The 69187-nt window shown below is 48.7% G+C and overlaps 5 protein-coding genes across 6 annotated transcripts in view; 3 read left to right on the forward strand and 2 right to left on the reverse strand.

Moving 5' to 3' along the window:
- The first annotated feature begins 14422 nt into the window (after positions 1–14422).
- Positions 14423–23941, forward strand: PRELID3B (PRELI domain containing 3B). Its single transcript, XM_079783885.1, has 6 exons — positions 14423–14601; positions 18425–18593; positions 19790–19879; positions 20319–20389; positions 20504–20606; positions 21922–23941. The coding sequence occupies exons 1-6, from the start codon at positions 14570–14572 to the stop codon at positions 22039–22041; spliced, it is 585 nt and encodes a 194-aa protein (XP_079640011.1). The 5' UTR covers positions 14423–14569; the 3' UTR covers positions 22042–23941.
- A 1428-nt stretch (positions 23942–25369) lies between these two features.
- Positions 25370–29180, forward strand: ATP5F1E (ATP synthase F1 subunit epsilon). Its single transcript, XM_079785288.1, has 3 exons — positions 25370–25510; positions 27467–27593; positions 29029–29180. The coding sequence occupies exons 1-2, from the start codon at positions 25479–25481 to the stop codon at positions 27588–27590; spliced, it is 156 nt and encodes a 51-aa protein (XP_079641414.1). The 5' UTR covers positions 25370–25478; the 3' UTR covers positions 27591–27593; positions 29029–29180.
- Positions 29181–31456: 2276 nt separating this feature from the next.
- Positions 31457–37642, reverse strand: TUBB1 (tubulin beta 1 class VI). Its single transcript, XM_079783321.1, has 4 exons — positions 37483–37642; positions 34688–34796; positions 33878–33988; positions 31457–33754 (listed from the first exon to the last, which is right to left on the reverse strand). Exons 1-4 carry the CDS (start codon positions 37537–37539, stop codon positions 32676–32678), a joined length of 1356 nt encoding a protein of 451 aa, XP_079639447.1. The 5' UTR covers positions 37540–37642; the 3' UTR covers positions 31457–32675.
- Positions 37643–46321: 8679 nt separating this feature from the next.
- On the forward strand, positions 46322–53942 carry CTSZ (cathepsin Z). The gene is made up of 6 exons (XM_079783347.1): positions 46322–46579; positions 46840–47003; positions 49393–49572; positions 51850–52000; positions 52252–52414; positions 53411–53942. Exons 1-6 carry the CDS (start codon positions 46440–46442, stop codon positions 53519–53521), a joined length of 909 nt encoding a protein of 302 aa, XP_079639473.1. The 5' UTR covers positions 46322–46439; the 3' UTR covers positions 53522–53942.
- Positions 53943–54025: 83 nt separating this feature from the next.
- The window catches only part of NELFCD (negative elongation factor complex member C/D), a 16808-nt gene continuing 1646 nt past the window's right edge, over positions 54026–69187 (reverse strand). The window contains exons 2-15 of one of the 2 annotated variants that reach the window (XM_079783345.1): positions 67948–68063; positions 67589–67698; positions 66725–66834; positions 65563–65670; positions 64897–65049; positions 64558–64688; positions 63776–63941; positions 63359–63493; positions 62796–62935; positions 62115–62229; positions 55165–55260; positions 54951–55091; positions 54500–54629; positions 54026–54413 (exon numbers count right to left, since the gene is read on the reverse strand). In XM_079783345.1, the coding sequence (XP_079639471.1) occupies positions 54379–54413; positions 54500–54629; positions 54951–55091; positions 55165–55260; positions 62115–62229; positions 62796–62935; positions 63359–63493; positions 63776–63941; positions 64558–64688; positions 64897–65049; positions 65563–65670; positions 66725–66834; positions 67589–67698; positions 67948–68063 (1686 nt within the window). In that variant the 3' untranslated portion in view covers positions 54026–54378. The remainder of the gene's footprint in view (positions 54414–54499; positions 54630–54950; positions 55092–55164; positions 55261–62114; positions 62230–62795; positions 62936–63358; positions 63494–63775; positions 63942–64557; positions 64689–64896; positions 65050–65562; positions 65671–66724; positions 66835–67588; positions 67699–67947; positions 68064–69187) is intronic. The other variant, XM_079783346.1, reaches the window with a different exon arrangement.

Here is a 69187-nt window from a genome sequence, read left to right on the forward strand (position 1 = left end):
GGATGAAACATTTGTTGCACTGTGTGCCGGAGGTCTGTAGGCCAAAATAACAGAAGTCCGGCACAGAGCGTCTAGTTCTGGGACTTCCGGTTAAGCCGGGATCTTTGCCCTCACTTCCGCCGGCAGAGCAGGCAGCAGCGGAACGCAGTGGGGGACGCATCTCTGGGGGCCCTGCCATTACCAGTAACCAAATAACAGTTAACCACAGCAACCATTATCTACTGTTCTGGGGTGTCATGGATTTCTAATCCATCATTACTGAGATAAGTGAGGGGGAGGCTGAGAGAGGCGAGGGTTTGTGGCGTGTTATGGGTGCCATTTCCCGCCATTAGAAATAGCGGCAGCCATTTTAATTCACATAAGGAACACCATCTTGCTCCATAGTGCAGACTCCATTTCACAACTATTACTGTTGTGCATCCTTATTAACACCTATTTCTGCTTATTAACCCTGCCCTTTCCTAAAAGACAGTTATATGCACCATTTTGTGGTTAGTTAGGCTAGTTAACCCCTAATTGCCTGAAGGCCTAACAAGCTATCTATAATTCTATCTTCTGTCACTGCCCCCCTGATGGAGAACCCAAAAAATAAAAAACTAAGGTTAAGTAAAGGAAGTGGTAGTAGCAGTGGCCGACCCTTTCAAGAGACATGGACCGAGATGTATGGCTTTATAGAAAAAAATGGCAGATCATTTTGCATTCTATGTACTGAAACGGTAGTAAGCAGAACGTGGAATATAAATAGACATTTTGAAACTAATCATTCCCAGCTCTTGGAAAAAAGTGAGGATGAAAGGAAGGAATACATTTCCAGGCAGCTACACCTTTATAAGAGCCAATCTAATTCCATCCTTAAATTTATGAAAGGCTCTACAAATTTAACATCTGCAAGTTTGAGCATTGCTCACTCTATAGCTCAGCATGGAAAAGCGCTCAGTGAGGGAGAATTTATTAAAGAAACTCTCCTAAGAGAACTTGGGAGTCAACAGAGGTGGGGCACAGACCTTCACCCCCCCCCAAGTTTGCAGGGGCCTGAACCCTCACCCCTGCTGAAGGAGATCTCCTGCCCCCATGGCTGCTCAGCTTCACATGCCCAGCTCAAATCGGGACCCAGGTAACAGAGACTTGGCCGACAGCAGATGCCCTCTCACTGCAACAAGACTTGATGGAGATGTCTTGCACCCATGATCCGGGGAACTGGGGTCTATGTTATCTAAATCATAGCACCAGGAATGCTCAGGGTCTACTCAAGAAGGCAAATAATCCTCTCCACTAATATTTACAGGGTAAAACAAGATGGTTGTTAGAGTATTAAATTTGACAGTAAAATAGTAGTCAAGTTTTCAGACTAATTTAAATTGGCCAATCAAAATAAGCAAATACTCTAGAAAAATCAATTGTACTGGACAAAAAAGCTGTTCCTAAAGTGTTAACTAAAATTTTTATTGGTAGTTCATCTCATGGTAAAATTGCATAACATATAATGAACCTAAAGCAGTCACATTTTAGTGCAAAAAAGTAAAATTTAAAAGCTATCAAGATTACAGCCTAAAATTTCCAAAAGCCTCCCAATATTTAAACCAAAAAAGGGGGACTTGTATGCATGCATATAAGCATAACCAATGGATGCAAAACTCTGGGGGGTGAGGGCATATATGGGAGTGGGGTGGGGGTGGGGCAATGGTAAGATATGTACACATATAATACCTTAATAAAAAAATTGGAAAAAAAATAAAAATAAACCAAAAAAGGGGGGATAGTAGAAGAATATCATGTAAGGAAAAATATCCTGTAAATAAATTACATCTAGAAAATTTTTACTTTAGAAAATTAACTTTCATTTGTAATGCTAACAGCAAGACACCCAGGTAAAACATACATGGTGTCAAAACAAGCCAAAGGAAAATCGTTTGGGCAAAAAAATGAAAAAGGATCGCAAGTCAAATTTATAGAAAATATTCCTTTATTAACTTTTGGTCGAGAATATGTTTGTATATTTTCAGAAAACAACTCAGAGACCATATGGATTCCTACAACAGAGAGGAATTGACAGGAGTGCTCCAGCCATGAAGTCAGAAGAGAAACAGTCCAGAGATGGAAGACGCTGACCATGCCTTGCCATACTAGCAGTCAGCAGATGTGCGTCACTGCAGATTGCCCAGGACCAAACCATTTGGACTGCATTACCACCATTTGTCCACCATCCAGAACTGAAATATCATTGCTGTTATGTACACATAAACAACTGTTGGACACAGAAATCAGGACTCAAAAGAACTGTTGGCCCAGAAAGAAACTCATTATAGATTGATTCATTTGCCTCTCAGCATAACCATTATTGCTTGTCTCATTTTCGGTTCCTATAAGTGTATTCCTAGTATCACATGAGCTCACTCATGTAGGGGAAATGATGAACAACATAGACTGAAGAACAAGAACAGCATTGATCAGACTGTCAGACCTCAGAGGGAAGGTAGGGGAGGGTGGGGACAAGGGAGATAGATCAACCAAAGGACTTGTGTGCTTGCATATGAGCCTAACCAGTGATCACGGACAACAGGGGGATGGGGGCATGCGTGTGGGGGGGTTTGGGATGGGAATGGGGGGGGGGGGGTTTGATGACAAATATGTGATAACTTAATCAATAAAGTAATTTAAGAAAAAAAAAAGAAACTCTCCTAAGATGTGCACCAGTTCTATTTCACGATATGCAGAATAAAGATGCAATTATTAAGAGAATATCTGAGTTACCACTCAGTAGAAATATCATAAAAGACCGAATAATGAGATTGAACACAAACGTACAACATCAATTAAAGAGAGACATAAGGAAGTGTAAATATTTTTCGATCTCTCTTGATGAAACTACTGATGTCACATCCCATGCTCAGTTGGCCATTATTGGTCGATATTCTGATGGTCTCACAATGAGAGAAGAGTTGATAAAGTTAGTATCAGTGTCAACAAGTAAATCAGGAAGCGAAATATGTAAGGTTGTTATACAAACATTTCGTGACCTAAGCATTAATATCTCTAAAGTTGTGTCAGTGATGACAGATGGGGCACCAAATATGGTGGGGGGAAAAGTTGGATTTGTCAAATTGTTTACAGAAGCTATTGGACATCCAAAAAACATGCCTTTTCATTGTATTATCCATCAGGAGACTTTATGTGCCAAGGCAGGATTCACTGACTTAAATGACTTAATGTCAGTTGTTACAAAAATAGTTAATTTAATAGCTGCTCGCCCCCTTCACAAGCGAGAATTTTCGGCACTTTTACTGGAGGTTGATTCCACCTACAGGGGACCGCTGATGTACAATAATGTAAGATGGCTGAGCCGAGGCAAAGTTCTTGAGCGCTTTGTGGAGTGCTTTGAAGAAATTAAGGTATTTCTTGACGATAAGGATCTGGGAAACTTTCCTCAGCTTAATGATGATAAGGGGGTCAACACCCTGATGTTTTTTACAGATCTCTCTGTTCATATTAATGAACTGAACTTAAAGTTACAAGGTTTTGGCAAAAGTATTGACGTTATGTTTGGATACATAAAAGCTTTTGAAAGTAAAGTTAAAATTTTCAAGCGAGATGTAGAAACGAAAACTTATAAGTATTTTCCTCGAGTAACAAAGTATTTTGAGAAGGCCAGTGCAGCTGTACAAAATGAAATGGAACTCTTGCATATGAAGTACCAGCATGTTTTAGACTCGTTATTTGACCAGTTTAGTGATAGATTTAGTCAATTTAGAAGTCTAGAACAGACCATGAAAATAATTAAGTATCCTGATGTAGTAGTCTACAGTAGTTTGGAATTAAATGGTTTCCAATGGATGCAAATTGATGATTTGGAGATGCAACTTGCAGAATTTCAAGACAGTATCTGGGCTCAGGTGTTTGTCGACTTGAGGTCAAAGCTTGAGAATCTGGAAAGGTGCCGCTTGGAGAATCAAGAGGAGTGCCACTACGAACAGGAAATTTGGAGTGCCTGGAACTGACTACCAGACACTTTTAGCACCCTGAAAAATATAACAATGGCTTTACTCACAATTTTTCCCTCTACATACTTTTGTGAGGCCTTATTCTCAGCATTAAATAATATCAAAACCAACAAAAGAAACAGATTGACAGATGAAGTTAGCAGCGCTTGCTTGGGCCTGAAGTGTACAAAATACCAACCTTCAATTGAAGATTTAGCCAATGAAATTCAGCACCAAAAAAAGTCACTAATAGGCAGGTTAGTTAAAGAATTCCCGCTCCCCCTCACTTATCTTAGTTCACGGCACCCCACATAAGCTAAATAATATCAAGACCAACAAAAGAAACCGACTGACGGATGAACAAAGAAGTCACTAAGCAGGTAAGTTAAATATTTAGTTTTTGGTTTATTAAATACAATTATATATAACAATTATAATTTATGTTATTTAAACTATAAATATCGCAAAATAATGTTTTTTCCTCAAAATGACACACTAGCTGAGTTATGCTCAGTTTTTTGGCGAAGTTTGACACACCAAGCTCAAAAGGTTGCTCATCACCACCCTATGGTGTGGAGTTGCTCAGGCCCATTAAGAGACTGAGAATAGCAATTAGCCTCCAGGCAGAAGCAGTTGCCCCACATTGTTGAAAAGAACTCTTATCACACCCATGGATCAAGACAAAATCCTAAAAAAAAGACAAAATCCTATCAGTCTGTAGGCAGAGGTGGTCTCTGGAGGCTTTGCATCTTTGCCTGAACTAATTAGTCAGAAACAGCATTTGACACTTTCCTGCACCAGAGATGAGAGGCGTAGCAGATCTACCTAATGCATAGTCACAAACTGAAACAGGCAGCCAAAATTAGGAGATAAAGAAACAACCTCCAAGTGAAAAAACAATAAAATTCTCCAGAAAAAGAGAAAAACAAAAGAGAGATAATAAATGTATCTGATAAAGCGCTCAAAATGATAGTAAAAATGCTCAACAACATGAGAAAAGATATAGTAACTATCAAAACAGAAATATAGAATGACATAGCACAAATAAAGAACACATTGGAAGGAATACACAGCACATTATGGGAAGCTGAGGATCAAACCAGTGAATTAGAAGACAGGTTTGAAAAAAATCACTCAATCAGAGAACCAAAAAGAAAAAAACAATTAAAAAACAGGAGGACAGAATAAGGGAGCTGTGGGACAACGTGAAATGTAACAATATTCGAATAGCAGGTGTGTCAGAAGAGACAGAAATGGAGAAAGGAATAGAGAACTTTTTTTTTAAGAAATAATAGTAGAAAACTTCCCTAACCTGGTAAAGGAAAAAGTCACACAAGTCCAGGAGGCACGAGAACCCCAAAACAGGTCCATGCCCAGACACATCATAATTAAAATGCCAAAAATTAAAGACAAAGAGAGAATCTTAAAGGCAGCAAGAGAAAAGCAAATGGTTACTTACAAAGTAGCTCCCATAAGGCTGACACCTGATTGCTCATCAGAAACTCTGATGGCCAGAAGGGAATGGCATGAAGTACTCAAGTTAATGGAAAGCAAGGATCCGAAACCAAGATTACTATATTCAGCAAGGCTATCATTCAAAATAGACAGACAAATAAAGAACTTCCTGGGGAAGAAAAAGGCTAAAGGAGTACATCACCACCAAGACAGCTTTACAAGAAATGCTAAAGGGACTGTTGTAATGAGAAGAAATAGAGAGAGAAACCTAGGCATACAGAATTAAAATGGCAATAAATAAGTACCTATTAATAATAACCATAAATGTAAGTGGATTAAATGCTCCAATCAAAACACCAGGGTAGCTGAATGGATACAAAAACATGACCCAACTATATGCTGTCTACAAGAGACCTCAGAACAAAAGACACACAGAGGATGAGAGTGAAGGAATGGAATTATTTTTTCCATGAAAATGGGAAAGAAAAACTGCAGTAGCAATACTCATATCTGACAAAAGACTTCAAAATGAAGGCCACCACAAGCAACAACAAAGGCGACTACATAATATGATAAACATATATGCACCAAATATAGGACCACCTAAGTAAATCCTCTCTAATAAAATGGTAATATGCAAATTAACCATCACTCCGCTACATAAGCCACACCCACCAGCCAAGCCATGCCCACCAGCCAATCAGGGCGAGTATGCAAATTAACCCCAATCCAAGATGGCTACAGCCACAGAGAGCAAGGTTTCCCAGGTAACAGAGGAAGCCAAGCTTTCCATAGCCGTTGCAGGCCTAAGCCTCCACTCAAGCTACAAAGTTTCAATAATAGAAGGTAAACAAATTCAAACAAATGGCGGCAGAATGGAGCTTGAGAGAGCAGGCCAGGGTTGCCGGAGGCAACAGGGGAAGCAAAGCTTTCCGTACACCCTGGCCGGGCTCACCCGCTTAAGGCTACAAAGTTTCAATTATAGAAGGTGAATTAACTGCCACACAAATGGCTGCCGCTGCCCTGGAGGGAGCAGCAGGCTTGGCTCCACTCCAGGCTACAAAGTTTCAATTGTAGAAGGAAAATAAATTCCAGATACCAGGGCCTCCCCTTGGGTTGCCAGGGGGCGTGGCTGGCCTGCAAACCACCACAGGCCCCTCGCTCAGGCTGCCCCACACCCCAAGGGAACCCCCACCCTTATCAGTGACACCCTTCAGGGCAAACCAGCTGGCCCCCACCTGTGCACCAGGCCTCTATCCTATCTAATAAAAGAGTAATATACAGATTGATCATCACTGCAATACACAATATAGCTGCCCCCATGTGGTCAAAGACCCTGCCCCCATGTGGACACAAGATGGCCACCACAAGATGGCCAGCAGGAGAGGGCAGTTGGGAGGCACCCGGCCTGCAAGGGAGGGCAGTTGAGAGGGACCAGGCTTGCAAGGGAGGGCAGTTGGAGGTGATCAACCCTGCAGGAGAGGGCAGTTAGGGGTGACCAGGCTGGCAGAAGAGGGAAGTTGGGGGCAAACAGGCTGGCAGGGGAGCAGTTAAGCATCAACCAGGCTGGCAGCAGAGTGGATAGGGGGTGATCAAGCTGGCAGGCAGAAGCGGTTAGGGGCAATCAGGAAGGCAGGCAGGCAAGCAGTTGGGAGCCAGCAGTCCTGGATTGTGAGAGGGATGTCCGACTGCCTGTCTAACGGGCAGTCGGACATCCCTCGAGGGGTCCCAGATTGGAGAGGGTACAGGCTGGGCTGAGGGACAACCCCCCGCCGTGCACGAATTTCGTGCACCGGGCTTCTAGTAAATAAATAATTCTACAGGACTTTAAGGGATAGATAGACAACAATATAGTCATAGTAGGGGATTTTAACACACCACTGACTTCACTGGATAGATCTTCCAGGCAAATAAATAAATAAATAAATAAATAAATAAGCAAGCAAGGTAACTGATTCTAAAGGACACAATGGATCAGATGGATTTAATTGACATTTATAGAACATTTCACCCAAAGCTGTAGAATATTCATTCTTCTCAAGTGCACATGGATCATTCACAAAAATAGACCACATGTTAGTACATAAAAAAGGTCTCTACAAGTTCAAGAAGATTGAAATCATATCAAGCATCTTCTCAGATCACAGAAGAATGAAATTAGAAATCAACTGCAGCAAAAACACCCAAAAACATTTAAACACATGGAGACTAAATAGCATGTTATTAAACAATGAATGGGTTACAAATTAGATCAAGAAAGAAATAAAAAAAACTTCCTGGAAACAAATGCAAATGAACACACAACAACCCAAAATCTTTGGGACACAGCAAACACAGTCCTGAGAGGGAAGTTCATAGCACTACCTCAAAAAAACAAGGAAAATCAACAATAAACTATTTAACCCTACAACTTAAAGAACTAGAAAAAGACCAAGAAAAATCCTAAGTAGAAGGAAGGAAATAAAGTAGACATACAGATGACCAAGAGACATATGAAAAATGCTCAAAGTCACTAATCATCAGAGAGATGCAAATTAAAATGACAATGAGGTATCAACTCAACCTGTTAGAATAGCTACCATCAACAAATCAACAAATGACAAGTGCTGGTGAGGATGTGGAGAAAAGGGAACCCTAGTACACTGCTGGTGGGAATGCAGACTGGTGCAACCATTATGGAAAACAGTGTGGAGTTTCCAAAAAAATTAAATATGGAACTGCTATTTGACCCAGTGATCCCACTTCTAGGAATATAGCCTAAGAATCCTAAAACACTAATCAGAAAGAATGTATGTACCTCTATGCTCACAGCAGCACAATTTCCAATAGCTAAGATCTGGAAACAGCTGTGGTACATTTATACCACGGAATACTATGCAGCAGTAAAAAAGAAGAATCTCTTACCCTTTGAGACAGCATGGAGGGACCTGGAGAGTATCATGCTGAGTGAAATAAGTCAGTCAGAGAAAGACAAGTATCACAGGGTCTCACTCATATGTGAAATCTAAGTAACAAAACTAACTGATGAACAGAGTGGATCCAGAGACATAGAAGCATGGAAAAGAGTGCAGAAACTCAGAGGGAAGGCAGGGGAAGGTGGGTGGCTGGGAGGTAATCAACCAAGGACCTTGTATGAATACTAGAGGCCCAGTGCACGGATTCGTACACCCATGGGGCCCCTCGCCCTGGCCTGTGGGGATCAGGCCAAAACCGGCTCTCCGACATCTCCCAAGGGGTCCCAGGCTGTGAGAGGGCACAGGCCAGGCCAAGGGACCCCACCAGTGCATGATCGGGGCTGGGTAGGGACCACAGGAGGGCTCCAGGGCGTGTCCGGCCCATCTGGCTGGACCCCAGCAGCAGACTAACCTACCAGTCAGAGTGTCTGCCCCCTGGTGGTCAGTGCGCGTCATAGCGACTGGTCGAACAGTAACAATTGGACACTTGGCATATTAGGTTTTTATTATATAGGATATGTAATACCCATGGACGCCAACAATGGGGCAGTGAAGGCCTAGGGCGGGGGAAGGGGAGTGAGGTGGGCTGAAGGGGGTTTGTTGCGGGGGAAAGGTGACGTGTAATACTTCCAACAATGAAGAATAATATTTTTAAAAAGACATTTCAAAATATAAAAATAGATAAAAAGAAAATAAAAGAAGTTATGTGAGATTCCTAAAATGGGGTCCCCTATGCAGAGACAAGCAGGTGAGCTCAGAGAGAGGTCTGGCCTCTCCTTCCCAGGCTAGTGGGATGCCCCAGAGAGGAGGCCCTGTGGGGTGTTGAAGTCTCGGGCTTGAGTCGTGCAGGTCGCTTCTCTCTGGATCACTCTGTGGCCAGACTCGGACTCTCCACTTTGTAAGGCTGCTTGGGCCACCAATGAAATGTGAGAATGTGTGCACCAGGAGGCTTCCGAAATGCTTCCATTCCCCTCCCCGCCACCTTCCACCTTGGCCCTGGCTGTTTCTCACCTGGAAAACGTATGAATATTTCTCCTAACTGACCCTGCTATGTAGTTCCAGCTCTTGGGGTCTAAGAAAGCCTTCATATTTAATATATAATTGGTGCCCAATAAGCTAACTGAATCCACTTAAAAGCAACACCAAAACTTCACAGTAAACAATTTTTAAAAATTGTGGCTGACACTTCATCCAGAAAAATGAAATATAAAATGATGATAAGTTTATTTACACACACATATACATATGTATACACTGAGTGGCCAGATTATTATGATCTCTGAACGCATAATAATCTGGCCACTCAGGGTATATCCTATATAATAAAAGGCTAATATGCAAATTGCCCCCTTGACCAGGAGTTCGACCAGCAGGCAGGCCGACCAACCGCCTATGTCCCCTCCCCCTGGCCAGGCTGGCCGGACCCCACCCATGCACAAATTCATGCACCGGGCCTCTAATACACACACACACACACACACACACACACACACACTGAGTGGCCAGTGAGGATTTTGTTTTGATGACTCTTGCTTCCCTATGTGGCCCACATTACAGCAAAGACTCAAAAACTGACGAGTTAGGTAAGTAGCCCCCCATCCCTCTAACACAGAAGTTGGTATGGCCTGAATGTGTTCCCCCAAAATTCATATGTCAAAACCCTAATGCCCAAGGTGATGGTAGGAGGAGGCGGGCCCTTTGAAAAGCTCTTAAGTCATGAGGGTGGAGTCCTCATGCGTGGGATTAGTGTCCTATAAAAGAGGCCCCAGCCCTAGTCGGTTGGGCTCAGTAGATAGAGCATCCTCCCTCAGACTGAAGGGTCCCAGGTTCGATTCTGGTCAAGGGCATCTATTTTGGTTGCATGCTGATCCCCACCCCCAGTTGGGGCACATAGAGGAGGCAATCAATTGATGTGTCTCCCTCATGTCGATGTTTCCCTCTCTCTGTCTCTTCTCCTTCCTTCTACTCTCTCTAAACATCAATGGAAAATATCCTCAGCTGAAGATTTTAATTAATTGATTAATTAAATCAAAGAGGCCCCAGAGAGCTCCTGGCCCCTTCTACCAGGGGAGGACACGGGCCAGAAATGGACAACCTGACCATGCCGGCTTTCGACTTCCAGCCTCCACAACTGGGAGAAATAAACGTCTGTGGTTTATGAGCCACCCACCCAGTGATGTTTTGTTATCGTCCCCCAATGGACTAAGACAGATCACTTTGTACTTTAAATTGCAGTTGTGGACACACGCACACACAAACTACAATAATAAGGTCTCATAAAAATGCCAACAGAAGCACAGGAGCAGAAAGAAAGCATTGCGCTGGGCTAGGTCAAAGGCATATCTGTGAGGCTCTCAGCGGGAGTGGAGTATTTGCAGTCTCAAGACTCAAGTACTGTAAGACTCTTCAGGGTGAATAAAGGGGCAGTGTGCTCTAAGCAGAGTACATCACGTCCAAAGTTCAAGGGTGTGGGAGTACATGGCCTGTGGAGGGACAGTGAGTAATGGATGCAGCTGTAGGGTCCATTGAGTTGGGGAATGGAAGGACAAAAGATCAAAGCCAGACAGGCGGACTGAACCAGGTGATGACAGCCTGCTAGCTGTAGCCCAAGGTCTCTGCACTGTGACACTATTGACATTGGAGGCCGGGTACTTCTTCGGTGGGGGACTGTCTCTGTCCTGTGCACCATAGGACATCCGGCAGCATCCTGGACCTCTATCCACTGGAGGCCAGTAGCATCCCCTCCCTAGGTGTAACAGCCAAAAGGTCCCCTGGGGGAGATCACTCTGGTGAGAACCGCCGGGGTAGCATAACCTCCTTGAGGTTAGGGCTGGCCTAGAATAGGTTATCATGGCTGTTTGTTGAATGAATGAATGAATGAATGAATGAATGAATGAAGCAAAAACGAAATGATTGGAAAAGAGAAAGAATATGTTATTTTAGTCCAGAAGAAAGACAGAGAGCATTAATGAGAGTACAAGGCATTTTAAGGAGCAGAGGAAGAAAGCTGAAGTTCACAGTGAATTCAGAGATAAAGGTCACTGCTTAGCGGGTCAGAGGAAAAAGTGGGCTTGGAGTTTGAAGGGAATGGATAAGAATACAAAGCATTGCCAAAACCGGTTTGGCTCAGTGGATAGAGCGTCAGCCTGCGGACTCAAGGGTCCCAGGTTCAATTCTGGTCAAGAGCATGTACCTTGGTTGCGGGCACATCCCCAGTAGGGGGTGTGCAAGAGGCAGCTGATCGATGTTTCTAACTCTCTATCCCTCTCTCTTCCTCTCTGTAAAACATCAATAAAATATATTTTATAAGAATCCAAAGCAGCTGGAAAATAGACCCCCAAGTCAGACACACCCTCTACTAGAGTCTAAGAGGTGGTAGGGAGCTTACTGTTTTACTTTCATAGTGTTTACCATATGTCAGGGGGAATACCGATCTTCTGTTGACAGCAGTTATAAGAAGTTTATTTAACGTGTACTGGTAAAGAAAATGACCTGAAAAATAGAGTAATGATGGACCTGATGGTATGAAGATGGAGCAAGTGGTGAAGACAGCGTGTGGATGACTGGAATGGGAAAATAAAAGAAGCCCAGCTGACGTCGGAGCACAAGGCTTCGTTCACTTCTCCTGCAAGGCCTGTGTCTGGGTCACAGGAGCGTGGACCCACCGCCCTGGGTGCTGCCGCTGCCATGTGTCTCCTCACAAGCCCGCTCCTGGCCCCAGCCCTTCAGCCAAAGCGTTCTCTGTGGTCCAGGAGGATGCTCTGCCCACCAACATGCACAAAGGGACTGCAGTCCAGTCACGGGTCTCTCTGTTCTAAACACCGAACCAACCCTCACTGTAAATACCTTGTAGCCATTCCGATTGTGTCTTAGCGCCTCAGCCAGATGCAAAGTCCTTGCAAGTAGGAACCACACCTGCATTCTTCCCTCCCTCCACCCAGGGAAGGGTATGGGAATCTGGCGATCCTGTGTCATCCTAGAGCAAGGGTCATAAGAGCCAGTCACCTACTAAATTCCAAGTTATTGACCTGATAATGACCTGTTGCAGCCAGAATGCTTGAGCACCTAAAAACCATTCATTTTATTCCATTGGGTGATTCTAAATGAGTCATGAGTCTCCAGGAGATAATGTATGTAAAGGTCTTGCTCTCCAATTGCAAGTACCATACAAGGCGATATTATTCCCACCTTGGGGACACACAGAAAAAAATGCATGTGTCCTAGATTCTCATCCTTCCATGCCCCATCCTCATCGCTCCAGATGGGGTAAGTAAAACTGACTTATATAGTATGGGTAGAAGAAGGCAGGTGTCATTTAACTTTCACGAAATCTTGAACTGGGGGGAGGAGTGCAGAATAACATTCTGTAAAGTAAACCGAGGAGGAATCCTGGATGGTGAAAGCTTCATGGAGGGCCAGGAATAACAGGTACAGGCTGTTCTGTGCTGATGTTTTAACAACCAGCAATATTAACTTTACGTCTTAATCAAGGCGGAGGCACTCTCAGCAAGCCTCAAAGCATTACCTCCCCAAGAATTCACTCTAAGTACAGTAGGGGTCTTTTTAAGTCCTGAGTACCACAAATTATACTTAGCAACTAGCCAACCATTTTATTTCCTTCCTGCCTAATGTAATTTTTGTTTTTTCTACATAAAGGACTTCAGCTATTTTTTAAAGATTATTCTCCCTCCTAAATTAACCTGGCTTTTGTTTCTAACAATCAAATGAGCTAAGAAAATGAGTCAATGCTTCTAACTAGCTTCTAAGTAACCAGATGTAAAGATTTTCCTCCACAGCCATCATTTAAAGTGTCAGATTTCTGATGGGGGTACAAGGTTGTGGGCTGCAGGAAGGGGGGGGGGGCGGGGGGGGGGGAGCTTCAGGAGAGGAAGGGCTTATCCTGAAAGTAGGGCCAGGCAGTTTGTCCACTAAACCAGGCTCCTCTGTGGATGAAGCCACGTGCCATTGCCTCCTGCCCCCTCACTTCTTAGTCACTCATTCAATCATGCAACAAAAATTATTATGTAGGTACATTATTATGTAAGGGATCATTGAACAAGTCTGACAGGAGCCTCACCCTTCAGGCCCTACAGTCTAATGGAAGTTGAACAGGTAAACCAGATTGTTTCAGTAATTAATTTATTCCACAAATAATTATTGATTATTTTGTTTTTCAATAAGTCATCATTGAGCCTTTACTATAGGCAAGGTACTGAGAATCAGTGTTAAGCAAGACAGGCAGGATCCTTGCCCTCAAGGGCTTCGGTTGAGTGGCAGTTAAACAAAGAGATGACCTCTGAGAGGGACGAGTGCCCCCTAAGAGCAATACAGCAGGCGTTGTGATGGGGGCCCAGGGGTGGGGTCTGCTGGGGGAGGGTGAGAAGGAAGGCCTCTCCGCAGGGTGACTTCCGAGCTAAGGCCATCCTCCAACCCGGGGCCGTGAAGCTTCCCCATCGGTTCCACCGAGCACCCATGCTTCCTATCTGAAGCCTTCATTCACACATTAATCATATTGTCCGTTAGCTTCTCCTGTCCCTTTGTCTTCCTTCCATCCAAGGTCATAATCTCTGGGAGGGCGGTGGGAAAGCAGAGTTGACTGGTAGGTTGACTGGGTGAGTCTGGAGCCCCAATGGCTTGGGCTGAGACGGGAGGTGGGAGGAATTGTCTAACGGGCGCCAAGAACATTTACTCAAGTGAACACGACAGGCCTGTCCGCGACCTCCGGCTGACGGCAGCTGTCAACAGGCCTCGCGACGCCAGGTGATCGCGGATGGGGCGGGAATAAGCCGGCCCCGCGGGCGGGGCGGGTGAGCCCGGGAGCCCGCTGGGCCTGACCCAACTCTGCCCAGAGGTCAGCGCTCCCCGCGACGCCCTCGAGGGGGCGGGCCGCCGGCCGCGCCTGCGCAGCACAGCAGCCTCGCGGCGGCTCCAGGCGCTGCCCCCGAACTGCGCCGACGCGAGCGCCCGGCGCTAAGGGGCGGGGTTTGGTTGCGCCGCGCGCGAGGCTGGGGCGAAACCCGGGCCGGGATAGGGCGTGGGGCTCCGCGTCGGGACGTCCTGGCGTCGGGCCCGACGGCGCGTGCGCGCTGCGCGGCCGGCGAGGAGGCGAGGGGGCAGGGCGGGGGCCTGTGTGGCCTCTTTGCCTCTTTGCGCCGGCGGGACACCGCGCAGGCCACCGCCACCATGAAGATTTGGACTTCGGAGCACGTCTTCGAGTAAGTTTGGGGCGTGGGACGGGCCGGTGGGGGACGCGGGGCAACTGTGGAGTGGGGGGGGGGGGCGGGGGGGGGAGGAAAGGTTGGGCCCGAAGTGGTGGCGAGGTCGAGGCGCCCTCAGGAAGCTTCCCGGCGTCGGGCCGAGTTGGGGAGCTGGACCTGAGCCCCACGGGGTTCTGGGGGCGCCCGCGCAACCCCGCTCCCGGGAATGGGCCCCCAGGACCTCCAGGCCCAGCCGCCGCCCCGCCGGGAGGGGGCCAGAGGCGCCGCACCTGCGGCCGGCCCCCGGGTGGCGGGAGCGTCGCCGAACACGAGTTCCTGGACGACACTCGGGCGAGCAGCCCCCAGTTTGTCCCCCTGGCTTCCAAAGCCCGGGCCGCGGCCCGGGGACCCCGAGGGCGTGTGGGCTGGGTCGAGAGTCCCGGGCGGCCCCGCCACCGTTTGGGTGGAGTCTCACGTCGGAATGTGACTGGACGAGCGCCGGCGACCTGGAGGCGAAACTTCCGGCAGCTCGTGGCCTGGAGGAGCTGCCTGGGTCGGAGTCCGAGGTGCCGCGCTGCGTCCTGCGAGCCTGTGACCTCGGTCCCCTTCCGTCGGGGACGCCAAGGGCGAGGGGTCGACGGGGCCGCCCGTGCCCGCAGGTGCGGGATGCCTCGGAGGCCGCGCTCAGTGACGGCTGTGGGTTCGCCGACATGTTCCGTCGCGGAAGGGAATGGGCCGTAAGCCCATGGGTGCTGGGGATTAAATTTCCTTCTGGGTCTCTGACTCCACGGACGAGAGAACCACACGTGCAATGAGTCGGCCTGTCGTTGCCTGTGTGCCCCTCGGTCCGCCCAGCACGCCGGTGAACCCCCTTCCGAGCTGCCCGCTGGATTCCACGATCTTGCGCGAGGAGCCACATTGTTTTAGCTTTCATAGCTCTACAGTATGTTTTAGTTTGATTAACAGTATTTCAAAGGGCCGTTTTAAAAAAAGTTGTAAACTACTTACCTACTCAAGAGTCCGCTGGGTCCTGGAAAGCGTGGAGTGTTAGAATCACAGGGAAGATTTCTTTTCTTACTAGTTTGTTATCGTTCTGGGGGCAAAGACCCTGAGTTTGTAGTCTTTCTGACAGTCTTCCACCAGGACACATTCTTCACTGCTCCGTTTCAGCCCTGGGGACCAGGGGTGGTTTCTTCCTTGTGATCCTCTTCCAGGTTTAAATGCTTCCATTGTTGGGACTGTGCCTCCTTAGAATATTCTTCTCTGTCTTCCCTAACACTCTGTTCCCTGGCTTGTCCCCAGCCCCTCTCTGCCCCTTTTTCTTTAATGTTTCCAACGTTCCCGTTCGGTATAAGTATTCAATGAGATTCGGTTGTTGGCCTTGTCTAGCATTTTATCAGTGATTCTTAATCTTTTTTTTCTTTTCTTTTTGCCACAGACTTCTCTGAGATTTGAGGAAAGCTCTGGGGCTCTCCTCCCAGAAGATAGACATGTTCAAGTAAAAGCTGTACATGTCCTGGGAGAAGAAGTCCTGATCCTGACTCTATCCAGATACTCAGGGCTTTTCCATCAAGGTCCCAGCTGATTTGTACACACTTAGGGCACCAAAATCTGTACCTTGGGCTTCAGCTGGTCTTGAACTTCCATCCTTATTTTCAGGACCTACCAGACATCTCTACTCACCTGTCCCACAGGCTCTTCAAACTCAGCGTACCTGAAATTAAAGTCATTATCTCCCAAAAATCTTAGACCACTTCCCTACGTATCCAACTTAAGGATGATCCAATCTAACAACAATGTCTAAGCCATCACTCTGTGTCCTACCCATCTTTGGTTTCCCACACTTCCTTCTGAGGCCTAGCATGTAGTTGGCATCCAGTTGTGAAGTCATTCATTGACTCCTTCAACAGCTATGAATGCCCACAATGTACCTACCAGGCACTGTTCTTGGTATTGGCAGAATTTGTTGTTTCAGTGGAGTTGCAGTGTCTCCCACCTCATTTTATAGGTGAAGAAATTGACAGGTCAGTACGTCACCACCAAGTTCTCCATACTGCCCTTTGGTGCTACGAATATCTTCCAGTGTGAGATCTTATCACATAATTACACCAAGACAGTTAAAATTAATTGCAGGAAGACTGTGCATCATAATAGGCCTCCTTTGTAATGTTTGAGATAGTTCTATTTCATAAAGCAGTCTTAGTTCAAGCAAGTCAACATGGGTGTTTTCAAGTTGGCTCAGAGAGGAGAGAAGGACTAAATTACAAATACTGTATAACCACCCCAAAGCCATGCAATTATTCTTTTTTTTTTTTTTTTTTTTTGTGGGGATGAGGGAAAGAGTTAAGTGCAAGGAAACTAGCTGATCATGGTATGGGACTAGATGGAGCCAGGGAAAGGGTTTGTCCAATTTGCATTTTAGATAGTTGCCTTGGTAACAATCAGTGCTTGTCCTGTATCACTCCTATTTGTGAGGGCTATTTAGATTAATAAAATAGCTCCACTTATATAACTGCATTGATTGCTGAGTAAGCCTGATATTAAAAATAGAATGAGGTTCATTTATTTAATATGGTAGCAAAAATTAAAACATCCTATATAATGAATGACTGGTTGCGGCGGGGGGGTGGGGGGGAGGCACAAGCGGGGCGGCGCCAGGGCAGATGCCAGTGGCCAGAGGGAGGGGATGGTGATTGCAGGACAGTGGCAACCAGGCAATGGGGGGCAGGGCCAGGCGGCGCCATCCCCTGATCAGCCCACCTGTTGCCTCCCTCAGAGGGAGGCCCGACTTCGGTTTAGGCCTGCTCCCCATCAGTCGGACATCCCCCAAGGGCTCCCGGACTGTGAAAGGGCACAGGCCGGGCAAGAGGACCCCCCCCCCCCCCCCGAGTGCACGAATTGTTGTGCACCAGGCCTCTGGTTACAAAGAATATCACTGGTTGTCCAGGATTTTGAGATTTTCCTTCTGTCGATGTCAAGTAGTTGTCAGACTTGGTTCTCTGAAAGTTACGTCGCCTATCATATTCAGTGTAGTTAATGAGGGCTCCTTTGAAAAGGATGTCTTTTTACAGCCTCCTGTTCACATAAGTTGTAGAGTGAACGAATGTACATCACGTTTGAATCACCAGGCACATGTGCTTTCTCAAGAGATAAAGATGCTGCAAGTTCCATTTCCATCCTAGAAGATAAGCAAATCTTATTATTTTAAGAAATAGCATATTAGGAGCATCTTAAAAACATTTTATTATCTTTTCAAAATGAATCAGAATCACTCCTTGGAGCAAAGCAATGGATCAAGATTAACTGGAGGGGGTCAGTGTTATTTATTACCTTAATGTAGAGGAAAATACATTTTTAATATGGTATTTAATCAGTAATGTTTTGAATCTTTGTAATCACTGTAAGAATTTACAGGACAAATAAGGTCTTTACTCTCGTTACTTTATAGCTTCATGTAATTGAGGTCAGACGAAAAGATAAATAGTATAATTTTTGCTGCTTGATTCTGTAGAATATAATTGTTATGAATTTGGTTCTTAGAAACACAATTTACATGTGAAAGTAGACATGGGTAAATAGGAAAGATTATTTAAGAACCTGTACTGTGAGGCTCCGTAGGCTATTTTAATCTTTATAGAAATTAATTGTACCATATAACCTGTGCTGAAAAAAAAGACTAAAATGTATATTTTTACAATTTAGTTTGAGCCCCTAAAACCATCTTTTGAGAAAATTTTCCCTAGGTAAATTAAACTTCAATTGCAAAGAATAATTTGATGGGTTATAAAATGCTTAATTTAAAGGTATATTTTTAAATGTTTGATTGTGCTTTATGTTGCAGCCACCCATGGGAAACTGTTACAACAGCCGCAATGCAAAAATATCCAAACCCTATGAACCCAAGCGTGGTTGGAGTTGATGTATTGGACAGACATGTAGATCCTTCTGGAAAGTTGCATAGCCATAGACTGCTCAGCACAGAGTGGGGACTGCCTTCCATTGTGAAATCAGTAAGTGTGTCTTTATTCCTGCAGAAATGTGACTGCTGGGGAGAAGTGTTCCAAACCACATTATAATTTCAAATAGGCTGTGGGAGCAGATTCTGAATGTCATTTTTTCATCAGTTCAAATTGTATTATAATAAACTTGAGTTATGAGTGTATAATGAATTGGAAATATTATTACAGTCTTCATGAAGGCACCTGGTAAAACTTTCTGAAGGAAGCCAGCTAGTGCTCTGTAGTTTAAAATGAGGTATATCCTACTTTTCCTGCTTTTGCCAGCAACTTGAGACCAACAGTAAGATTTGGAAGTAATGGTTTGGTGGGGGTTGTTAGCTGACAGTTGTGTGGTCAGTGGTGGTTCATGCACATAAAGAGAACAGCGTTTTCTTGGACTTCTTGTTGCTGCATTGTTCCAAGATCTGGGCCTCCTCTCCATACATTTCAAAATGTAGTTCTATTCAGTTTCAAGCAAGCAGGCTTTAGTGATTCGATTTAACCAGCAAGAAACTGGAATGCCAGTTTATAGTGTGGGAAACTCTGGTATGATAAGTGGACCCAGTTTTCAGTAGAAGTTCCCTTTCTAGAAGGCAGGTCCACCCAGAAAACAAAAGTACAACATTTTCAACAGGAAGGCACTGATTGCTTCCTTTGTACAAACCACTGCATTAGGTAATGGGGGCCCAGAAATGAGTGCGATTGGGTGATTGGCTTGGGGTCAAGGCACGGGGAGTGACACTCACTGGGTGTGAAGTCCTCCTTCATGACATGGCTGTTTCCTGTCTGGAGAAAAGAGGCCATTGCACCCTCTCCTTTGGATGGCTCTAGCAAAGTGCTGACTGGTAGTCTGAGCTCTCCTTTTTCCAGATGCCATGTTTCCCAGACCCTCTGACTCCCATGTTCCAGCCCCCTGCTCCTTTGTCATTGGCAGGTCCAGCATCCTTCCTCCCTGCAGTACGTTCAGTGGGCTGCTTGCTCGTTGCCTCTGGGGAGGGTGTGGTGTGGAGTCTCATCCTATCCATGGGGTTGAATTCCTGGTATCTCAGATGGGCCTCCTTTCTGACCTTTGTCTGATGCCTCATGGATTTTGTTTTGTTTTTTACGAAACAGATTTTTGGCTCAAGACATTAACACATTTTACTTTCAAATAAAATATTGATACAATCCTTCCTCCTCTGATTACTAATTGTGGATGTTTTATTTAGCTGATTGGTGCGGCAAGAACCAAAACATATGTGCAAGAACATTCTGTAGTTGATCCTGTAGAGAAAACAATGGAACTTAAATCCACTAATGTAAGTTTTGGCTTCCTTTTGTTTTATTTTAAACTATTTGGCCTAAGTTTTTGTCACTCTTAGTGTTGAAGAGATGAATCTAGCTCTGTGGGCGTTTAGGCAGTCAGCACTCACATGCTCTGCTGCCTTTGCCTTTTTGCAGCTTAGCCTCACCACTCAATCAGCCTACTTAGCATTTCTAGGGGCTAGCACTCAATAAAATGATTTGGGATTCTGTGTGTGTTAGTACTCTTACAATGCTTTTGTCACATTTATTATTTTTAATAAAAAGTAAGAATGAATGTGAAATTTAAATTCTGTCTACACAGTAATATCAAAGTGGTTTATTTGTTCTTGTTCTGTATACTTAGCAAGATTTGGGTTTGTGAATTAATTTTGGAAATGTTTTTAATCCTGGTTTCCAACATGAACTGAATTTATTTTTTTTTAATTTCTATAGATTTCATTTACAAATATGGTTTCAGTAGATGAGAGACTTATATATAAACCACATCCTCAGGACCCAGAAAGGTAAGTAAAAAAATGTTTTAACTAACTTATTTTACAGGTGTTTTAATTCTTTTTCCCAGTTTTTTTTTTAAATGAAAGATCATTCTGAAACTGTGTGAATTTGTTTTGTTCCAGAACTGTTTTGACTCAGGAGGCCATCATCACTGTGAAAGGAGTCAGCCTCAGTAGTTACCTGGAAGGGCTGATGGCGAGCACGATATCTTCAAATGCTAGTAAAGTACGTGAGGCTGCCCCCTGGTTGCTGTTATTCCTGGGTTTTGTTTTTGGAAGAGCTTAGCAGTGAGCATGTGTTTTCCTCACAAGCCGATTTTCAGCCATGATACAATGAAAATCCATGTGAGCTCTACTTGCACAGGCTCTGGGGCCCAGCACAGCTGGGTGTCAGGCCCAAGCTCTAACTCTTAGCAGCCTTGCACAGTTAAGTTAACCTTTCTGTGCCTTAGTTTACCATCTATGAGTGGAGGTTAACTGCCCATCTCACAGGGATAGGCAATGAAGAGTCAGTGAGATAACATGGAAAGTGTGTGACCCAGGGCCCAGCATGTGGGAAATACTTGATTACATGTCACCATGTGTCATTTAAAGCACCAATTCTCAACCTTTTTTCATTTATCATTTCCCCCATCCCAGATCAATTTTAGACTTTTTTTTTTATCACCCTACCCTGTGTAGTTAATTGATAGATAATACTTTATACATAAAAAGGTGGATTTTTTTCCACCAGCCCAGCTAATTTTTGCCCCATTGAGAACACATGATTTAAACAAAGTTTAGAGAAAAGGATGCTTAGTACACCGTTCTATAACACTTAATGTAATCATTCAGCAGTGAGAAGATATTCATAGATAGACGCTCGCTTTGTTCCAGACAGAATACTAGGCTAGACTGGGGATACATCTGGAAATAAAAAAAGTGTGGTCCCTGCCCTTGTGGAACTGAGAAAGGCAACATTCATTGCACAGCGTATCATTAGAAAAGGAAAAGTGCAGGAAGGTATAAGAGTGTTTAATGTGTATTCAGTGAGTGATGGTGGTAGCTGCATGAGGGGTGTGATGGTTGTGAGGGACGTGCAGGGAGCACTTCAGACAGGAGCTGAGTGTGCCAGGAGAAAATGGTGGAGGAAGTCAGGGACCAGATCTCTCAGGATTTTGGTTTAAATCTTTGGTTTTAGCACTTACATAGGATTTTGGTTTAAAATACAAACATAAAAAGAAAAGGGGGGTTGGCTTCACTCCCAAAAAGGTCACTACTCTAATCATGAAATAAGTAAAATATCACTGTCACTTGATTATAGATTCTTTGGAGGACATCTTTTGCATACAAAATAAAAGTCAGTTTATAGAGCAAGTCAGTTGCTCAAGGCATTTATTTGGTAAATAACATCAGGAAGAAGCAGCAAGGACAAAAATGATCTCTTCTGGTGTGGTTTAGTTAGACTTGTAATGCCCCTGCTACTTCCCTTGTGTTCCATTTATTTGATAGATGCCTTTGCTCTCACTCGGTAACAATAAATGTATTGGATTTTTTTTAAGGGCCGAGAAGCAATGGAATGGGTAATCCATAAATTAAATGCTGAGATTGAAGAATTGACGGCTTCAGCAAGAGGAAGCATAAGGACGCCAATGGCAGCAGCAGCATTTGTAGAGAAATGATGAAAGTTGGTGTACAACACCCAGTCCCCCAGATCTCTACTAGCTGGCATTATATTTATTGTTATTTAAAAAATACATTAAAAAAACTATTTTAGGTATAATTTTTTTTTAATAAGCCGAAGAAAGGGTATGTGACTTGATCAAAACAAGGAGGTACGGTGTTTCTAAATAAAAGGGAGCATCTGAAATTATTAGTGTTGTTTGAAATGACTCTGGTTTTGAAGATTCCATAGTTATGTGAGAATTTAACAATTTTTGAAAGGTACTTAGAAATTGGTGTTAGAATATTTAGTCTCCTTTCGGTTGAATTTTAAAGCTTTTCATGCATTGGAACTCTACCTGGCTTTGGACCAACCCTAGGACAAAGCAGAGCCACCTCCAAATAGACACAATTGCTCTGGTGGGAAACTTCAAGAGGGAACTCACTTTCAAAGGAGAAATTGTATAGTTTTAAAAGATATAAATTTGTATAAAATAACGTACTCTGCTTGCTATAAATCACCATTAAAAACCACAGTGTTTTAATTTGGTACTTAAATGACATTTTTGGAGTTAAAATTATCACTTAAGTAATATATAACTGCATCTTTATTCTATGAAAGAGTACTGTATTGATATGCCAAAGTTTTGTTACTTAGTGAAGATATTACCTTCCGTGGATTTGTACTTTATGACCTATATGCTGTATTGTGGGCCGGTTATGTTAACTGAAAAAAATAAAGTCATTACCGAAATTTTTCAGCACTCTAAACTTAAACAGAAGAGCAGCTGTTCACATCTTTTAGCATTTCACATTTGTCTAACTTGTAAGATTGCCACGTGTCAGAATCATGGTATTGTAATTGCTAAAACATGATCTGCCAGGTTATTTGAATATAATTACTTTTTGAAGTAATTGTGACCACAGAACATCTTTTTTACATGAGGAGCTGTACATCATTTGAAATTGCCCAAATGATGTCTTGATCTGGGGTACAAATCCCAGGTACCTATTGTTTTTAATAATAAGGTGCCACTGACGGGGTGGGAGTAGGAAGGGGGGGAAAGGCATTGGCCTAAAATAACCACTACATGAATTGCTTTGTAACTTTTATTTATGGGGAATCCTCATTTTGGGAGCCAAAGGGCCACTGCACTCAGAAAAACAATCCAGTAAATGTATTTTGTTTCATATTTTGTCGCAGTTAATTATCAACCATTAAAATATCTTTGATACTTGCAACTGTTGCTTATAGAGTATTTTTGTTAAAAGGTGATTAGCTTCTTGCCTTTATTTTACAGTGCTTAATGTGATCAACTTCTAGTCAGGTTTCCTTTAAAAGAAACCAGGTAATATATGTACATAAACCACAGAAATAGTATACCAAACTATTTAAAAATTAGTGTTTTCTACTTAAAATATTGTTTAGCTTAAGACTTCTTGGGGAATTTGTAAAAGCAAGTGAAATTCAATAAGGTTTTTTATTATTTTTGTAACCAGAGATGGTTTTTAAAATTGAAATAACATTTCAGCTAAACAAAACATTGCTAAGTACTGATTTTTTATTAAAAGTTGCCTTGTACGCCCTAGCTGGTTTGGCTCAGTGGATAAGAATGTCGGCCTGTGGAGTGAACAGTCCCATGTTTGATTCTGGTTGGGGGCATATGCCTGGGTTGCCGAATTGATCCCCAGTTGAGGGCATGCAGGAGACAGCCGGTCAAGGATTCTCTTTCATCATTGATGTTTCTATCTTCCCTTCCTCTCTAAAATCAATAATCCTATCTAATAATAGACAAATATGCAAATTGACCGCACCTTTGCTATGCCCACCAGCCAAGCCACGCCCACCAACCAATCAGGATGAATATGCAAATTATCCCAACAAAGATGGTGGCTAATTTGCATATCAAGAGCGTAGAAAGAAGCCAAGAGCTGCAGAAGGGAGCAAAGCTGCAGAGAAGCAAGCAAGCCAGGGGGAGGAGAAGGGAGGAGCGGAGGTGGGGCCGGGGGGTGAAAGAAGTTGAGCAGGCGGGGGGCGGGGGTGGGGAGGGGGGGAGAAGGAAGGAGCGGAGGCGAAAAGCAAGGGGGCTGGCGGGGGACAAGGGAGGAGAGCAGGCAGGGCAGGGTAGAGTGCAGCAGGAAACCCTATTGCAGGATTTTTCCTGCAACGGGAACGCTAGTATATATATATATATATATATATATAAAGTTGCTTTGTATGATTTCTGTAAATTATACTTGTTATGAAAAGATGTAATGAATGCAATAATGATAAAAAGGTTTCTTAAGTTTTATTCTGTTCGATTTTGTTTTAGTGAGAGCTAATGATAAAATTCTCTAAATTTTTATTTTCCTGTGTAATTACTCCTTTCAGTTAAATAGCTGGTAGTTCGTGGCTTTTACCTGTAAAGATAGAGATGCACAGCAAGCAAATACATTTGAGAGGACTACACTGGAAGTGTTCACCGAATAGACTCTTGGATTAGGAACATCTAATCCTATTTAATATTAAAAGTGGATTTTACACTAATGAAGAACCTTTCTTAATAAAAACTTAATGTTTTTTTCTGATTATAATTCTTTAATGTATTTTTAATTTTATATTGTCATTGATTTCAGATGAAGGGAGAGGAAGAGATAGAAACATCAATTATGGGAATCATTGATCAGCTACCTCCTGTATGAGAATCATTGATCAGCTACCCCCACAACCCCTGCATGTGCCCTGACGGAATAGACAGGATCAAACCTGATCCGGGTCCATAGGTCTATGCTCAACCATTGAGTCATACCGGCAGGGCTGGTTATAATTTCTTAAATGTAAAAAGCAAAGTAAATTTTTTCCTCCTAAGAATACACTTAATTGTCACGGCTGTATCCCAGCTCTGCTGGGGATGAGTCTCTATAAACTGGTCGTGCTGAAAAGGGTTTTCCACGTGTCTGGGGCTCTCCCCCTTTTTCAGGCAGCACAGGTTTTCCTAAGACTCCGGGAGATGTCCGGGCTGGCCACTTGTTCCCTGAAACTCGGGTGTTTCCCCCCACCCCCATGGGGTGCGCCCCACACCGGCCACAGCCTCGTATCTCCCATTCCCAAACCACGCGGCCTAGCGTTCCCTCCAGCTCTGCTTGCCAAAGCCGGGGTACTACGGGAGCCCGCGGGGCACAAGCTCATCACCCGCCGAGCCAATCACGAGGCGTAGCCGGCCAGCCTGCCCGGGGATTGGCAGTCACGGCCCGTGCCGCGCGCTCCCATTGGCTCCCGGTGCCGGGGGATTTACGGCGGGACAGCGGAGGCAGTTCGAAAATGCCGGGCGGGGCCCGAGCGGCTGGATTGGCAGGTCCGGAGCTCCGCCCCTTCCGCTTCTCAGGCCTGACCTTCCGGCCGCTGGGTCGCGCGCTGAGCCGACATTGAGGCGTCCTCACGATTCGGTCAGACCATACCCCCTCTCGCGGCATCATGGTGGCCTACTGGCGACAGGCTGGACTCAGGTGGGCCCGGGTCTCGGGAGGGGAGCGCGGGGCGGCCGGGGTCAGAGGTCACGCGGGCGCGTGGGGGTCGGGAGGCGAGCGCGCCCAAGATGGCGGCATTCCGGGGCTTAGGGGCGGGCCGGGAGCTGCTGGAAGCGGGCGCAGCCTCGTGGGGGCCGCGCGCGCTACCACCTGCGCGCCTGCCTGGGGTGCAGCCCCGCACCTGGCGCGACGCTCTCCCCTCCCCCCAACCCTACCCCCCCAGAGACAGCGGCTCTCAGCGCAGGCCCTTTGCCCTTCTCAGGACACTCCGTTGTCAAAGTGACATAAAACTTGGGAGCTGGAAGAATGGGGGACAGTCCTCTGGATGTGACCACTGTTAGCCTTTTCTGGATCAAATTGGGGCCCTTTACAATGGTGCACAGTTTTTATTTTTATTTTAAGTTAACTCCGTTGCTCTTACCTGCAGAGAGCCCTGCGCACAGGTGGTGGTGGCTCATGGACGCCCCAATACGGAACCCATTTGAGGACAGAGCATCTGTGTAACGGGAAAGACCCCCGTCTAGGTTACTGTGTTCCCTGTCACACCTGATTGCTCTGGCTGTCACCCAGTCAGTGCAGCACCTTGCCCCCAGTGATACACCTCTCACCTGCCCAGATAAAGTAGCACCTTCTAGTGGCTCCTGTGGGTAGAGGCCTGTGAGACACCTGAGCAGCCCAAGGGGTCCTGACTCGGGAGGTCACGCAGAGTTTTGCAGAATTGGGAGGAGGATAGTTCCAGGAATGGGTACCGTTTATTAAGCACCTACTATGTGCTGGAAGGGGTGATTCATGCTTTTCAAGCATTGTCTCTCCTCCTCCCACCCACAGGTGGGGCGAGTGTAATTACCCGTCTGTTTTATTCTATTGTTTCTCTGGGTGAATAAAGGAGCTGAAAGATTGAACAGCCTGAAGGTCACCCAATTAGTAAGAGTGGAAGCAGGCATTGGAACGCCTACCTCTTGGCCAAAAAAAAACACCCTAATCTGAAAACATGAGAAAATAGACAGCATCACTCTCCCCTCACCCCCTTCCTGTTTTCAAAAAGTGTACAAAGTGAGCTGACATCTTGAAAATAAGATGTTGATGGGCGTCCATCTACCAAACAGGAAGCAGGCTGTTAGATATTTTGCTAGAATTGATGATATTCTCAAAGGACTGTTGCAGTTTAATTTGGAAACGTTGATTGGGAAGTATGTTTAATGGCAGAATTGTGAAACAGGATCCAATATTCTCGGGAAAACCTTTAAATAATCAGAGGGAGAACTTTTAATTCAAAATAGTTTTTTTTTCTCTTTTAATTATACATATTTTACCTTGTCAGAATAATATAAAAAGTTTCAAGTAGAGAAATTGTGGGGAATCCCTCATGTTATAGACTCCATTAGCATTTTGGTCTGTTTCCTGTGCTGTGGGATTTTAAAGAATACATGCATCTTTTATTTATTTATTTTTTAATATATTTTTATTGATTTCAGGGAGGAAGAGAGAGATAGAAACATCAGTGATGAGAGATAATCATTGATCAGCTGTCTCCTGCACGCCCCACATTGGGGATCGAGCCCACAACCCGGGCATGTGCCCTGACCAGGAATCGAACCATGACCTCCTGGTTCATAGGTCGAGCTCAACCACTGAGCCACACCAGCCAGGCTATGCATCTTTTATTTTAAATTAATATGTATTAAAGAGGAGGAAACAATGTAAAGTAGAAAAACTAAAGCCCACCCATCCTAACACCATTAAGATCTGGTACATTTCTTCCTAGTCTTCTTTTTCTTTGTATGGATTCCTGTTGGCATTGTCATTTCTAAATCCAGTTCTATAATAATGTACCCTCAAACCAAAATTAAAAATATAGGAAGAAAAAACCAGTTACACACCAATCTGGCTGGATCCTTGATAATTAACTCTATATTGTCTCTCATTTTCCCCCAGCTACATCCGCTACTCCCAGATCTGTGCAAAAGCAGTGAGGGATGCACTGAAAACTGAATTCAAAGCAGGCGCCGAGAAGTCTTCCGGCAGCAGTGTCAAAATTGTGAAAGTGAAGAAGGAATAATGTGTAAGTTCTGATTGAGTTAGAAGAGTTGCAGCTTAAATTTTGAGAGTACTTAAAAAAAGTAATTTTACTTTTGAACTTGTCTCATTTTTGGTCAGTTAGTCCATGTAGAAGTTAGTGGGATAATAATTTAAAGCATACAGGTTATACAAGTCCCTTGGCAAAATCAAAGAATGTTGTTTGGGGCCCTGACAAGCAGAAGTAATTGGCACATTGATTTTCAGGTCATTTAGCGGTGCTTAGGTAGAGATCCATCTCATTTAATTAAAATTGTTTCATTTGCACAAAGTCAAATAATCTGGAGGATAAACTCCCCATTTTTGTAATTGCTGTTGGCGTTACATAAGAGTTCAGGAGCTTGAAAAATTATAGTTCTTTGTGTTTTTGTTTCCCCCACACCTGCTAACGTTCTCACAAATCGCTACCTAATGAAGGGCTGCAAGTACAGGCAAGGGTCCTGCCATTTATCAGGCAGTAGAATCTGCAAGACCCTCGGTGAGCCCAGCTTTGCCAAGTGCACTCTGCTCTCAGAGGGTTTGGCCATTTCACTGCTCCAAAGACGTTGGCAATGCTAAGCTCCATTCTGCACAGCACAAGACAATTTTGTACATTTGATCAGTCAGACTTTTGTGCTCTGAACTTCTAAAGTGATTTCCTCTATAAACCACTTTTTTGAACATTGTTATTTCAAAGATAAGTGAAGTAAATTACCAGAGAGATGTTTTCCAGATTTCGTTTTCTTGTTTTGCTTTTTAAAAAGCTTCCGACCCACAGTAGCAGGGAAATGTGATAAATATTAATCCTTTGGCAGCTTGTGGTTATGAGCAATTTTACTTATTGGAACTGTCTTCCCTAAGCGCTTCTCATTTTCATTTTGAATTAGTAAATATTTTATTACCAGTCTAGGGATACAGTGTTTTGAATTTAGTCCTTTTTCTAGGGGCTCTCTGTATAATCTCATAATTCTGAGTGATGAGACCAGGTTTTATGTGGGGTTGTTTTGTTTTTAACAGGAGCTAACTTACAGAATCACAGCCCTGCTCTGCAGCATAGTCTAGCCAAACCCCGCATCTCACTCCCATGACCTTGTGATATCCTTGGGTCAGGAAGCGGTGTCCAGGTCCGTAAACAAAACGTTGGCCACTCTCCACATGTCCTGCAGGGGATTCGCCCCACCCCATCAGCAGAGGGGGGTTTCAGTGTCTTTTAAAGGCAAAGTAGTTTCTTTATTGCTAGGCAAGTGTTTGGTTTTACTTAGGGCAGTAAGAGCCTGTTCAGCTCAGGCCCTGCCGAGAGCCAAGGCTCCTCACCAACCGAGTGAATTGAAGCCACAGTTACGTCATATAATTCACTGTAAGGAGGTTATTTCCCCCATTCATGTCGGGTTTTCGAGAAAACACAGAGGACTAGCAACTTCTGCCTTTTCTTTTCCCCCTAGACCCTGCCTAAAGCTGGAAGTGCTGCATTTCCAAGGTGAAGATGTGTGGGCACAGGTTATGGCAGATGGAAAACGATCTCACTTCATGGGGAAATAATACTGTCTTACGGGTGGATTGGCAGTGCCAATAAACTGACACATGCTTCCCTCAGGCTGCTGTTCTGGTTTCTGTCGGACTTGTTCTTTTTCTCTATGGGAACTGTCTGCACAACTGCTGGGCCGGGACCCTGGGAACTGAGGTGTCTCAAGTAGGGGAAGCAGCTTCAATATCCAGTGACCAAAGAGATACAGGAAACGGTTTGAAAACGTCTCAAAATAGAAAGTACTCTTTTTCATGACATTAACTGACAATGTCATTAAGGCCCTGGCTGCCCCTTATCTCTGAATCGTGGCGGTCATGTCAGAGCCGTGGTGGGTCATTCCCCAGCGTCCCGCTTGGTGCAGGCAGGGTCTATAGGTACTGTGCTGCTTGGCCAGTAGCTTAAATGAAAATAATTACTAAAGTCCTCGATTAGAAGAAAAATATTAAATTTTAGTATTTATTTTTTCTCTTGTGCACTTAAAACCTGGTCTGATGAATGAATCTTTACATTCTGGGAATATTGCTCATAGGAAATGAGGCACAGCCTCACTCACCAGCTTATGGAGCTAATGGCCAAGCTGAAATTAAAATCCAAGGCTCCTAACTGCAGTCTCGGGGTGATGATTACAACAGTTAGATGGTGTTTGCGAGGTGACTCATTTAGTCATTAAATATTTATGGTTGAAGAATTATTGCAAATGTTTTGTTTTTATATTTCTTTGAAACTTGGAAGCAATTGGCAGAGTAAAACTTCATTGCAGAGTTAACTGCTTAATTTTAACTGTTTTTGGAGAATAGAGAACTAAGTTTGAACAGGAAATTTTGAAACACGGTTCAGTTCGCGCACCGGGACCAGTTCTCACCACGGCACTTAAGCTAATAATAATTTTATCAGGGCCACTTAGCAGTGCCAAGGAGCCCAGAAAATGTCTTTGTTCTCAGCTCATGGAGAAGACTCCCTGCCCCTGGGACACTTGACCTGTAGGTTTTATTTAATTCTCAGCACAGGGCATGCTGGGAGCAGCAGAGCAGTGGGGAGAGCGGGGCTGGGAGCCACTGAGCGCTCCTGCGGTCCTTTGCCCTGGGCTGTTACCCTGCTATCCAGGCACCTGGGTTGTTGGGTGGTGGAGGGACTAGGAAGCATCGTTCACACACACATGAGTCAGTGACTCATGAGGCTTTTAGGCCTTTTTGATAACCAGACAAAGTAACTGGCAGGCAAAGAGCTAAATTATTTTCAGCCAAGTAATTAGAAATGAGTCATTTATTAGCGAGGCAAATGTGATCATTGGAGGTGAGACTTAGGGACAGGGCTTATGACATGGCAAGGATTAAAGGAACTGAATAAAAGATAAATTTACTGCCAGCAAAGAGTCTCTAAGGCTCTTTCTCTGATTGAAAAATACCCTGAACTGATAACTGATTAAATAAACGCTGCATCCAGTCCTGCTGGGTAGCTTGCAGGACTGTCCAGGTTACCAGGGACCCCAATCAGATCGAGTTGTGGGTATTTTAGTCACTGGTTGGGATGATTGAGGCTGTCGTTAACCTTGCAGTGCTCTGGGGTGGGAGGTGAAGGCATCGGACAAACTCTAAAATTCCGATTCTACTATGTCGGTCTCTGAGAGACCAGTGTCACTGTAGCGACCATACTACTAAAGAAATCGGCTCTTCAAAATCAGAGGGGACAGATTTCTTTTGGTTTCTAGATTTTTAGGTTTTTGGTTTTTTTGTTTTGTTTTTTTAATCTATTTCTACCATACGAAAGAGGAGGCTGATGAGATGCATTTTGAAATATTTTTAACTAAAATTAATCAGTCTAGGTGGTTAGACTCCAAGAAAAGCAATTTATTTAGTCTGAAATAAAGCAATTGAGCCATTTAAAATTGAATTTCTTTATAGTTTAATGATTACTATTGAGCAAACAAAAATCTTTATAGTAATATAAGTCAGCAGAAGTCTTTTTTTAATTTAGATTTATATCCTTCCTCCCATCCACTTAATTGCCTTTTTAGATTTTAGGAGGAAAGTGCTCGAGGAAGCATGAGTATGAATTCTTAGGTAATCACAGGTTGTATGACTTTTTAGCATCTAAGGAAGTTCATAACTTCAAAGTAAGAGCTTACAGGTGCAGCTTCTTATTCAATCTGATTGTGTTTTCCGTGATTCTTGAACCTCAAGTAGAAAGTGTTTAAAACTTTTTTTTCGTTTTGTAAATAGAAGGCTTGCTATACTGCCGACCGCAAGACTTTTTAATTTTCTCTTGGCAATTTCAGTCATTTCCTTCGATGCATTTGTGAAAAGTATTGTTTCCCAGAATGAACTATAGCTCCCCCCCTCCAAGTCCCCCAAACCTGCCTGCACCTGCTGCCTCATTATTATTGCAGATTATGGAAGCAAATCAGGAGGCAAGACCCAGTGCCTGCAAGTGAATCCTGGCTGTCCGTGGAGCAAACAGGGTAGAGCTCAGTGGTAATTGTAGGCCATTAAACCCTTACGGCCCTCAGGGCCGGCAGCGTATGTTAGAAATAGGTAAGCTGTAATTAAGTTACAGGCGATTTGATTATGCTCTTGTGTGTTTGGTCCTGTTGCAATGAGAGCAGATTAAAACCATGTGATGGTTAAAGCTGTGTCATCCTGCAAACATTATGACAACTTCTGCAAATTAATCTGAACTAGAAAAGTCCCCTAATGAGATGATGTCCTCTCTAACCAAGAGGGACACTGCCGCGCCCACGCTGTTCCCTTTCTGAGTGAGCGGGGCTTGCAGCGTGCTCAGAAGGTGGTGATGGTGGGAGAGGGAAGGCCATTCCAAAGTAGCCTTTAGAGGGACCCCGAAGAGGGTGGTCGATGAGGTCCCAGAGTCTGACACTAGTAAGAAACGTAAATGACAAATGTGTGTGTGGGAAGCTGGAACAAGGAGCGGATTGGCGTTCCTGAGTTTTGCCTGTCGTTTCTGGTTTGGGTTTCGGCCCGCACTTTTCTCCCCTTCCTTTCCCCCTTCCAGCCCAGTCGGTGGCTGCGTTGTGCACAAGGACTACACAATTTGCTGGTGGGTGTTGACTCACTTGCCTCAGCTGTGTGGCTCCCCAATACCACTTGGTCACCTGGCTTTCCTGGAAGCCAGCAAGTGTGAGAAGGGGGGTGCTGGGCAGAGTCCTCGCAGCCCGGGACACCGAGTCAGTCCAGGTGCGCCTCAGTGCTGACAGTTACAAGGTACCCTCCTCTCCACACATCATGTGCTGTCCTGCCCGCACGTGCTGTCCATACAGTAAACAGTTGTAGACAAAGGGAGTACTTTGTGATAAATTCACTTTACTATTCAAAGGAGTGCAGACAATGCATGGAATACAGCGCCAGAGAAGACCCTGAAGCCATCAGTGATGTCCCTGCCCCACCCTCTGCCCATGGCCGTGCCCGTGCCCGTGCCCGTGCCCGTGGCCGTGGCCGAGCTAGCGCTGAGTGGCTGTGAGTAGTGGTCCTCGGTGCTGCCCAGCAGAGCAGCCTTGGGATTGCTGCCCAGAGCACTCTTGTGAAGAGCCGCTCCCGTGCCAGCCGCTCTCGGTCAGCCCTCCTTACCCTCTGCTTCCGTTTCTGCCTCCCCCCCCACCTCCTCATCTTCCTCCAGACCTGCTTTGGCGTCTTGAATCTGCTGGTACTCGGACACCAGGTCATGGATGTTGCTCTCGGCCTCCGCAAACTCGTTGATGTCCATGCCCTCGCCCGTGTACCAGTGCACGAAAGCCTTCCTCCTGAACATGGCCGCGAAGTGCTCCGACACCCTGGTGAACAGCTCCTGGATGGCCGTGCTGTTGCCGATGAAGGTGGCGGCCATGCTCAGCCCCGGGGGCGGGATGTCGCAGACGGCCACCTTGACGTTGTTGGGGATCCAGTCCACGAAGCAGTTGCTGCTCCGGGTCTGCACGGTGAGCATCTGCTCGTCCACTTCCTTGGTGGACATCTTCCCTCGGAAGATGCAGGCCACCGTCAAGTAGCGGCCGTGCCGGGGGTCACAGGCAGCCATGGTGTTGCGGGCATCAAACATCTGCTGGGTGAGCTCGGCCACCGAGAGGGCCCGGTACTGCTGGCTGCCCTGGGCCGTGAGCGGGGCGAAGCCGGGAATGAAGAAGTGCAGGCGGGGGAAAGGGACCATGTTCACGGCCAGCTTGCGCAGGTCGGCGTTGAGCTGGCCCGGGAACCGGAGGGAGGTGGTAATGCCACTCATGGTCAAGGACACCAGGTGGTTGAGGTCTCCGTAGGTGGGCGTGGTCAGCTTCAGGGTGCGAAAGCAGATGTCGTAGAGGGCCTCATTGTCGATGCAGAAGCAGGCGTCGGCGTTCTCGATCAGCTGGTGGATGGACAGCACGGCGTTGTAGGGCTCCACCACCGTGTCCGACACCTTGGGCGAGGGCATGACGCTGAAGGAGTTGAGGATGCGGTCGGGGTACTCCTCCCGGATCTTGTTCATGAGCAGCGTGCCCATGCCTGAGCCGGTGCCCCCGCCCAGCGAGTGCACGATCTGGAAACCCTGCAGGCAGTCGCAGGCCTCGCTCTCGCCCCGCACCACGTCCAGGACGCTGTCCAGCAGCTCCGCTCCCTCCATGTAGTGGCCCTTGGCCCAGTTGTTGCCGGCCCCAGAGTTACCTGTGGCAGAGGACACGTGGTTACCTCCCCAGAGGCAGAGGAGACAGGGGACAGGGTGGAGAGAGGAGGACACCTTTAGCAGGCATCCTTCTCGTCCCAATGGAACCTTCCAGAAAAACCTACCGTGGACAAAACTGTCTGGTTGAAAGAGGCTTCCCAATTTGCTAGATCGGATGCTATCCATCGTCCCAGGTTCCAGGTCCACCAAGACGGCTCGGGGCACATATTTCTTACCTGTGCAGAAAAATAGGAAGAAGTCAGCGAACTATTGTTTTTTTCTAAAAGTTAATGTTTCGCCCTAACCAGTTTGGCTCAGTGGCTAGAGCGTCGGCCTGGGGACTGAATGGTCCCTGGTTCGATTCTGGTCAAAGGCACATGCCTGGGTTGTGGGCTCCATCCTCAGTAGGGGGCGTGCAGGAGGCAGCCGATCAATGATTCTCATCATTGATGTTTCTGTCTCTCTCTTCCTCTCCCTTTCTCTCTGAAATCAAGAAAAATATTTTTTAAATAAAATAAAAATTAATGTTTCATCAAAATAGAACCTTGTGATACTGGTTCCGCGCGCCCCCCGCCCGCCCCCCCACCAAAAAAATGGTGTCTTTGGTAGAGATTTGCAATCACATCCTGACCCTAACAACACACAAATCTACCAAGTGCCTTAAAAATTACTTTTCCATTATTGTTTTGTTTTGTTATGTTGCCAATGACAGAGATTCTGTTCCTATTGGAAATGCTGCTGGTTTTTATTTAAAAACCAAATGGGAAGGTTGGTGCTTAAACTGCGTGTGTGAAGACATGTGCCCCCCCTTTAGTGACTTCTTTGGACAGGGCTTGGGGAACCGTCACCCGGGGTCCTGCGGGTGTGCCCGGACGTCACCCATGACACCTCGTGGTCCCTGTGAGCACTGGCTGCTCCAGAGCACAGTATCCTACCGTGGGCCTCGTTGTAATACACGCTGATCCTCTCCAGCTGCAGGGCGCAGTCCCCGCCGTAGCTCCCAACCGAGTCGATGCCGTGCTCCTCACCAATCACCTCCCAGAACTGAAAGCAGAGGAGGGGCGTCAGTGCGCAGAGGGACTCGAAAAAGGCTCTGTTGGCTGCAGGTTGGACAGGAAGACAGGACGTGGCCCTGGGCCTGCCTCCCTGGGGCTCCCTGCCTGTCCCTTCCCAAGACGTGCTTTCGGCCCTTTTCATAAATCCTCGGCGTGGCATCATTCACTTTGTGCCTCTACTGCAGATGCATCTGAAGACTGCACTCCATACCCACCTGAATTCCCCAAATGGACTGTCAACATACATTAAGTTGGATTTTGCTCTGATTAAATTCAGGCTGTTGTATACATTAAAGCTGTTGTTTACAATTTCACATCACAGTGTAGCTCTAATCTCACCTGTAGTGCTCCAAGCATATAAAGTATAGACTCCAGGCCCTAGCCGGTTTGGCTCAGTGGCTAGAGTGTCGGCTTGCGGACTAAAGGGTCCCGGGTTCGATTCCAGTCAAGGGCATGTACCTTGGTTGCAGGCTCCTTCCCAGCCCAGGCCCTGGTCCAGACACATGCAGGAGGCAGCCAATCGATGTGTGTCTCTCACATCGATATTTCTCTGTCTTTCCCTTTCTCTTCACTCTCTCTAAAAGTCAATGGAAAAATGTCCTTGGATGAGGATTAAAAAATAATAAAGTCTAGACTCCGGAATGAAAACAGACTGAACTCTTAGCTGCTTTCACAGTAATATCGCACTTCCCTCTGGAGGTTTATTTTCACGAAGTTTACCCAAAAGCCCGTAACTGGGACATCTACTAGTATGCCCGATGTGAGCAATGTGCATTTTGATGATCAGGTGTGCACACAGTTCAAAATCATGCATAGCTTACCCTCGTGTAACTGAAATGTATTGCACCTTCAGTCACACATACAGTACTTATTAATGTAGGTACATGCCAAGCTCTCAGTATGGAAACAGTTACCGGACGCCTTCTTTTCCTTGCCCTGGGGAAGCCCATAGTCCCGTGCAGTGAACACATCTATGCTCAAGTCCCTCCCAGCCACCTCTTGTGAATGATGGCTCTGCTCCGGCCATGGTCTTATCTGCAGTAAGTTACCAGCACTGTTGAGGGTGTGGAAGAATCAATAAAGTTAAGTTCTGTGATACCACAAATTAAGTATAACTTCAAATTCTTATGGACCCAAATAATAAGCAGTTGCTGTGGTTCTGACCACAGAGTTCTGGAGTGAGAGTTCAGACCCTATCTGGACTGCTCTCCCCCGTGAGGGCCTCCGTCCACGTTATCTTCCAGCGTCAGGGCAGTGGGGCTTGGTCCTCCTCTGTGGGCTGTAGTTTGAGCATCTTATCACTGTCGTGTGGCAGGGTGATGCTTCCCTTCGGGCAGTAATCGTCTTTGTCCCAGGTTTTCAGCCCCTGCGTTCAAAGCCTGGTTTCTGCGCAGCAGCAGACAGTGGGAGACAGCCCAGTGTCCATCAGGATGAGTGGTGACAAATGCAGTCCACCCACACAAGCAATATTCAGCCTTAAGAAAGGAAGAAGCCTGGCTGGGTGGCTCAGTTGGTTGGAGCATCGTCTGGTGCACCAAAAGGTTGTGGCTTCAACTCCCCGTCAGGACATATACCTAGGTTGCAGGTTCGATCCCCAGTCCGGGGCTTCCGGGAGGCAATCAGTTGGTGTTTATCACATCAATGTTTCTCCCTTCCTCTCAAAAATCAACGAGAATGTCCTCAGAGGAGGATTTTTTAAAAAGAAAGGAAGGAAATCCAGTCACCTGCTATAGCCTGGATGAACCTGAGGACATGGTGCTCAGTGACATAAGCCGGTCACAAAAGGACAAATTCTGATGACTCAACTTACATGAGGGACCTAGAGAAGTCAAACCGAGACGGAGTAGGCCGGTGGGGCCAGGGCTGGGGAGAGGAATGCGGGGTTACCGTTTGGCAGAGTTTCAGGTTTGCAAGAGGCACTGAGTTAGATACCCTTTTAAATAGTTGAGGTGAGGGGGGAGAATAGCTAAGGTGGTAAATTTTATGCTGTCTCTCACCAGTTTTTTAACATTTTAAAGACGGTTTTCATACAGTTCATACGTGTAAAGGTAATTTGAAAACAGCAATGAGGACAATCAGAGACCATAGGATTGGTCATCCTCCGATTAGGGCTGGAGGCACTGGGTGCTCTATTGTTTTCTTAGCATTACCAACGGAGCCAGGTCCTTTGTAGAAAATTTTAAGGGGGGAGGAGAAAAACTCATTTATATTCCAGAGGGTGTATTTTAATTCCTATTGCTACTGGGCACAAACATTGTAGGTTTACCGTTTACTTTCCTGTTGCATATTAAATGGAACAGCAGTTGGTCCTTATAACTTTATAACCTAAAGGGGAGGGAAAGATAGCTTCGCGACACGGTATTGAAAGTTTCCCAACCAACCTTGGAAAACTGTTTGGAGACAAATTACTATTTTCAGATATAAAAAGTTCATTGCTTAAAGATGATAAAAGTAAAAATAGTTGATGTGTATCGTACACAAGAGACTCTACAAAATTAACATGAATTAAATTAACCCTGTACGCCTGTGCTGTTTCCTGAGTCTCTAATTAAAGGCCGTCTAATAATCCAACGCCCAGCAAGTGCATGCGGTCTGTTCAGCTACGGAGGGCAGTTTCTTGGGCGGCTGCACCATGGACCGTGGGGAAGCCATTGCTAGGAATGAAGGCATCTTACCTTGGCTCCGATCTGGTTGCCACACTGGCCGATCTGAATGTGCACAATTTCACGCATCCTCCTTTGTGCCCAAGGGCAAGATCTTCACGGAATCTTCAGACCCTGGGGAGAGTGCCCTTCACCAGTGTGAGCCCAACGCAGCTGGTCGTCGCAGTGATGGGACCAGCTGACCCAGCTGCCCCCCAGTGTGACCCAAGGGTGTGTCCAGCCTGAGGCCAGCCCAGCCCTCCTGTGTTCTGCCTATCATCCTACGGAAGGGGGTGTTCTTTTCCTCTCCCAGCACAGAATATTGCCCGGTCATTTCCTAGAGTTCAAGACCAAAGGCTGCCTTTGTGCACGGTGCCCGGCGGGCCAGCACCAGGTGTGGGCACTGGTCAGTGAGGCCTGTGGTGTGACCGCTGAGCCTGGCCCCTCGTCACCCTTTCTAGCCCTGCGTTCTGTTGTCCCCTTTGCTCTTGTCCAGCTGTCTGGGGCTCATTGCCTGCCAGTGGTTTCCTTGAGCAGACCAAGAGTGCTCGGGGGCCAGAGGGACGCCCACCCACATTTCCATTTTGCTAAGGCCCAGCCGAGGGCAGCCGTACTGGGGGTGCAGAGGATGGACCCGCTCTGCCAGATCCTCAGCATGCGTCCCTGAGCTCCCAGCAAGCAACTTGTAAAACCAGGCCCAGGACCCCCTCCCGCCGCCTACCCACAGCCAGCCCTGCCCAGCAGCACAGAGCTCTGGGGGTGCAGGCAGGGCCACATTTCAGTCCTGAAGCCCCGGGACATGTGCAACTGTCCCCAGCAAGCACCTGCTTCCTGAGGCCTCTCTCAGCCTTTGCCAGGGAGCCGAGGCGGGCCCTCATCATTGGACAGCTACCACCCGGCACCTGCCCTATACCGGGCACACATGTGGGAGCTGGGGGTTCGGGAATGGAGGAGATGGTGCCGGCAGCCTGAGTCCCGGAGCTCTGAGGGGTGACTGACTTAGGAAGGCAAGTCCCCAGGATGTGGATTCAAAAGCAGGACTGAACTGGACTCAGCCCAGAGGCCCTGGCCCCTGTCCTCCCTGCCTCTGACCTGACAGGTGATGTCGGTTGAGGGGTCAGTCCTGCCTCCCGAGTCTTTCCAGACCCTTGACTCCTAAACCCTGTGTACTGCCTGGCCTGGGCAGCCTGAGGCGGGGTACGTGGAACGGCTAACAATGGACTTGGGGGAAGGGGTGGTAAATAGCCTCTACTCACTCCCAAAGGCATTCATCCAGGAAGGACCTGAGCTGTCCATTGGAAGCAAACCCCAGAGGTGGGGAAGGAGGACTTGTCCCCCAGGGGCTGGCACGAGAGCTGCTCTGGTCTGCCACTGTCCAGAAGAGGCCCCGTGACGCTGGGCTGGGCCCTGGACCCGAGAAAGTTGCTGTGAAGGGCGCTCCAGGACAGTCGGGGGCATTTGAATAGACGGCACACATTGCTCAATAACATTTTGTGTCCATGTTAGAGTTCCTACATGTGACCGGGGCCTGGGGCTTATACAAATAGAAATCCTTGTTTTCAAGAGATACTATGACGCACTCAGGTCAAGAGTCACCAGGCCAGCAATTTAGTCACAAACATTTAGACAACACAATAAAAATGTGATGCATGGAAAGAGGTGAACCAGTGCGGCAAGTTGTTAACAGCAGGTGCATTTCCCCCCACGGGGTGCAGGATTAGCCCGGGAACACTCCTCCAGTTTGGAAGTTCCTTCTGCTCAAATCTCAATGGCGACGGGTCTCACAGATGCCTCTGGGTCAAACCATGCCACCCTCAAAGGTAAAGACAAAAAGTGTAAATTCAAGATGAAGGCGTTTGCGGTGCCTAGCAGTACTTTTCACAAATTAAAAAATAAGCTTTCAGCTCTCATCGATGTCACCCCATTCCCTTTCCCTGGGTGCCCTCTTCCCTCATCCCCTGCTGACCTCCCCACCTTCCCCTGCTCATCAGACTCCTACAGAGTCCAGGGCAGCTCCCCTGTGACTTCCTGGAGCACCTTGACCTTCCCCTCAGTCCCTGGGTCTCTCTCCCTCACCCCCCCCCCCTCTCTCTCTCACACACACACACACACACACACGCCTGCGGCCCCAGCACTTTACTTGGTCCTGTTTGCTAATCACTTATTCTCATGCCTTATCTCCCGTCAGTCTGGGAACGGCCGCTATCTTTCCACCTTCGAGTCCCCCACCTGCCCCTCGGGTAACAGGGCCTCAGCAAATGTTTGCCGAGCGCACACAGACAGCTGGGCCAGTTTGAGCAGCCATGGCAAGTTTTCATAAAGGCAATAATGTATTTATTCAGAGTATGTCCTCATGGGGCCGGGGGGAGTCGGGGGAGGCTGGCGGGTTTTCCCCTCCAACCCCTAAGTGGCTTGTTGATGGGGCAACCGCAGGTGCTGTGGGAGCTGCTCACAGGGCCGTGTGGGCTGCGGGCCACAGCCAGGCGGGGCTCCTCCATCTCTGTGCTCCTTCTCCGCTGAGTGGGCAGGAGCCCGGCGTGGGCCCCCCACCCCCTCCACCCGGAGCACATTCCTCTTGGTCATCTCAGTTTGCTCAGGGAGGGAGGCCAGGCTCCCAGATGGGCGCCTAAAAGGTTTTTCTGTTAATGGGGCAGTTGGCAAAAGAGGGAAGAAGAGGAGCTGTTTGCTGTGAGCTGTTTGCTGGCAGTGTGTACTCAGTCTCGGCTCTGCACTCAGCTTTGGACACCGCGGGGGCGAGGGCACTGCTGGGCAGGGAGCCCACGGTCCGGGGCCGAGGCTTGGCCGCTCGTGGGCCTACCTCCTCCCTGAACCTGAGTCTTCTCCGCTGCAACACGGGGTAGTGGTCGCCCGTTCGCTGTGGGGACTGCGCCTTTGCAGGCGGTGTTTTGCGAGTCGGCTTCCAAGGGTGTTAGAGGCTGTGGCTCCCTGTAGAGATGGCACCGTTCATGTCTAGGTAGTGAGCACCTACTATGTGCCAGGCTGAGCTAGTTGTGGGCAGAGGGCTGGCTGTCGGGTTTAAGATGTCTGGGTGGAGCAGAGTGGTAAGAAAGGCATGGGTCTGAAAGCGGCCACTCCGCACCCCTCTGTCCTGGTGAAGGTAGCTGTGTCCCCTGGAGAGAGCGCTCCTCTGAGGGCCCTTCTCAGACCAGCAGCGGCAGCCCCTCCTGGGACACAAGCTCTGCTCTCCGACCCGGAGGATGGGGACCCTCCGGCCCTGAACGGCAGCGAGGGATGGAGAGTGGCCGTCTGTGACGAAGGACAGTCCTTTGTCCCCCAGAGAAGGGCTGTGGCAAAGGCAGGTTAGCAGTGACTGCCCGGGAGCTCAGAGCGTCAGTGAGCATCACTGCAGAGGGCAGAGGGCAGAGGGCAGAGGGCAGAGGGCAGAGGGCAGAGGGCAGAGGGCAGAGATTAGGAGCAAAAGCATCCCAGGGAATGCATGGTGGTGACACCACTGCACGACAGGGAAGCCGCTCCTGTGGACGCTGAAATGACCCTTAGTTGGGCACCGCCCCGGCGCGCTGTTGGCCGCGAGAAGATGCGGCGGCAGCCAGCCCCTTCCCGCATGTCACTGGGTCTATTATGGGAATAGGACACGGTGATAAGGAAAACCAGTGTCACCAGAACCCCAGATCGGCTGCTCCCAGACTTCCTCCAGGAGATGCCTCCAGTGGTCAGATGGAGCCCCCCCCCCCGCCCCCCCCATTTGACAAATGAAATAGAATCAGGAAAAACACAGCACACTTAGAATTCATTGATTTCATCCGCCCCTGATCCTCTTCTGCGTACATCAAAGTTCCGTGAATAACTCCGAGGAGATTGTTGAATTATAGTGTTTGCTTGTGATTCAGCGGCAGAAATTTTTCCAAATGTCTTAGCAAGAAAATGACATCTGAGGGGCCATTATGAGTGACTCAGCGGTGTGGGCAGATCAGCTGCACCGCGCTCCCCGTTCCTGTCCTCGGCTTCGGGTGTTCTCTAGCTGTGAGAGAAAGTTCTGGAGGAAGAATAAGTAATTCGCAGAGAGGAGGGACTGGGAGAGCATGGCTGTGTTCCCACAAGCCAGGCTGCCCGGCTTCATGGAGAAGTTTTAGACCTGGTCCCCCAGCCGAAAATCCCCATGGCATCCACACCACGCTGGCCTCGGGGCCACTCTGCACGCGCCCCCCCCCCCCCCGCCCCCTGCCCCCCGCCTCCCGGCCTCCGGCCTCCAGGCCCAGGCAGTGAGACACTCTGCCAGCTCTTTGGGCACATCAAGGGTCAGAGCTAGGCTGTGCCGTCTCCAAGGTGCAGGAGGAAACACACACACACACGCACACGCATGCACACGCACTTCCCCGAACTGCCGTGATTCTGTAGGGACACATCAGCCGTCTGCACCGCGCCTCTCCCTCCCTCTCCCTCTCCCAAGGCGGACAGGACCGATAAGCGACGTTCTGCGGTGGAAACAGGGATGAGCATAGCACCGCCAGCACCTCGAGCTGAAACCAAACAGAAACATGCACTTCTTCCAGCCCGGTGTTTGTCCAAGAGACCTGTTGTGTGCCTCTCAGAAACCCATTCGTTCAGCCAACAATATTGGCCAGGTGCTCTCTGGGGGTTCGAGGGACCTCAGAGAAGTAGGGAAGGGGGGCCCTGCTCTCCAAGGATGCAGACATACAGCCCTGGTCCCCTTTCCACTGGCCTTTGCCAAGTTCTCTGCCACCTCATTTGGGAATCTGAGGCTCGGAGAAGAAATCGGCTCACTCAAGTCCCAGAATGAGGGTCGGGTTGCAGGTCTTCAGGCCCCTATGTCCAGGGGTACAATGTGAGGTGTTGAGAGGGGTCAGCCCGCTGGCCTCCAACGAGGCATCTGAGGAGCCCAGACTGCTTACCTCCTCTTTCTCCTCACCCCTGGCCCACACCTGGGTCCTGCCAGCTCTCCCTCCCAGACAGGTGGCCGTGTGCCTGCTGTCTCGTCTCTGCGAGGCATCATCAGCTGCCCTTCCTTGACCACAGCAGACCCCACCTGGCCTCACTCTGCCTCCTTCCATCCGCTCCGCCCACAGCCACCAGAGGGATCTTATCGCATAAACCAGGCCCTGCCCTTCAGGAGCCAGCTGCCACAGGAGAAAACTGCCCCTCTCACCACAGCCCACGTGGCTCAGACCCTCAGAGAAGATGCCGGGAGGGGCAGGGAGGGGGCTAGTGGAGACTGCGATGCAGGGCAGAGGGTCCGCACCTCCTGGGCTGCGCCTGCAGGAAGCGTGGCCGTGGGCGGTAGGCAGGACACAGCAGCTGTGCCCGGCCGGAGGCCTGAGGGGCATGTTTAGGGCACCTTTGAGCTCTCCGTGACCTCACCTGCCTGTTGGTCAGCCACCCCTGCTGCCTCGTGGCCCTCGGCTTCCCCCAGGTGAGCACCCACCAAGCATGTGTGCGTGTCGAGGACTTTGCCTAGTCTCTCCCGTCTGCCTCGGAAGTGCGCACTTCCCGTGCCCGTGTCCTCGACACCAGTCTCCGCTCCCTGAGCGCCCTCCCCGGGCCCCACCTCTGGCTGGCCCCGTTGTATCCATTTCCAAGCACTTTCCACTCCCGGGGGGCTTCCTTCTCCACGTGCCCCTTTCCCGCGTGTAAGCTCCTCGGAGGCAGCGGCTGGCACAGTGGTTTGGCACACGCCAGTTGCTCAGCAAATACCTGTGACTGCCTGACTTCAGAGAGCCACCGGATCTGACCGGTGAATGACCAAGACCCCTCAGACAGAGGTCACGGGCAGCTCCCAGGCGGGCTCGACATTCTGGGCCTGGCCCTAGGCCAACATGTTCCGAAGGTCATGCTGACGGCCAACCTCATGAATGGGGTCCCAGGGAGGCAAGTGTGTGCAGCCAACAGAGGGGTTCATGGTGCTGCCTTTGGGGACAGCAGCAGGACGAGGTCACGCCTGACCCACCGATTGGAAGGCTTCCCCTGCAAAGGCGGCTGGGATTCAGCGGGAGCATCTGACCTCACGGCCACGTGAATGGAGAGGGTCCCTGCGCTGGCAAGAACGCCAAAGTGCCCTGCGAAGCCAGACGTGCCTGGCGAGCAGGGTCAGCATTCCCTCCAAACACCGGTATCCCGGATGCGGCCAAACTCAGGAATGTGGAGTAACGGGACGTGTCTGCAGCTTGCGGGGTGGGAGCCACCACGCGGCCTGAAGGTTCCGAGGGGTGAAGGTTCCGAGGAAATCCCACAGACACAGAAACAACCTGTACGCACTCTCCTCCAAGTGGGGAGAGCCGGCCAGCCCAGGCCCAACTAGGACGTATGTGTGTTCTTCATCGGGACGAGGGGAAATCAACCCTATTTTTAGAAATAATAGGTTTTTGTGTTGTGGCCTTGGATCATGTATGTGTCAGGAGACTTTATAGAGGAAAAGAAAAGGGGGGGGGGGACTGGATTCTAACCTGCCACCCACGAGCCTATGCTAAGTACAGGTCTCCTGACTTCTGTGGAGCCTCAGTCTCCCCACCTATAAAATGGGGAGATAGCATCTGGCCCCACCTCATAGGGTTGTGCCAACATCTAAAGAGGACAGATGATTCCCAGTCTGGAGACTATTCTAGAAAGTCATCGCCTCTGCCTTTAAGCACCACTAGGAACAGATATGACTCAGTTACGTCCAGGAGGAAAATGCCAGGGCACAGGTAGGCTTCCAGAGAGGGGACTTGGTAGTGGTTTCAGGGTGACTCCACGTCTCAGCACCTGCAAGACTTGCCCCAGGTGCCCCAGGTGGCTCACACAGAGTACAGGAGGGAGTGGCTAGAGCTGGTGGGCCCCTGCCCAGCCCCCTCTGCTCCAGGCTGGAGGAGATGAGTCTTTATCACAGACTAGAGGCCCAGTACACAAAATTCATGCACTCAGGGGAGGGGGGCCCTCAGCCAGGCCTGCACCCTCTTGCAGTCCGAGAGCCCTGGGGATGTCCCGCTGCTGTGGAGGTGGGAGAGGCTCCTGCCACCACCACTGCACTTGCTAGCCTTGAGCCCAGCTTCTGGCTGAGCGGCACGCCCCTGGTGGTCAGTGCGTGTCATAGCGACCAGTCCTTCCTCTGTTCGGTCGATTTGCATAATAAATTAGCCTTTTATTATATAGGATGCCCTCACAGGACTGGCCGCCAGGTCTGCCAAGGCCGAAGCTGCGCTCAGGTGCACTTGCTGTGCGGAGAACGAGCAGGCCCCGGAGGCCAGCCCAGCGGGCTCTTCCTCCTCCGGAGCCCAGCGGCCTTTCATGTTGACCTGCGTGCCCTTCCCTAGCAGTCAGCTGCAGTGCTCTGACCACAGTCCGCAGGCTGACACTTGGCTCAGGTTGGTCCAAGGCCACCCCCCTCTCAGAGCCTCGGCATCCACTGATCACAGCCAAGTTCACATGTGAAGGGCCCTGGGTCCGTTGTCTGACCGTCCCGGGGGCTGGAGAGGCAGAGCGTGTCACACCAGCCCTCACTCACTCACTTCTCACCTTGCAAGTTGTGGTTTCAAATGTCTGGACTCCCTCCCCGTCCTGCTGCCCGATTTCCCCTTCGCTTTCTGAGTCTGACTTGCTTCTGTGTCAGGGAAACGCTGGTGGGCCACAGTGAGGCAACCCTGATGTCCTCCCATCACCAGCCTGAGTGCCATCACCCCTCCCTCCGGCTAAGCTGCATTCCACAGGCCTGTGTGACCTTCCCAGCCACGACCCTGGCCTCCGCCCTGGCTGCTGGAGGCCATGTGATCAGGCCAGCCTGCTGCAGCGTCTGTGGGCGGCAGCATTACGGCAAGCTTGGTCCTCGGAGCCCGGGGCCCTGTGTGACTGCAGGTCACCTGCCAATGACAAACTGAGGGCTTTCCCAGAAGGGAAGGAGCACATCAGAGGGTGGGGCCGTGACCACACTTGAGCTCCAGTGGCTTTTCAGGAACAGGGACGAAACTGCTGGCTGAGAATGCAGGGCCTGGGCTGCACCTGAGGCCTCGGCTGCTCGGACAGCCACTGCGGACAGGTGTCCAGCCCCGCTGGGGTCCCATGGTCACCGCAGCACTCCTAAGGTGGCCACGGAGATTGCTGGAAGGCCAGGAGGCAGTCATTTTGATTTTTGATTGTCAGTGGCACAGGCCCAGGAAGGGGCCAAGGGGCCGCAGAGGGGCCTGCGGACCCGGCCAAGGCCTGCGCGGACCCTTCCTTCCGGCTCTGCGGCCCGGGCAGCAGGAGGGGGGGATGACTGTTCTGTTAGGAAATCAAGGCCACGGCTCCCCACTTCTGCTTTTAGTTCCGCATGTGACCCTGAAGAGCTTCGTCAGCAGGAAGCCTTCGCAGCATCTTGGAAGCCGGAATGCAGAACCAAGGATTTCTGTGCCGGGGGCCTGGCACTGCCTCCTCTGTGAGGGGTAGCACTCAGAGGGCCGGGGCCCCCGCCAGGCGGGTGCAGAAAGCCAGGCCAAGGCGGGATTCTGGGGGGACAGTGCCTTTCCTCCAGGACTTGGGGAGAGCCCTGCCCCTTCCCGGGGAGGCCTGGGCCCAGGTGGGATGTGGGGACAGGGGCACCTCTCCAGGGTTGAGGGTCTCAAGAATCCCAGGCTGCAGGGGACATTCCGACCTGGCTGTCCCCGGCCCACCCCGCCCCAGGGCCCCTCGAAGTCTGGCTCCGATGTGGTCAGTCAGGCCCCCCAGCCACGTGGCTGGTGGCCAGTGGCGGGGTCAGGTCTGGGGTCTGGCTCCACGCCCAGCACGTGACCCCATCTCAGCCCCTCCCGCACGGGCTGCGGCTGAGCGGCTCTGCCCGCGGCCGGCCGGGGCGGGGCCGGGGTCACCGGGGGCAGGAGCGGCTGCCCCGCCCCGGGGGTGTGTCCGGGCACCCGCGCCGCCACCTTAAGGGCCGGGCGGGGCCGGGCCGGAGCGCGAGGGCCGGGAGGCGCGGGCCGAGGGGTACCGGCGCGGGATCCGGTGCGGGGTTCGAATTGGCACCGGCGCGGGACGGGCGCGGAGCCATGGCGTCGTCGGGGCCGGCGGGGCCGCTGCTGCTGCTGCTCGTGCTGCTGGCGGGCGCGCGGGCCGGCCTCCCCCTCCGCCCGGGCCGGGGCTGCTACCGGGCGCCGCGCGGGGACCAGCTGGCCCAGCCGGGGCGCAGGTCGGGCCTCGGGGCTTCGCGCGCTCCCTCCTCCCGGGGACCCTGCCGCCTCCTTGGGGCGCCCTGCCTCCCTTGATCTTTGAGGGTCAAATCCAGTTTGGGGGTCTCGCTTCTCTTCACATCCGGGAGCCCTGGTGTTGGCGGCCTCCCCGCGTTTGGGGCCGGGCCCCTGCCTTCGGGGCGGCCTGGCGGGAGGGCTCACGTGAGGGAGGCCCCGCCTGTGCGAGGCCGGGGCCCTGACAGCGCCCGTCTTTCCCCAGGACCTACCCGCGGCCTCACGAGTACCTGTCCCCGTCGGATCTGCCCAAGAGCTGGGACTGGCGCAACGTGGACGGGGTCAACTATGCCAGCGTCACCCGCAACCAGCACATCCCCCAGTACTGCGGCTCCTGCTGGGCCCACGGCAGCACCAGCGCCATGGCGGGTAGGTGTGCCACGGCCTGCCAGGGCGCCCTCCAGCACAGGGCCCGCCGGGAGGGGGCTCAGCCCGCCCACCCAGGCTGCCTTGGCAGGGGCCGGGGCCCCAGGCTGGCCGGTGCCCACGCAGGTGGGCAGGACAGGAGCCGTGACAAGTGGCCCCCAGGGGCCTTCTCTGTCCCAAAGATGGATCCAGATGTGGGAACGCAGGGCTCCCTAGGTGTCTCCGGTGGAGAGGAAGCTGCTTCTCCACGGCGGTTGGCTCCTGCCTGGGCTTGGAGCCTGAGTGAGGCGGCCCTTTGCTCCGGGGACCTTTGCCGGCTGGCCTGTGAGGAAGGTGGCTGGAGGTCAGAGCACCTGAGAAGGCTGCTGGGCCTGGTCGGGGCGAGGGGGAGCCACCTCCCGCGGGGAAGCCGCCTCAGGGCCGGGCACTGTCTCCCTCCCGGCAGAGCTCAGGGCGGGCCAGCTGAAGGAGTGGCCTCTGCTGGGGTCTCCCTGGTGGCCTTGCCCTGGGGCCCCTGGGGCTGCAATATACACCTGATCTTCAGGAAGGAGGAGGGAGGGGCCAGGTAGGCTGAGGCCCAACTGGAAGGTATAGGAACCCTCGGGAGAGCTGGGGCGGCCAGGAGCTAGACAGGGCCAGAGCTAGAACCACTGAACCACTGAAAGGCGTGGCCGGCAGGCAGGGGAAGGGCAGCCATCAGGCGGAGTCGGGGCAAAGGCCGGCAGGTGGTCTGGGATGGCGCACTCGGTTGAGGAAGTGAAAGGGCCCAGTGGGGGAGGGGAGGGGAAGACTGCAGAAGTCCCGGGGGCCCAGTCCCCGGGGAGGGCCCTGTGGAGCCCTGAAGAAGCTGGGAGGGGGCTGGGGCCTGCCTTTGACTGTCCCTTTAGGATGATCAACCAGCCACAGTTCTGGGGAATTTCCTGGACAGAGGACTGCTTCTCCCACTTTCTCCTCAAACCTCCATCATTTTCCCCAGCAGCAGGGTTCTCCTTCCACTTTCATGGAGAAAACAGAAGTCTCCAGAAGGGGACTTCCACGGGGGCCCACCCAGCTGCCACCCAACACCGCTGGCCATGGTTTATGCCTTCCCTCTGGCCCCTGGGCGTCCCGGGTGCCAGTCCCTTGCCAGGCCACGCCTCCCCGTGCTCAGATTTGGCCATCACTTGCTGTGTGCAAGAGCACGGCCCAACCCGCCTTCAGCCACCACCCTCTGCTGGCCTCCCTGCTTCCTCTTCCCCCTCCCTGAGCCCACTGCAGCCTCACTCCACTTCGTTGCAAGGTCACTGGCAAGAGGCTGCCATGCAGGCAGGTCCCGTGGTCAGCCCGGGCCTCCACCTCCTGGCTACCTTTGCAACAAATGCTTTTAGCACTCGCCCACCTCCTTCCCCGCTCTTCCAGCTCCTGGTCCTCCCAACTTCACTAATGAGCTTTGGCTTCCCCAGGACCAGGTCCCTGGCTCCCCCAGCCTGAACTCTCCCCTCAGCTGTACACCCAGCACCACACTCCCTCTCGCTTGGACATCTGGCCCCTCCAAACCTCGAATGTTCAGACCGAACAGCCCGTCCTTCCCACCACTGCCCTCACCCCTCTGGACCAAGGAATATCCAAACCTCTAGAGAAGTTTTGTACGAGTTTACTTAAGCCAAAACTGAAGACAGTTACCGGGAAGCAATATCTCAGATGCCCCAGGTGGTGACATTTGGAATTAAGGGGGAACATGAGCAGAATTACAGGGAGGTGAGGAAGCAGGGCGGCATGGTTGCAGGATTGTTAACCAGATCCAGTGCCCTCCTGGGTGGTTGCCCTTGAGGGGTCTGAAAAGGTGTTTCCAAGGTGTGTTCACCTAAATGTATAGGAACAATGGGCAGGGCTGGCTTAAGGCAAAGAGAAATCCTTACTAAAAAAGGTATATGCCTGTAGCTGTCCCTGGCTGCCCACAGTGGGGTGTGGGCCCTGCCCACAGGCAGAGTCGACACTGACCGGATCCTGGCTGGCTGCTCAGAGCCCTGCCTCTGCCCCCAGCCCGTGGGGCAGATGCCACCAGCAGTGGGGCAGTGCCCTCGGGGCCGGCCCCGCCCCGCCTCCCGGGGGCTGTTGGCCTTGGGCTCACTGCCTGTGGTCCTGGCTGCCCTGGCTCACCAAGTGTCCTGTCCTTGCTCCTGGCCCTTTCAGTTCCTCAGCGGGCTCTTATGGGGCATCGACAGCCGGCCCAGCCCACATGCCCTTCCAGTCGGGTGGTGTGGCCAGAAACATCCGTGCAGCGAAGGGCCGGGGGACCGCCTGGAGAGCCTGGGCTTCCTCCAGGCAGTCTGGAGAGGGCCCTCCGGAGGCCAGGGGAGCCGTGGAAGCGGCTGGGCAGGCTGGGTGCTGAATCCCGTGGGTGTGCTTGCAGATCGGATCAACATCAAGAGGAAGGGGGCATGGCCCTCCACCCTCCTGTCTGTGCAGCACGTCATCGACTGTGCGGAGGCTGGCTCCTGCGAGGGGGGCAACGACCTGGAGGTGTGGTCCTACGCCCAGAGGCACGGCATTCCGGATGAGACCTGCAACAACTACCAGGCCAAGGACCAGGGTAGGGCCCTCACCCTGCCTCCCTCTTCCCAGGACAATCCAGGCTTCTGTCCCTGGTCGGGGCACTAGGGGAGGCTCAAACTGTGGGTTTGGGGGAGCAGGGAGCTGGAGCCCATAGTCCTTGCTAAGGGCACCAGAAAAGCCCTGGGCGGGGATCTCCGGCCTGTGTCCCTGCGGCGGGGCTGGCCGTGGTTGTGGTTCTGACATGGTGGTTGCGTGGGCCTTTGTAAGAGAAGCACAGGTGGCCATACCCAGGGAAGAGTAAGTTTCCCGGGAGCGTGCTGAGCGCAGGCAGGCTGCTGCCGAGGAAGCAAGCGGGCCCCACTGGAGGAACATGGCTCTGGCCGGGTTCCTGCCGCATGACCCTGGGCCGTGTGCATTCCGGTGGACCTGGAGTCCAGAGGCCCTGCATGGACCAGCGGACCCAAGCGGGCCTGGAAGCCCTGGAGTTGGCACATTCCTTTCAGGCTGCTCCCCTTTGAAATGAAAAGAAAAAGTCCCTAATTGGCATTTTAGTCACCTGTCAACGTAAAAAAAACATTGAAACCTGTAAAGAAGTTTTGTGAGTTTGAGCTAAACTGTCGACATATGCTGGGAAGCAGAACCTCAATGCATTGAGATAAAGCTCTGGAGAATGGCGGGTTACATCTATATTTATACATTGCCATCAAAGGAGGGACATAGGTGGGCTACATGAAATTCATTGGTGATGGATTAAGGAGGTGGGAGAAAGCAAAGGGAGGGTGTGTGGGGGGGACCCCTGGAATTGGATAAAAAGTAAAATGATGGGCACATACTTAGGTGGGTGTAGGAACAATTAACATGATAATGAAGGAATCTGTGGTATCTGTCCAGGCGCCCAGCACGGTTGGTTGTGCCCCAGGGGCTCCAGAAAAAGGGAAGTTACCCAGACATTTCAAGGATATGTTATCATAGATGCAAAAAAGACAGATAGGCTCAGTTAAGGTACAAGTTGACCTTGTCCGTGAAGATACCGGACTAGGACAACTGCCCACCATAACTGCTTTTAGTTAAAGTTTAATTTCAGACCATCCTTTGTGGTTCCTTTAGGTCTCTGAGTTGGCAAGACTGTCATGCAGGCCTCCCCTGAGCTTGTCAGGGCAGCATGTGGCCCCTTTCGTCCACACTACCTTTGTCAGCTGAGCAGAGAGCTGGGACCAATTCAAGGGCAGTTTGAGACAGGAGGGGGTTAGGGGGCGCCCAGGTGCTTTCCCACCCGCCCTCTTCTACCAAAGGGATGGCCTAGCCCGTGCCTGTGAGGCACACAGCAGATTCAGGCCCCACCCCACCCCACCCCACGCCCTCGGCTTGCCTCCGGGGCCATATTGCCCAGCCACAAGGAATTCCCCCAGACTGGTTGGACAAGTCTTGAAGTGGTAAACGCTGCAGGGATCTGAGAACCTGAGAGGGACGGATGAAGGGAGGCAGGTGGAATGACAGCTAGGAACCAGGAATCAGGAATCAGGTGGGCCCTGGGGCCTCACTTTGCCCCTCTGCCCCGCTCAGCCCTGAACTGGTCTCGTCAGAGCTGGCCCCTGTAACCCTGGTGTGTCGGGCAAACGCAGCTCATTAGGAGCCCGGCTGTTGTATTTACCCTGGTAATAAATAGCCTGGTCTTTGTATTTATCTAACGTGGCCACTTGCCGGTTGTGCTGGGCATTTGGTGACCAGAGGACACATCAAGCCATTTTAACCTCAAGGAGTCGAGTGTCCTGGGGGAGAAACCTGGGCTAAGAAACTAGAACAGCAACATAGGTAACATGCAAGCTGTGAAAAGGCAGGTCGGGGTCTGAAGAACAGAGGCAGTGGGTGGTGTGGAGAACTAAAGGCTGCAGTTTTTAAAACCTAATTCTTGATATCACCTCAAACCAAAATCATCAAAAAATGCTATTTTTCTCCAAATGATCAGTCTATTCACTAGTCATCTTAAGAGCTAACTCATCTTAAGAGCTAACCATCCAATGGCACTCTATTTTCAGCTATGGAGTTTTAGAAAGGGCCCTTCTCCAGGCCATTAAAGGAAAAGAAAAAAGACTGTCTCTTGAGTGCCTACTATGTGCTAATTACGTCCCATGCTTTCCACCGAGGCCTGTGGCTGGGCTTTTTAGGACTCCTGTGCAGCTGAAGGAGCAGCGGGATTAAACAGCGGTGGTGATGACCGCTAATGTCCGTCAGGGAGCCGCGTGCAGGGTGGGCCTGGAGTGCTCACGGACGGGAGACTGAGGGCGGGTCTCTCGCTGACTGTGTGTACCCCCAGAGTGTAACAAGTTCAACCAGTGTGGCACATGCACGGAGTTCAAGGAGTGTCAGCCCATCCGGAACTACACGCTCTGGAAAGTGGGCGACTACGGCTCCGTGGCCGGCAGGGAGAAGATGATGGCAGAGATCTACGCCAACGGTCCCATCAGGTGAGCAGCCCTGGCTGGGAGGTGCAGCTGCAGGCACATCAGCCCTTTTCTTCGGCCGCCAAGGGAGTTTCTCAGGAGTGGAGCCAAAATGGCCGTGGGCCCCTCGGGTGGTTGGGACTGAAAGGCCCCGGTTGCAGTGAGTGCTGAGGGCTGTGGGCTGGGCCGACAGCAGGCAGACTCACTTGCCATACTATCTCAGTCAGATTTACTCTGATTCACAAAGTGCTAATTCCCTCCCTGCTTGCTCCCAGCTGCGGGATAATGGCAACAGAAAAGATGGTGAATTACAGCGGAGGCATCTACGCGGAGTACCAGGAGCAGAGCTACATTAACCACGTCATTTCCGTGGCAGGCTGGGGCGTCAGCGATGGGACTGAGTACTGGATTGTCCGGAATTCATGGGGTGAACCATGGGTAAGATGTTCCTGCTGACACTCCTCACGTCGATGGTGCTGTGGCTTTGTGGCTTAGAGCTGGGCCCTCAGCAAGCACCAGTGACGTTGGGGGTCAGACACTTGACTTGTGTGGGGGCTGTCGCTGTCCTGGGTAGCGTGGTATGTTAAGCAGCATCCTGGCCCCTGGCCCCAGATGCCAGTAGCTGCTCTCCCTGTCCCTCAGTTGTGACAACCAAGACCGTCTCCAGACATTGCCAGGTGACTTCAGGGGGAATGGCCTGGTGAGACTCGGCTCTAGAAGTTTCAGGTTAGCTAGCTTATTCCTTCACAGCCGTCTCGTCCTTTTTCCTGTCAGTTTTGGCTCCACCCAGTAATCCTGTATAATTTTTTCATACCTTTGATTTGGGTCACAAATGCAGGGGAGAGAAACTGATTGCCAGAATTTTAATTTCTAAGAAGTAGTATGAACCATTAATGGCTTAAGACACAGACATTCATTATTGTGAAATGGGGGAAAGTGATTAATGTTGAAATGCCACAATGTCAATATTTTGTATATATATTATTGATTGGCTGCCTCCTGCACGCCCCACACAGGGGCTTGAGCCCACAACCCGGGTATGTGCCCTGACTGGGAATCAAATTGGTACATAGGTCGACCCTCAACCACTGAGCCATGCCAGCCAGGCACAATGTCAATATTTTGTATGAAATGACTACACATGGAGAAAGAGTAGGAAGTTAAGTCATCTGGTCCAAAGCATCCATGTTTTGGTTCCATGAATTGGCCTTTGCCATGCAGGTACCTGAACCCCTCATGTTACATACTAACCAAGTGAAATACTCACAAAAGGTATTTGCAAGCAGGGGTCCCACACGGGGAAGGGATAGGCAGCTGAACAGGTGGTAGAGCCTATGCTGAGTGACAGGCGGAGGGAGGGGGGGTGTTCGGCATGCTGAGGAGTGGGGGTCAGGGGCTGGGTGATAAGCTAACACGAGCTCCCACTTGTCACAGGGCGAGCGAGGCTGGATGCGGATAGTGACCAGCACCTACAAAGATGGGAAGGGCGCTAAATACAACCTTGCTATCGAGGACAACTGTTCATTTGGGGACCCCATCGTTTAAGGCAGATGTCTCGAGAGCAGATCTTTAAGAAAATGAACCTCCGTGGTTTGGAGGATTGGGGGCTGATGTTCAAATCACACTGCTGAGGACTGGCGAGGGCACTAAGCACCGAGAGGGCGCCTGTCCTGGTGGAGCGCATCCCGTGGGAGAATCTCAGAATGGACGTGAACCAGCCCAGGACACTCCCCAGCAGGACTGCAGCGAACCATCTACCTGCCCAAGATGGGATCGCAAGACATTAATTATGTGAACTCCATTTTCTTCGATTGATGGTTTGGTATTTTCTCTTTGGCAACTGTAGTCTATAATGTGGCATTTATCACCAGTTCTTTTGTCACCTTGGAAGGAATGGGGAATAGAGGGGGAGACAGCAGTTTCAAATCGCCCAAGTGACGAATAAAATACAGACTTCACAAGAGAACGGAGCCTGAGCGTGCCTTATTTACACATGGGAACAGAACACCAGGGTCTACACTTTCCAACTCAAAAGGAAGGTTTTTATTTGTCCTTGGGAAATTAAAACAATGAAATGAAATAACTAATCAGGTTCTTGTGAGAAAGCATAAGTCAGCTTTGCAAGCAGCTGATTTAAGTGTTTCAGCTTCTGAATTCCCACCACCCATCCCAAGAGGTAACCTGAACACAGGCCCTATTGGGGGAGAGAATACTGTGAACAGAACTGACAAGGCGAGGGACCACTCATAACAGCAATTTTCCACTTATCTTGCTCACATTTTCCTTTTTTAAAATGCCATTCACCCCAAGAATGCATTTCCGAGGTGCTGACTGAGCCCCTTTGGTCTGGAAGGCGTTTCCCCTGGTCTGGAATGTTCGCTTCGGCTCCGGAGGGTACTGGGTCAATTTACCAGAATGAAGTTGGACTTGCAGTGAACTTTACAAATGGGAGGAACACAGGTCAGAACCAGGAGGTAAAACATGACATGTAAACTAGCAGGAGGACACTCCCATCCAGCCTACCTATGAATTCTGTCACAGGGTCATGTTCACCTTCAGTCTTAATGGTGCCTGCGATGCTGTCGTTTTCCAAGATGGGGAGGAAAAGCTGCACGAAGTCAGAGGTGTATGGCGGAGCTATGACGTCGAGCACCTGCAAGGAGAGGACAGCAGGTCACTGCTCCTGCACACATGCCTGAGAGCAGCATCGCACCACAGGCTGATGGAATGCCAGTCGGTCTGGAGAAAACCACCCTCCCACCCAGCGTCTTGCTCCCCAGTGACCCTAGGACCCAGGGGGCAATGCAGGTAAACACAGTACAGTAGCAGCGTGTAGGAGGAAACAGGTATCTATGTCGGCATGGTTACCAGGAAGCACAGTTCTCAGGGTTAGGTACAAAACACACTTAAATTAATCCAGAAAGGACACTGTTAGTGTACACAGTAGGGAACATGAAACAAATGTGTTGCTGACCTCGGTTACAAAATAGCGAATGAGAGAAATATCAGTGTCCAGCTTCTCCAGACACTTTCGGATGTAACCGACAACAGGAAGTACATAACCGCGACTCAGCAGGTGTACCATCCTGTCCAACAGGGTCTTCTTCAACTCAAGCTACAAGAGTGAACAGAGAAATCAGTTAGAGAAGGCCCTCTCCTCGGCCACCTGGCAGCCCCGCCCTGCTCACCTGCTCCATCACGTCCAGCTGGGAGTGCTCGGTCTCAAAAAGTTTCACGAGCAGCTGCAGGACCTGGGGGTGCAGGAGCTGGTGGCAGGTGCTGATCTGCAAACAGGCCAAAGGAGCCCTGCTGAGCATGAGGGCCGATCCCAGGGCTCATCATCAGCACACAGAGCTACTGTCACTGTCACAGCCAATAAACAGCTTATCCTAATAACTGTGGTCCCCATCACTCAGCCCAGCCAGTCAGCTGGCTTCACTTGATAAAAACACAGACATCTACACAGTCAATGAACCGTCCTCAAAAGGAAAACCCTGGTTTAGGATACAAATAACTCACTTTGGAGATTAAAAATGGAGGCAAAGTAAGTGGATGCTGCACGGACATGTTCCCAGGACCAAACTGGATTTACAACTAAAATACAGAAAAACTTGCTGAATAATCGATACAAGACTTGCTGGAGAGAACCCTGATAACGGAGGACCGAAAGTGGAGACACATAGAGACTGGTAGGAGGGATGGAGGCACGAAGGGCTGGCCGGGCTCACACAGACAGCAACTGAAGTTCTGGAGAGATATCTCACTGTGGGGGTTGCCACTAAAAACTCTTGGGTCTAATCCGCATTAGAGAGCACCAAAACTGAGAAGGGTACCCACAAAGCATCTGGCTGTGAGAAGCAGCAGAGTTGCTGTCTGCCAGGAAGAGACTGCTGGAAATGCAGACACCCTCTTAAAGCGCCAACGCACAAAATTCCCTGTGGAGCCACCCACCCTGTGCTCCAGCAGAGGGAGGGCAGAGTGGACTGGAGCTGTGCAAGCAGAAGCCGGGATCAGGAGCTCTGACGTAAGAGCTCAGAAGGCAGAGACCCTGGTTTCCTGTGCTGAATCACTCTCTCAAGCAGCAGAGGACATCTTTCCCACACAGACAATTGCTATATAGGTGACATGGCCTGGGGAAATATAGTTGACCCACCATATTGGAAAACGCCCTGCCCCATGGAACAGAGTTGCTCAGGCCCATTAAGAGACTGAGAATAACAATTAGCCTCCAGGCAGAAGCAACTGCCCCACCCAATACAAAAGAAACCTCTCACCACTCCTGAGAACCATCGCCTGAGGACAATCCTAGTAGTAATTCTATCAGTCTGTACGCATAGGCAGTGTCTGGAGGCTGAGTCTTTGCCTGATCTAATTAGTCAGACATGGGGTTTGACACTGTCCTACACTAGAGACTGGGAGGCATAGCAGATCTACCTAATACCTACTAGTAGTCACAAACCAAAACAGGCAGCCAAAATGAGGAGACAAAGAAACAACCCTCAAATGAAAGAACTATAGAATTCTCCAGAAGAAGAGATAAATGAAGCAGAGATAAGAAATGTATCTGAAACAGAGGTTAGAGTAATGATGGTAAAGATGCTCAACAGCATGAAAGAAAATAGAGTAACTATGAAAACAGAAATAAAGAATGACAGCATAAATAAAGAACAAACTGGAAGGAATACACAGCAGATTAGGGGATTCTGAGGATCAAATCAGTGAATTACAAGACAGGGTTGAAAAAAATGACTCAATCAGAGAACCAAAAAGAAAAGACAATGTAAAAACAGGAGGATAGATTAAGAGAGTGGTGGGACAACGTGAAACATAACAATATTCGAATAGCAGCTATGCCAGATGTGGCAGACAGGGAGAAAGGGATCATTTGTTTGAAGAAATAATGGTAGGAAAGGTCCCCAACCTGGTAAAGGAAAAAGTCCAGGAGGCACAGAGAACCCCAAGCAAGAAGAACCAAAACAGATCCACACCAAGACACATCATAATTAAAATGCCAAAAATTATAGACAAAGAGAAAATCTTAAAGCCAACAAGAGAAAATAAAATTGTTACCTACAAAGGAGCTTCTATAAGGTTGACACTTGATTTCTCTTCAGACACTCCACAGGCCATAAGTATTCAAGGTAATGGAAAGCAAGCATCTAAAATCAAGATTACTATATCCAGCAAGGCTATCATTCAAAATAAAGACCTTCCCGGACAAAAAAAGGCAAAAGGAGTATATCAACACCAAGCCAACATTACAAGAAATGCTAAAGGAACTGCTGTAATAAAAAGAAACAGAGAGAGAAACCTAGGCATACAAAATTAAAATGGCAATAAATAAGTACCTATCAATAATAATCTTAAATATAAATGTCTTAAATGTTCCAATCAAAATACATAGGGTAGCTGAATGGATACAACAACATGATTCAATTACATGCTGTCTACAAGAGACCCATCTCACAACAAAAGACACACACAGGATGAGAGTGAAGAAGGGTGGAAATATTTTTTCCATGAAAATGGAAAATAAAAAAAAAGCTGGAGTAGCAATACTCATATCTGATAAAATAAAATAGACTTCAAAATGAAGGCCATCACAAGAGACAACGAAGGTCACTACATAATACTAAAGAGAATAGTCCAACAAGAGGATATAACCCTGGTAAAACATATGCACCCAATATAAGAGGATCTAAGTACATATAAAGACTTCTAGAGGACTTCAAGGGAGAGACTGACAACAATACGGTCATGGTAGGGGACTTTAATACCCTGTTGACTTCACTGGGTAGGTCTTCCAGACAAAAGGTTAACAAGGAAACTGACTCTAAAGGATACACTGGATCAGACAGATTTAATTGACATTTTTAGAACATTTCACCCCAAAGCTGCAGAATATACATTCTTCTCAAGTCCACATGGATCATTCACAAAGATAGACCACATGTTAGGACACAAAATGAGTCTCTACAAGTTCAAGGAGATTGAAATCATATCAAGCATCTTCTCAGATCACAGTGGAATGAAATTAGAAATCAAATACAGTAAAAACACCCAAAAACATTCAAACTCATGGAGACTAAATAACATGTTATTAAACAATAAATGGGTTACCAATGAGATCAAGAAAGAAATAAAAAACTTCCTGAAAACAAATGATATGAACACACAACCCCAAATCTCGGGGAAAAAGCAAAAGCAGCCCTGAGAGGGAAGTTCATAAAACTACAGGCATACCTCAAAAAAAAGTAAGATCAACAATAAACTACTGAACCCTACATCTCAAATAATGAGAACAACAAGGGAAGCTCAGAGTCAGTAGAAGGCAGGAAATAATAAAGATTAGAGCAGGAACAAATGACATAGACCAAGAAAGCAATACATAAAATCCATGAAACCAAGAGTTGGTTCTTTGAAAGGATAAACAGAATTGATGAACCATTTGCCAGACTCATCAAGAAGCAAAGAGAGAGGGCCCAAATAAGTAAAATCAGAAATCAAAGTAGAGAAATAACCACTGACACCACAGAAATACAAAGGATTACAAGGAAATACTATGAACAACTATATGCCAACAAGCTAGAAAATGTGGATGAAATGAACAAATTCCTAGAAAATATCAATCTCCCTAAACGGAATTAGGAAGAATCAGAAAACCTAAGTAGGTCAATAAAAACTGAGGAAATTGAAGCAGTAATAAAAAAAACTCCCAGCAGCCCTGACCGGTTTGGCTCAGTGGATGGAGCATCGGCCTGCGGACTGAAGGGTCCCGGGTTCGATTCCGGTCAAGGGCATGTAGCTTGGTTGCAGGCACATCCCCAGTAGGGGGTGTGCGGAAGGCAGCTGATCGATGTTTCTCTCTCATCGATGTTTCTAGCTCTCTGTCCCTCTCTCTTCCTCTCTGTAAAAAAACAATAAAATATATTTTAAAAAAAAAGAAAGAAAGAAAGAAAGAAACTCCCAGCAAACAAAAGCCCGGGTCCGGACTGCTTTACAGGGGTGTTTTACCAAACATTCAAAGAAGAACACTTACACTCCTCACACTATTCCACAACATCCACGAGGAAGGAACACTTCCAAGCTCTTTTTATGAGGCCAGCATTATCCAAATTCCAAAAACCAGGTAAAGACACTACAAAGAAAGAGAATTACAGGCCAATATCCCTGATGAACATACATGCTAAAAGCCTCAACAAAATATTAGCAAATCAGATCCAGCAATATATTACAAAGATAATACACCATGACCAAGTGGGATTTATTCCGGGGATGCAAGGCTGGTACAATATTTGCAAATCAATAAACGTGATACATCACATTAACAAATTGAAAGACAAAAATCACATGATCATATCAATAGACACAGAAAAAGCACTTGACAAAATCCACACCCATTTTTGATAAAAAACCCTCAGCAAAGTGGGAATAGTGGGAGCATATCTCAACACGATAAAGGCCATATATGACAAACCTATAGCCAACATCATACTCAACGGGCAATAGCTAAAACCATTTCCCATAGGAACAGAAACAAGACAGGGATGCCCACTGTCACCACTCTTATTCAACATAGCCCTGGAAGTCCTAGCCACAGTGATCAGATAAGAAGAAATAAAAGGCATCCAAATTGGAAAGGAGGAAATAAAACTCTCATTATTTTAAGATGACATGATATTGTACATACAAAACCCTAAAGACTCCACCAAAAACTTCTAGATTTAATAAATGAATTTGGCAATGTAGCAGGATACAAAATCAACACCCCAAAATGAATGCCTTTTTGATACACCAATAATAAATTCTCAGAAAGAGAAACTAAAGAAGCAATCCCATTTACCACTGCAACAAAAAATTTAAAATACTTAGGAATAAACTTAACCAAGGAGACAAAAGACCCGTACTCGGAAAACTACAGGACACTGAAAGAAGACATATAAGAAGATAGAAACAAGTGGAAGAATATACCGTGTACATGGATAGGTAGAATTAACATCATTCAAATGTCCATACTACCCAAGGCAATCTACAGATTCAATGCAATCCCTATTAAAATACCAACAGCATATTTCAGAGATATAGAACAAATTCTCCAACAAATTACATGGAACCAAAAAAGACCCTGAATAACCTCAGCAATCTTGAGAAAGAAGAACAAAGTTGAAGAAAGCACAATACCAGATTTCAAGTTATACCACAAAGCCACTGTAATCAATACTGCCTGGTACTGGCAAAAGAACAGCATATAGATCAACTGAACAGAACAGAGACCCTAGAAATTGACACAAGCCATTATGCTCAATTAATATTTGACAAGGAGGCAAGAGCATACAATGGAGTCAAGACAGTCTCTTTAGTAAATGGTGTGGGGAAAATTGGACAGATACACGCAAAAAAAAAAAATGAAACGAGACCACCAACTTACACCATACACAAGAATAAATTCAAAATGGATAAAAGACTTAAATGTAAGTCGTGAAACCATAAAAATCCTGGAAGAAATCATAGGTAGCAAAATCTCAGACATCTCTCATAGCAATGTATTTATGGATACATATCCAAGGGCCAATGAAACTAAGGAGAAAATAAAAAATTGGGGCCACATCAAAATAAAAGGCTTCTGCTTCAGCAAAAGAAACCATTAACAAAACGAAAAGGGAGCCCACTTAATGGGAGAACATATTTGGCAATGATACATCTGAAAAAGGATTAATATCCAAGGTATACAAGGAACTCATACAACTTAACAGAAGGAAGACAAACAATCCAATTAAAATATGGGCAAAGGATATAACTAGATAATTCTCCAAAGAGGATATACAGATGGCAAAGAGACATATGAAAAAATGCTCAAAGTCACTGATCACCATCGAGATGCAGATTAAAACAACAATGAGGTATCACCTCACACCTGTCAGAATGGCTACCACTAACAAATCAACAAACAACAAATGCTGGTGAGGATGTGGAGAAAAGGGAACCCTAGTACACTGCTGGTAGGAATGCAGACTGGTGCAGCCATTATGGAAAACAGTATGGAGTTTCCTCAAAAAATGAAATATGAAACTGCCATTTGACCCAGTGATCACACGTCTAGGAATATATCCTAAGAAACCTGAAGCACCAATCAGAAAGAAGGTATGCACCCCTATGTTCATAGCAGCACAATTACAATAGCTAAGATCTGGAAACAGCCCAAGTGCCCATCAGTAGATGAGTGGATAAAGAAGCTGTGGTACATCTATACCATGGAATACTATGCAGCAGTAACAAAGAAGGATCTCTTACCCTTTGAGACAGCATGGAGGGACCTGGAGAGTACCATGCTAAGTGAAATAAGTCCATCAGAGAAAGACAAGTATCACATGATCTCACTCATATGTGAAATCTAAATAACAAAATCAACTAATGAACAGAATGGATCCAGAGACATGGAAGCATGGAACAGAGTGTGGAATCTCAGAGGGAAGGCGGGGGAGGGTGGGTGGGTGGGAAGTAATCAACCAAGGACCTTGTATGCATATATGCATGGTCCATGGACACAATTAATGGGGCGGTGAGGTCCTGGGTCTGGGGGCGGGCTGGAGGGGGTGAGGGGGCAGGGGAGAGGAGACATATGTAATACTTTCAACAATAAAGAATTTTTTAAAAAAATTCTGAAATTAAAAAAATAAAGAAACAAATATAATTTTTAGGGACAACAGAAAAGTTATTGATAGCAAGAAATTATATACAAATTAATATAAGTGGATGATAGGCAGCAAGGTATGCTAACTTTTTTTCATACAAAAGACAGAAAAAATACTTTTTTCTATTTGCTTTAATAATGACAGAAATAAAGTCTAACCTGACAGTTGACAAAGGGAGAGGCAACTGGAAATAAAAATGAAACAACTTGCTCTGATGAGAATGCCCTGAGTTCACTGTACAGATGTGCTAGAAACACAGGCACAGACAGCACAGGACGGACAGTGCCGCAGGTCTGGGTACAATGTTTTGTTCAATGTTGTTTTGTTTCGACGCCGATGGGATGCTAGGGGCACGAACTGTGGTTCCTATGCATTAGCCCATGTTCAAATAGTTTCCCTTTAGTCAACGCACCACTGTGTGCTGTGTATGGCTCTCCAGCCCCTACCTCATCCAGCAGCGCCAGGTGCACCGGGGTGTGGTCAGTCTGAAGCTGGAAGTACCGGGGCTCTGACACGGTCCAGTCCACCCACTTCAGCACACCCATCGCCACCACTGGAAACCTGCCGGTAACAAGGCACAATGCTACCTTTCAAAATGTTTTCAACAACAAACAGAAAGGTTTAAAAAACAAGGACAACAAGCTCAATCTATCCCATTAATCCTTTTTGATACTCTCTGCAAGGGAGATACCCATTAGTGAGAGATGAGCTGGCTCCCTGCCAACACTCAGTGAAGAACCCTTGCTCAGCACTCGGCTCCTTTACCTCTTTCCTGCGTGACAGAGCATCCACGGAGCCCCGCAGGAGCTGGGGGACAGGTTGAGGTTCACTGTTGTTTAGCAAACCCTCTCCTTGTCCCTATAGCACAGGCTAACGGGAAACACTCAAGTGCCTAAGAGAACACCCATTTATAAGCTTTTCTAGTGAACTCTTGATATAATTGTTGGATCTAACTTTTACCGTAAATAGACCCTTTTCTCCAAATCAATTTTTGTAACTCAGTTTAAAGTTCTCTATACACATTCAAACAAGAAAAATAAATGAGTGAACATTTCTGAAGCTTCTGCAGGGTTTCTGAGTGAACTACTCCCAGAGGGATGAAGGTGGGCACCGAGCTGTCTGCTTACCTGATGCACTGGTAGAGTGTGCTCAGCTCGGCCACCAGTTCAGAGGCTCCTTTGTTCTCATTACAACACAGATTGTGAACGGTTTCGACCGCCTTCGACGTCGACTTCAGCTCATCCTTGTTGATGCTCACTCGCTTGTTCTGAAAACACCCCCACCCCTGTCGGTGAGTCCCACGGAGCACATGCCTGGCCGGTGGGGTGATCTGCTATGGGCCACCTCTCCCTGCAAAGGCCCCTCCCTACTCTGAAGTCAGGGGTCCATTTACATTTAACGGTCACCCTCCCCAGGCACACATTACAGAGAGACTGAAAACCAAGGAGACTGGTGTTGTGGCTCAGGAAAAAGGTCTCATTCTTTAGTCACACAAACTTCAAACTATAGTTTGAATAAGTAGTAGAGATGCTGTGTTCATTTTCTTGAGACTGTTTTTGGCACTTCAACTATTTTATGAATAAACACTAAAAAAGACATTTCTGACACTCCACAGGCTCATGATTTCTTGCAGCCAGAATCCCCAAATAATCGCCGGGAGGAGGTGGGTCACTTGTGTCCCTAACAGCACCTTCTTCCAGGTCTCCACCACGCTGGCCGCATACGCCAAGATGTGGATGTACTTGTGCTTGTGGTCCTGGTTGATCCTGGCGCCGGGTTTAAAGAGCGACTGCATGAACAGGTCCAGGAAGGCTGGCACGCGGATCTGGGGAGGACACATGACAAGTTGGAAAGGGACATGGAAACATGGCAGGTAAGTCCACTCGCTCGCATGGTGGCGGGCTGTGAGCGGCGCACACCCAGCAGCTGCTTCAGTGTGTGGGCTTAGTGTGGGATGGGGGGCACCAGGAAATGCACAGAAACATTTCAACAGGAATTTGTCTTCAATGACATAAGCGCATTAAGAGAAACACAGACTTTCCACGATCCCCCTTCCACGTCGGCACTAAGGGGTATTGCTTCATTATTAAAATGAGAAGGCACTTACGAGTTCAACAGGAGGCGGGTCCATGCTTGTAAACATCTTGAACAGGACTGTGATGTCAGCCGGATTCAGGGCTCCTTTGGACAACATAGCCCCAAGGGCCTGGCACGCCCTCGGGTAGGAGGCAGCCGTGCCTAGTGCTAGCGTGATCTGACTGGCGTCATGGCCTCTTGATGAAAACAATCATGTATCTCATCGTCAGCAAGGGAGAATACATCATTAATGACCCCTCCCTGCCTCCCTTTTCTCAGTGAATGCTTTGACGGCTGGGACCCCTGTTTTTTCCTAGTCCTGCTTTCACTGTAACTGACCCAGGAGACAACAGCTACTGGGAAGGAAGGGTTCCAACACAGCTTGTAGACTTTCTAGAAGGAACCACTCACTTTCTAAATACCTTGTTAAGACTCCACCAGTAGAAAATAAAGACAATAAGAGCTAATCTTATTCTACAATATGGACAACCCCAATAATTAGACTACTGACTAACCACTTCCAAGACTATTCTTATTAACAACTGATAAATCCCAATATATGAAACACAGGTTCAAAAATCCAGTGAGTTGAACAATCATCAAGTACTTAACAAATTATTCATCAAAGCAACACTTGAGGAAGCAAGGCCTCCCCACGTCCTGAAGTTTCCCTGACTTCTCCAGCTTGGGGGTCAAAGGCAGGCTGCCTGTGTGACCGATAAGAGGGCCTGGAATCTTCGGTTGTGGAAGCAGGGCAATGGGGGGTCTACTGGGGCATCTAGCGGGGCCCGGTGATCACAGACACCGCCTCACTTCTCCTGGGCGAAGCGCTGGACCTCCTGGGCGATCCTGCGCACGGCGGAGCCACCCTGCTCCTCCTGAGCCAGCACGGACATCATGGCCTGGGCAAACAGGTATGTGTGCTCCCCATGGCACACCATTTTCTGAAAAATTCCAGGGAGAGAGTGTGAGGGTTCACGCTACAGCAATGACAAACGCAGAGCAAAGGGCAGATGACCCTGTCCTCCTGCAGGAAGCTGTCATTGTGGAAGGAGCTTGTGGCCGGGGTGTCCCCTAAAGGAAGTGGCATTTCACATGGGAAATGCTCAACCCAGCCGCCTCCTTCCACTCCGAGATCAACTGAGAACTTACGGCAAACTCAGGAAGATTTTTTTCAAGGTTTTCTTCTCCTCCATCCAAAATGGTAGCCAGAGAGGTACGAAGTACTCTAGAGAACACCTCCAGCTGCTGGCAAGCTGTGGATACACTGGTTATCTCCCCTTGGTACCCTGCGTCAGAAATAAGCTACAATACAAAAAGAAGAAGCCAAACAGAGTGTCAACAAGTGGTGGCTACACATTTCATAGCAAGCTGGCTTGTTATCAGTGTTCGTGGTGAGATGGGACAAGCAAGCACTGGTCTCAGTCACACACCTTCACTCTGACCCCGCTCCGCCTCTAACTAGGTTTGTACCCAAGCCGACCACTTGGCTCGGTTTCTTTGTAAGATGGAGGAGACAGACCAGGCAGTCCTAAAGGCCTCCTTGGGACACAACGGACTCTATGTTTCTTCCAAATCCTAGAAACCCCAGAAACGTTGACCCAAAAACACACATACAAATTCTGTGCTTTTCTTTCTCATGTAAGGCTTACTCAAGTAAAACGATGAAGGCCTTTACCAACAAAGCAAATGCAGTCTCTCAAAGGAGAAAGATCACACCCCACCTCCCCCGCTCCCCGCCACCCCACTAACCATCCTTAAAGATAGCCATTGCTCGTGAACGCTTCTGTCTTTCTCTGCCTCTGGCCCTCTTCCTACCTTAACAGTGAAGTTAAGCATCAAACAGTCTGGATGGGCTTCAGCCAGTTTGTAGAAAAGATCTCTCCATGTGGTATGTGCAATCATTTGTTCAAGCCAAGCTGGGGTCTGCCGACAGACACAGACAGACAGACAGACAGACAGACAGACAGGGAGAGGTGAGGCCCAGCATTAGCTTAGTGAAGACTGTGCTGTCTAAACCATCACGGATATTTTCAGCTGCAGAGTAGAGCCCTGGGAGCATTGGATGTGGCCCCACAGTCCCAGAGCGGCTGACGCCACACGGGCAGCTGAGTGGCAGAGTTGAACGCCCACTCACGGCTTCTGGGAGAGCCAACTCTACGCAGGACACGCCAAGGCACTTCCTGGAGACTTCCAAGAGTCCCACAGAAGCACGCTCACAGGAGTAGCATCACACGCACAACTGCTTCCTGATAAATCAGCTATGTGCCTGGGCACAGGGGACAAGGCAACTGAAACAGCGCAGATGGCTCTGCCCATCGCTGGTGAAGCAGCCCTGGGAATGTGGCTCTCAGCTCTCCTACTGCGTGGCTGCCAGGACTGCGCTCTGCATCCACCAGCCCTCCGTGCCAAGGCTGAGCTGCCCACAGGCTGCTCCCAGACACTGAGGGTGGCAGGGCTCTGAGGGCTCCTGTGACAGGTGATTGTGGCTTGGAGACTGACATTGCTGAAACTTTCTGACAACTGCACTATCGTCTGAGACCCCTCCTCCCTGCCCTCCCTCTTGTCTTCAGGGGTCAGACCTGCCTCACAGCTCCTGCAGCCTCCTCCAGCCACTACTCATCTTCCTCAAAGGTGTGTCCCCCCAAACCTCCCACATACTAATCCAGCCCTGGCATCTTCTTTTTGGAGGACCTAAATGAACAAGCCACACCACCTTAGAGCCTGCGCCTAGAGGTAGCATGGAATGAGAGGTGGGAATCTGCTGTTTTCTCTGGAGCTGGTACCTGTGTGCCTCTCCCCACTAGACAAAGTGTGGCATTTGAAGGGCAATTCTGACTCGATGCAACTTTTGGCTCACACCCTGACTTTAGTCCCTAACTCTTACATTTCTTATATAACATGCCACACTCCACTGTGCACATGGAATTAGCAAAAGGCCCTAGGAACTGGTATTAGAAAAAGAAAAAAGGCCCCTCACCTCTCCTTCTTCAGTAAAAATAGAGTCTGCTTTGCGGGGGTCAAAATGTTTGATCAATAAATTCTTCAAGTGATTCTCCACGGTCTCCTGCACCTGCACAGGTTCAACACCTGAGAGAGAACGACAACTTCTCAATTCGTTGTGTTACTTTAAAGAAAATAGACAGCTCCAGTCTATACGTGAGTCAAACATCAGAGAACTGCTTCTGACAACTGAGGATTTGGGATCAATTTTTAAAAATTCCTATTTAGTAATCCTATTCAATGCTAAGAACCAAAAGGAGCACAGAGCAGAACCAAGGATGCTCTACCCTTTCCACACGGACAGGACAGTATCTCCAAACCTCGCTAAGGATAAGGACAAATGCCCAAACCAGACAGGCAGGAGGACAGAAAGGCACACCCCTGCACAGGAGGAGGGAGCAGATGCCAGCCGGCAGAGACACTGTGTCTAACCACTGTGACAGCGACGACAGACTCGTTTCCAGGAAGTCTTACTGTGTCGTCGCAGCCAGTTCCGTGATTGACAGGAGGCTCTACTCTGATCACATTCGCTGAAAGCCACAATCATACTCAGCCCTAAACTGTCCACCATCTGCTGCTTGCTCTCATGGGCCTCTGAAATGACACCCTGAACATACACCGTGTAACAGTTCAATGAGAATCACAGTAGCGGGCTATCTGTAAACCTCAGTTACCGAATGAAAGATAAGGGTAGGAAAGTTCAGTTCTGTCTTACTTAAGTCTTAAAAACCAGGAAGACAAAGAAGCTTTCCAATTTATCAGCATTATAATGACCCAAAGGTCTTTGAAAAAGGGGGGGAAAGATGATGAGCAGCCAGGACAGGGGCCACCCACAGAGCACCTGTCTGAATGAGCCACTCGGCCAGCAGGTTGACAGTCTGGGCCACAGCAGTGTAGTTCTCTGACAAGAGCTGGATCACGTTCTCTGGAGACCCTCCTGCCTGAAAGTACCTAGAAAAAGTAACAAACTCTTTCACTAAAATGAAGGTAGACGGGCATGGGGTGGATGACAGCAGGGAGGCAGGTAAGGAGGAAGACAGGTTATTAAGGTTACACAGTGTGGAGGGGACCCCTAGAAGCCTTCCTGTCGCACATCACAGCATTCTTACTTTTACAGGTCAACTTCCGGGTCTGCCACAAAACTTTCTCTAAATTATCGCCACCTCCTCCCAATACAAGTAACCCTTCCCACATCCGTACCTCTTGAGGGTGTTGAAGATCGAGGGCTCCATTATGTAGTCCCGGGTGGAAAACTTGTGGAGGCACTCCTGCTGGACCTCAGCGTCATCCTCCCCCTCGGCATACTCCTCCTCCTGCTGGTGGTCATTTCTCCATTAACACAAGCTCCTGTAACCTCACAAGTCTCTCTCACTGTCCCCTTCACATTCCTCCACACACGGTACATTATTACATGTGACTTCCATGGGACTCGCAAGGAGTGGGCTGGACAGTAATGAGTGGCTAAGAAAATGGGATCCAGAATCACACCAAGGGGGTCTGTCTTGCCTCTACCCTGGAGAACCTGTGCATGCAGTCACACAAGCCACCTCATCTTTGGGAACCTTCCCTGTTAAACAAACCAAGGGCATCATAGCACCTGCTCCCGCTTGGCTGTTGTGAGGAATGCACAGCTAGTTTTTGGAAGAGCCACACACAGTGCCTGACATTTAGTGAGAGTTCAGTAGACATTAGCTATTACTGTTTTTACTATTATTCTGTATGTGCCATTCCATGCTTTCTGACGAGGTTAAGGCAGCAGTGATTCCTGTAGGCATACACTGCCAATCTGCTGTTAGAAAGCAAAGACCATAGACTTGCATCGTATAAGCAGCCTGGCTGGGTTCTAGTCCCCATTCTACCTGGAAACCGCTGTAAGCACGTTCCCGAGTCTAAGGACAAAGCAGCGTGATGATGTGATAACCATGGACCCAATGACCCCGAGGTCTGGCCAGCTTTCACTCTGTTGTCCTAATGAACAAGCATGTGCTTTTGAACACGGGCTGTGTGCTGAGAGCACTGTGCTTATCACCAGGGAACCTAGGAACATGTAAGACAAGGTGTCTCTTTCCACCAAAGGCGTTCACAAACTAGTTGGAGAGACCAACCTCCGTGTAACTGACTCTATGTAGGGCAAGAGCTGGGCCAGACGTGGCAAACGTGGCCCAGGGCCAAATCTAGTCCTTCCTTGTTTTTGTAAATAAAATTGTATCAGAACAACAGCCAACCCCATTTTTTAACAACATAGTATCTACGGCTGCTTTCCCCTTAGAACAGCAGAGTTGAGGGGTTGTAGAGACCTTTACAGATAAGTCAGCCACCCTCTGAGACCATGTTTGATGGGGAGCCTGGAACAAGGCTGTGAAGGAAGCCCGGATTCACCCTGAGGCTCCTCCTCATGTATGAGTCTTGGGCTTCTACCCTGGACCCCCTTCCCTCCTCC

This window comes from Cnephaeus nilssonii, assembly GCF_951640355.1.
Source record: "Cnephaeus nilssonii genome assembly, chromosome: 11".
NCBI lineage: Eukaryota > Metazoa > Chordata > Mammalia > Chiroptera > Vespertilionidae > Cnephaeus > Cnephaeus nilssonii.

Coding starts and splice junctions, on each gene's coding strand:
- TUBB1 (XM_079783321.1), bottom strand. CDS start 37,539: ATGCGTGAAATTGTGCACATTCAGATCGGCCAGTGTGGCAACCAGATC. Junction 33,989..34,687: donor GTATTACAACGAGGCCCACG/GTAGGATACTGT, acceptor TTTTCTGCACAG/GTAAGAAATATGTGCCCCGA. Junction 33,755..33,877: donor ACCAGACAGTTTTGTCCACG/GTAGGTTTTTCT, acceptor CCTCTGCCACAG/GTAACTCTGGGGCCGGCAAC.
- PRELID3B (XM_079783885.1), top strand. CDS start 14,570: ATGAAGATTTGGACTTCGGAGCACGTCTTCGA. Junction 14,602..18,424: donor ACTTCGGAGCACGTCTTCGA/GTAAGTTTGGGG, acceptor TTTATGTTGCAG/CCACCCATGGGAAACTGTTA. Junction 20,607..21,921: donor TATCTTCAAATGCTAGTAAA/GTACGTGAGGCT, acceptor ATTTTTTTTAAG/GGCCGAGAAGCAATGGAATG.
- CTSZ (XM_079783347.1), top strand. CDS start 46,440: ATGGCGTCGTCGGGGCCGGCGGGGCCGCTGCTGCTGCTGCTCGTGCTG. Junction 47,004..49,392: donor CAGCACCAGCGCCATGGCGG/GTAGGTGTGCCA, acceptor GTGTGCTTGCAG/ATCGGATCAACATCAAGAGG. Junction 49,573..51,849: donor CTACCAGGCCAAGGACCAGG/GTAGGGCCCTCA, acceptor GTGTACCCCCAG/AGTGTAACAAGTTCAACCAG.
- ATP5F1E (XM_079785288.1), top strand. CDS start 25,479: ATGGTGGCCTACTGGCGACAGGCTGGACTCAG. Junction 25,511..27,466: donor TGGCGACAGGCTGGACTCAG/GTGGGCCCGGGT, acceptor ATTTTCCCCCAG/CTACATCCGCTACTCCCAGA.